The 72089-nt window shown below is 33.8% G+C and overlaps 1 protein-coding gene and 1 long non-coding RNA gene across 2 annotated transcripts; one reads left to right on the forward strand and one right to left on the reverse strand.

The window, feature by feature from the left end:
• Window positions 1-3283: 3283 nt before the first annotated feature.
• Window positions 3284-5309, forward strand: LOC112534004. The gene is made up of 2 exons (XR_007216249.1): window positions 3284-3917; window positions 4321-5309. It is a non-coding gene; the product is annotated as an uncharacterized LOC112534004 (long non-coding RNA).
• A 13782-nt stretch (window positions 5310-19091) lies between these two features.
• LOC8285421 (DExH-box ATP-dependent RNA helicase DExH3) lies at window positions 19092-44955 on the reverse strand. The gene is made up of 19 exons (XM_048375583.1): window positions 44436-44955; window positions 44195-44349; window positions 43775-43862; window positions 43420-43644; window positions 42526-42621; window positions 41038-41226; window positions 40791-40950; window positions 40567-40697; window positions 39642-39812; window positions 38762-39034; window positions 36995-37189; window positions 36238-36441; window positions 35930-35999; window positions 35677-35825; window positions 34553-34861; window positions 34402-34461; window positions 25690-25842; window positions 25497-25607; window positions 19092-19960 (listed from the first exon to the last, which is right to left on the reverse strand). Exons 1-19 carry the CDS (start codon window positions 44610-44612, stop codon window positions 19493-19495), a joined length of 3384 nt encoding a protein of 1127 aa, XP_048231540.1. The 5' UTR covers window positions 44613-44955; the 3' UTR covers window positions 19092-19492.
• Window positions 44956-72089: the final 27134 nt, after the last annotated feature.

A 72089-nucleotide genomic window follows, 5' to 3' on the forward strand; every position in this document is an offset into this window, starting at 1 on the left:
GCCGACTGTCAGGCAGCCTCATGAGGAGGAAGATGGCCGAAGCTTCCTTGCCGTCGTGCGGGCGTTTCCGGCGTCGGTGGTCGCTGATCTTGGTGCCGATTGACTCCTCTAGGCCGCGGCTTTGTTTTGGCGGCGGCGGTGTCGACAGTGGTGGCCGGAAACGGAAGATCCGGTGGAGAGAGAAAAGGGAGGCAGCCGAGGTTTTTGGGTTTTTTTCGGCGAGCTCCGGCGAGCTATGGACGATCGGAGGGCATATCCCGACTCTCCTCTGCTCAAGCTTCGCGATGGCACCGGTTTCGTGGCGATCGGGCTTCGTTTGCGAATCGACGGTCGAGATCGTCCGTAAATCTCTCCGGATAATCGGGTGTCAGATCGGAAAATCGTAAGTGAGGATCGTATTCAGCGCGTCGTTGTGAGTTCGATGGTGTGTTCGGATCGTCGATCGGACTCCGGGGGCCGGAGGCGAGTCGACCGAGCGATCGAGCGTCTCGGTAATTTTCTTTGGCCCGTTAATTTTAGAAATTCTTGGTTTAATTGTGTCTATTGGATGATATTGAGTATTTGATGATATTTGTGAGTCAAAAATAATTGTCTGTCAGTTTGCCTGCCACGTATTTTGTGCTGTGTGGTGGAGTCGGGAAATAGTGAAGTTTGGGGACCCGACTCCCGTTGTTTAAATTGTTGGATATTTGGAGTGTTTTTTTGGCAGGTCCTGGACCCGTTTTTACGGGGGGTAATGTTCGTGTTGTAGGGGAGGTTCTGCCGGATTTTCAGTAGAATTCTCCCGAGTCGAGATTCTTAGATACCACCGCAGGAGTCTAGACCTAGGATTAATGATCGATTGTTTCAGCGTTTTGATAAATTGTCTTCCGTGACTAGATTGTCCGTTTGTTCGGCTCGCTCCTACCGAGGCACCGGAGCAGAGCTAGGAGGTCGCCAAACCTGTGAGTTAAAGTCATTTAATCATTGCACTATTGCTAAGTCTGAATTTAATATGCTATTTTGGAAGTTTATGCTTAATATGGTTATTAGTATCGCAATGTAAATAGTTTCACTTGATTATTAATTATTGAAAATAATATAAATATTATTATTAGTAACGTCATAATAATACATATATTATTATTTTTCGATACGATTTGCACGTTGCCTTATCCTAAATTTTTAATCTTTATTTCGGTATATGTTGAATGATTTCATTAGACAATGATATTTATTAAATGTGATGATTGCGTTTTGGGAAATGTGGCTTTCGTAGAACATGCCACCTGGTGGGTTGCATCGTGATCTGCACCGAATGATCAAAGACAGGTAATAAGGTTATTATGGATTTGTTTGCCCTGATCGAGCATTGCTCTCTGGGCTGAGTTCAGTTGATTGCCAGGGTTAAGGTCCCTGATCTAGCAATGCTCTCTGGGCCCGGCTTATTTGGAATTCAAGTGTTCAGGCTGGAGGTAAGGACCCTGATCGAGCTTGCTCTCTGGGTGCCAGACCTGTTGGATTAAGAGAGCCGAAAGGCTACTAGAATTTGGGGTTAGGGTTCTACTGAGCCACTCGTCCCGTAAAAGTAAATATATATTTTTATTTATTTATTTATTATGGTATTTGATTATAATGTGATTTGTATTTACGTGCATGGTTTGATATAATCGATTTGAATAATCTATATTTTCCGAGAAGAATGCAATAGTCCCCAGGATTATTTGATTTTAACTCACTCTAGACCGGTTTCATTTTTACTGCTTTTCGGATTCGTGATCGTTAGTCCTCTCGCGACTCTTATTCAAGAACTCCTTCATCATTGGGTGATGTATTTGATTTGGTATGTAAATTGGTAAATCTTAGATTCTCCGCGGTAGTAATAGTAAATGTATCAGTTGTAAATTTTCTGAGCTTCGGGTCTCGCCTAGTTTTTTTTTTCTGGTAGACCGAAGTAATTTTGTAAAGTGTAACTATTAAGATAAATTGTGGCTTTAATAATATTAATTTTGAGATGAGATTTGTTTAAGTCAGTGAGTGTCAGGCTTACTACGGGTTTCGGTGGCCTTACGCCTACCCATTCCCTAGTGCCGGTCACGGGCCCACGGATGGGGTCGTGACACTAAGCATGCCAAACTAGTATGAATGATTATGGATTTTCTAAACTAGTTATCTCGAGCCATCAAAGATAACTAGATGGTCAAAACCTAGATATTACCTTCATGATCTTCTAGTCTTGAAGCAGTACCCCCTTCATCTCTATTTGGTGCCATATCTCCAATATATTACAAAAGAAGATTCTACCTAACTAATCTAAAACTATATATAACATTTACATAAGATTTAGAGAAATCTTGAGTTGCATTCAAGGGGAGTTAGATGAGAAAAGAATTTTACAACCTAGAAAAATTTAGAGAAAGGCAAGGAACGCAATCCTTATTTCAAAAATACCAAATCAAAATATTCAACCATTCAACACAATCACATTGGTCTTTATAGTCCATGTAATACCCGAGATTCTTCTTTTAGTAATAATAATAATAATAACTAATAAGGATTGTGATGATGATAATAATAAAACTAAAAGTCTTATAGTTTAATGGATAAGATTAGAATAACGAGTTTTTATTTAATTTAATTTAATTTAATTTTAATTAATTGAATTGGGATGATTTAAAATAGGATTTTAATACTAGATAAAAATAAAGAGATTTATTTAACTATATCTAATTAGTTTGATTTTAAAGTAATTAATTAAATGAGTTCCATAGAGCATAAATTATATATTTTTATATATATATAGGTCACACTCAAATTTTCTCTCAATATGAATATTTAAATTAAATGTTATATTTGAAAGTTATAAAAGAAACAAATAATAATATTTTTATAAAATAATTTATTGGGGAATGACAAATTTTAATTAGCAAATGGTATTGGATTAAATTGAAAAATAGTCAACAAATTGATTATTTAAGTTAATTAAGTGTTAGGATTAATTTGACAATTAATTATGAGATAGGGACTAAAAGTATAGTTGCATTAATATTGGGTTTAAATAAAAAATTTTATGGTTGGTATTTTTATAATTTAATATGTCGGTAGGGGCATTTTAGTAATATTACCATTAAAAGCAAGGGTAAATAAGTAACTTTCTATTTTTCTATAATTTTGATTTAGCCCAAAATTAAAGCATTAGGGATTTGATTGAAAGGATAATATCAAGTTTGAGGGTTTAGCTGGTATTTTCTAGAATAAATGGTTGTTAAGTAAAAATTTGAGGACTAATTTGTGATAAGAAAAAGAAAGGAAAGAAAGGGAAGAACAAAGAAGAAGAAGGAGAAGAGCTTGGGGTCGGTCTTCAATGGCAGATGAAGGTGACCCGTCTGAGGCTTGGTGAAACTAACCGGAGACAGAGGGGGCGCCGGCCAGCGCAGCAGCAGTGGCAGAAGCAGTTGTGAGCGGTGAGGGGCGGCGAAAAATGGAGAAGAAGGTAGCTTCTTCTTTGACGGTGTTCATGGCGTTCCGGCGACCAATGGCAACGGTTTCGGTCTTAAAATGATCGGCGACTTGACGGCTTTCTAATGGGGGCGACAATATCAGCAATGGTGTACGGAGAAGAGAGTTTCGGTGAAGGAAAGGCAGCTAAGTTATTAGACTTTTCCGGCCATCTCCGACGAGTTATGGCTGATCGAAGTTCATGGATGAACTCTTCTCGTCACAAGCTTTCTAATAGCACTAATTTTGCAGCGATCAGACTCAGTTTGAAAATTGACGGTCGAAACTGTCCGTAATTTTCTCGGATGATTGGGAACTGGATCAAAGAATTAGGTGCTAGAATCATCGTTTGTGTGTTGTCTCGAGTCCATAGGCGTGCTCAGATCGTCGATCGGACTCCGACGGCTGAAGACGAGTCGACCGATTTATCAAGCGTCTCGGTAATTCTTTAACCTGTCGATTTTAGAAATCGATAATTAAAATTTATATTGATTAATTATTATGTTATTTTATGGTGGATGTGATGTTGAATTCGTATAAATACCAAAGAATTATGTATGAATTGGTTAGACCATTTGTAAAATAATCGTGGTCTTTATTGTGCTAAGGAGTTGGAAAAAATAATGTACTTTTGGTGTCCAACTCCTGTTAATTAATTGATTAATATTAGAAGTGTTTCTGGCAGATTCTGGACCCATTATACGGGGGGTAACGTTCGTATTTTATGGGAGGTTCTGCCGAATTTTTCCGAGTCAAAATTCTTAGACAGTCAATTCTAGGAGTCTAGGTCTAGGGTTATTTATTAAATATTTTATTTATTGATTGAATTGTTGCCGTGAATAGATAATCCATCATTTCAGTCCGCTTCACCCGAGGCTTAGGAGCAGAGCAAGGGGGTTATCAGAACTGAGTTAAAGTGATATATCTTTTATACATGTGTCATGCTAAAATTTCATATAGTAATTTTGATTAATTGATTTATAGATTTAAATTATTTATTTATTTACTATTCATCTAAATAACTGTATTATAGAATTAATTATCTATTTATTATTCATATATCATTTTTCCACATCATTAATATTATGATTACATATTGACTCGGGATGAGATGTCAGTAGAATATGCCACCTGATGAGTTGCATCAGAACCGTGTGCGCACCAGTATCAATTTGAGACAGGTAGTAAAAGAATATTTTAAGACTTGTCCCGGTCGAGTTCAACTCTCTGGGCTGTGAAGAATTTGATTGCCGGATTAAAGGTCCCTGGTCGAGCGTTGCTCTTTAGGCGCCTGCTTTATTGGAAATTTAGTGACCAGATTGGATTTAAGGACCATGGTCGAGCTCCATTCTCTGGGCGCCAGTTCTGTTGGAGTGAGAGGACCGAAAGGCTGTTAGTATTGATTGGGGTTAGGGTTCTGCTGAGGTATTCATCCCGTAACATGTAAAATAAATTTTATTGAATCATGACATGACACACCTTTTGATATGGCCTAATATTTAATTTTTGATTAAACAAATATTTTATTGAGGTGGTTGTATTTATTTTTAGATTATATGGTTTTAACTCATTCTCGAGACTAACAGTCTTAAATTTAATTATTTTTCAGGTGTTTATTATTTTCTCACAGTTTTTTTCCTCTAGCAGTCCTACTTCCTTCATCTTCGGGCTTAATGTAACTGATTTTATTGGTATGTTTGATTTTTTTAGAATTCTAGATTCTCCGCAGTAGTAATTTCAAAACTTATAATTTTGTTTTGACATGTTAAACCAAGTATTGCCTATTTGTGCCGGCAAACTAAATTAAATATGTAGTTTTTGAGTGGTTGAAAGTTAATTATGAAATAGTGTTATTAATGGATAAAATTTGAATTATACTTTGATTGAGTTAGTGATTAATCAGGCTTGCTGCGGGTTTCGGTGGCCTTACACCCACCCATTCCCTAGCGCCGGTCACGGGCCCATAAATCGGATCGTGATAGTCCATAACCATCCATCGTACCAAATATAATTATATTATATAAAGCATATAAAAGAATCAAGATAGCATAATTCAAGTTATTTGATCATTACATGCAATTAGGACTAAATGGAGTATGAAAAATTAAAATAATTAAATTATATTCAAAAATAAAAATTCTCCATATTTTAATGTGTAATTGTTGGCAAAAATAAGAAAAATAGGACATAAAGTCAGCTTTTGACTAAACAAACTTTACTAATTCTAAGCATACTAGGAACCAAGATTTAATCTTAGTTGAAGAAAATTGTAAAGAATTAAAATTAATTAAATCAGATTTAATTAATAACTAATTTCCTTTAAAATATTCTTAATTTTAATTTTATGTTCTTTTAGGACACAAAGTCAAATATTGAGACATAAAGTCAAACTTATACTTAATTAAGACAAACAACCTAGTCATACTAGGACTCTAAGGCATAAGTCCTAAGTTATAAAAAAATTAATGAGGAACTTTATTTAATTAAATCAAATTTAAAAAATAAAATTTCCTTTTAATTCCTTAAATTTCGGCCATGTCTAAATTTTAGGACAAAAGTCAAACTCTTGCCTTAATGTAGACAACTTCCTAGTTCAACTAGGATTCTAAAATTACAAGTCCTTATCCTAAAGGATTTATAGTACTTATATTAATTATTTTTTTAATTAATCTCCTAATTATATTAGGACAAGTAATTATAATCCTAAGACAACTAGGATATGTCTTAAGATACATGCCAACTAGGATACTACATTTAGAAATCCCTAAAAAACAAGGACACTCCTTATTTAACAAGATTTAAGATCTAACAAGGCGAATTAATCATATTAATTCTATAATTAATTGAATTCATCAAAGATTCATCATCAAGAAAATCAAATTTTCTATCAAACAATTCAAGATAATCAAGATTCACATGGCAATCATCAAGAAACAAAGCAACTATGCAAGAAACATGATTAAGATTCAAATCAACTTTCAAGATTGCTTTAAGAACTCATCTTATGCATTGATCTAGATCTGATGTTCTTCCTCAAAAAGCTTGCCATTAGATCAAAAATCACACATGTGCCGAATTCTAACAAGCAACCTATATTATGTGTATAACTCATCAAATTAACAATTGATTTATATGTTGTGTGCATATATGGTGTTCATAAAGATCAAACCTTAAATTTCCAAAAATCTAAATTATTCATCTACTAATCATATCCACTGCTATCCAAAATCAAATCAAATCAAAACCCATACACACATGCACATGCCAAACCTTTAAGATGTATAATAGGTGCATAGTTTTGCTTTGATCATCAAGAATTCAATTCTAAATTGTTTTAAACGAATTCTGAACATATAATATTCAAGAAAATTTGTTGTAACAATTATCCATGCAATTATTTAAATTAATTTTCCCATCTAAACTTGATTAGAAATTGGGTGTTGTTGATCACATCAAAAGCTGTCTATGCAGATGGCATAAATTTTGAACACCCAAACCCTAATCAAACGAGATCCAAAAATTCTAAAAATCTCCAAATCTTAAGTTTTATCCCTTAGGGTTCAATGCAACAAGAATCACCCAAAAATTCAAAGTATAGTTATGGCAACCCAAAAAAACTCTAAAACAGCCCAAAAATTCTAGATTTGCATACTTTTGATCAATTAACAATTATGCAACCATTATGACTAAATTAATCAATGGAGGCTCTGATACTACTGTTGAAAATTGAAATTAAAACATAAGAAAAGGTGCAAAGGAAGCAATTTAAATTTTTTCTTAATTCTCACCAAGAATCCATTGATTTAGATAGTCATAGCATATAAAACAAGCAAAAGATAGAGAAGGCTTACAAAGGGTGTGTGCCACCTATTCCAAGGAGTGCTTCTTACTTTGTTGATTCTTGATTCTTCAAGGATGATTGATGCACTTTAAAGCTACTCATATGACCAGTCTCTAATGGTAATCCAAACAAGCTTCAAAGTAGGAATCTCCTATAAACAATCCTTCACAAGAGAGAGAGTGGAGATGATGAGGAGTGAATACTAGTTCCATGATAGCTTAAATTTTAATTAATATAATTAATTAAGTGTTGATTTTTTACATATATACACCTCTTAGTCACCCATCATACTCTATATATATATACATGGGATTTAACCTAGTCTTATAACAAGCAAGACTTTACTTACTCTTAAGTTGGGCCTTAATTGGACTTCTATATACTAAGTTAACTTAATTAATACATAAGCATGTATAGGGCCCTTATAGCAAAATATCATAGCCCAATATGTATTAAACTAATTAACTTTTAATTAGGCCAAATATATATAAGCTTTAGCCCAATCTTAGGCCTCATTTTAATCTCAACTTTAAGCCTATTCCTAACATGTTCTTAATGAATTTTGAATTATGAAGTAAACCCTGTAATTCAATGTTAATTCTCTAATTAACTTAATTCATATTTTACAGATCAAGATTGACATCTAGCAATGCATCATGACCACCCAAATATAAAGAAGGATTAAAGTGCTTTAATCAACCTTTAAAGTGAACAATCTCACAATGTAATTCAATCCTTTCATTGTACTTTTATCCCAATTGATTCATAGAGCATGGATTCAAGTGTTAACTCTATAATTGAATCAATCATATTTGTTCTTGATAATTCCATAAAACATCTTGAATAAGATCTATGAAACATCTTTCGTAATCTTCATTCAAACAACCTTCGCCAAGGATTTCCATATTAAAGCATATCAAGAATCATTAGGATAAGGTCCCATGACATATTACCTTGGGTAATGAATTCTTTATTGATAACTTATTATCTTCATATGACTCTTAGTATACCCAATGACTATCCCTTAAGCGCTCCATGGATAGGAGAACATATGATAGTATCAACGTACAGTAATGCTCATATAAGATAATATACTGTTATCTTAAGCCTAAGGATCACGTCTTATATGATTGTCACAAGAGTAATAGTCCACAAACACTTGAGGTAAATTCCATATGGACTACTCAGTAAGGTCGTGTTTAATGAACTTGTTCTTGTAACAAGCAATCATATTCTTATCTCAGAATCCTTATTCCTCAACCTTATAAGACATATTGCTAACTTCACAAGTAAGTGATAACACATTATGGTAGTCTTGAGTATTTGATTAATATTCAATGATCAATATCTAATTCTTGATCAAACATTGATTAAGGAACGTACATAATGAGAACTCGCTTTATAATTTCTCTTATATTTGTGTTTACATTCGATGGTATTCATCTTTAACAGTTTGGACTATTTCTTAATAATACCCGACTACTCGTACTATTAGAGTCGAACAATGCCTTTAGTATAATTGTATGCCATCAATTGTGATGTATAAATTAACATAGATCATTTGACAATTCTTTATCTTTAGGACACACACTAACAATGAGACCTTAATCACCGTTTAATAACAAATCCCTTGTCCAATATTAAGTCAGATGTTAAGAACATGATTAAGTTGCCTTCCATAATTAAAATAGGAATGAGAGCCTTGTTCATAGGTTAATTTGTTGAGTCACTCAAGGTTTCCTATTACTTGGGCATGTTCTCTATTTTAATTGATGTGTCTTACTTAACTATCTTATATAAATTGGATGAGTAACTCATGTTTATATGAAGATAAAGACATGAATTAGGTGAAACATATATGATGTTTGGAACATCATAAAATATGTTTAGACAAACCTCGTTGTCGCCTAATTGATCTAGAAGTTGTATAGAGATACAATTGCAAATAATTGTCTATCTAATTTATTTTAATATGGTTTTTCGAGTCACTTAAGATCATATTAAAATAGATGGGAGTTTAGCCCACTAGGATAGCTAAACTGTTAGCATCCCGTATTGATAGTGAGGACTATTAATTTGTATCAAAAGATAGTGGGAACATAAGTAACTAATTGCAAGAACTTCTCTAGTTACTTGTATAAATCAACTTATATTTATCTTTATATTGGAAGGTTGTAAGAAAAGATAAGTGGCAATCTATATTTATGTAGTATCCTTGACACTAACAAGCTTATTGGGCCGAACTTTCTTGATTGGGATTGCAATGTGAGAATTATTCTCAAATAAGAAAAGAAGCTTTATGTGCTAAACACACCTTCGTTGCATCTCCCTACCACAGATGCACTCGAGATGATGGTCCAAGAGTATAAAAAGCATTAAGAAGATGATGATCGGGTTGTTGTGTTATGTTAGGAAGTATGAATTTCGAACTACAAAGACAACATGAGAATATGGATGCGTAGATTATCATCTTACATTTGAAGGAAATGTTTAATGAGCAATCCATGACTGAAAGGTATTAGTCCTCGAAAGAATTGTTCTAACGCAAATGGCCGAAGGTGCATCTATAAATGCACATGGACTAAAGATGCTTGGATATATTGAACATCTAGGGCGTCTTGGTTTTGTGATGGACTATGAATTAAATATGGACTTAATTTTGCAATCTCTATCTGACAGTTATATTCGCAGTTTCTTATGAACTTTCATATGCATAAGTTGGATACTACGATACCCGAACTTATTAATATGTTAAAGACTGCTGAGGGCACCATAAAGAAGCAAAATGGAGTTTTTCTAATGGCAGAACCTTCTTAGACTGCTAAAGAAGAAAAAGAGAAAATCACCCCAGAAGCCCAAGAAAGCCTTAAAGGCTGTTGGAGTTGTCAACAAGGATAAAGGAAAATGTCACCATTATAGAAAGAAAGGACATTGGAGAAAGAACTACAAGGTTTATCTCGCTACTTTGAAGGATAAGAAGCAAGAATAAACTTTTAATTCTAAAAAGAAAGAATAGACTAGCCTGAAGGCAATTGTTGCCATTTAGTTAAGTTATTAGTTTTATTTTTCTTATTAACAATTTAATAATTATTATTAATTCTTTTTCTAGAACAATTATTGTTATTATTTCATTTAATAATTTTAGGCAATTGTTTCCTTATTTAGTTAAATAATTTATGTTTCTAGAATGTCATACAAAAGGTTATACGAAAGTAAGAAAACAAACCCCTATTGCGAGAAACCTAAAGCAATCCTAAATAGGCATAAGGATTATATTATTAATAGTAAGACAAATAAGAACATAAAAAAGTTATGTAACTTATAAATCTTATGAAATCAATATTATAATCAAGTTGTCTTTGATAAAGACACGTATGCCGAATTCCTAACCGATACAAATGATGTATGCTTGCTTTTAGGAAGAGTTACGATAAAGTATCATCTCAAGATGAGATCATGATATGGAAGACTTGGACATCATTAGAATGTCTATAACTTGCAATTACTCAAATTGATAAAGTTTCATAAGATGATAAAACCTAACTTTGTGAGATATAGTTATATCAATAAAGAGTATTGAAAGCCTTCTCATAGGATATATACTCTTATAAACATTAACTCCAATATGTTCCATTTAAGATATGACCATAATAAAGTCTATGTAGGATATGGACTAGTATATGATGTTTAAGAGAAACATACACAATTAAAAAAAGTTGAAAGGCTTGATCTAATAAATGTAAGTTTGTAAGATATCCAAAAGGGTTTTAGGATATCAACACTATCATACTCTTGAAACAAAAGTCTTTGTTTGGGATATGTTGTCTTTCAAGAAAAGGAAGTTTTCTGAAAGAAGCAATGTGAGTTTGATAGATCTTGATAGAGATCAAGATAAACAAACTAACATTAAAATATAACAAAACTTGAAAGTTCTTAGCATAAGATGCACAACCTTAAGCTAATCATATACACAATCTCTGATCTTTCCCGACTTTACTTTCTTGTTGAACGCCCTAGCTATCCTTTTCTGATACAACTACATGTGGTATAGGGCTTTCATCATTTTCTCATTAATCAAGGCCAATTGCTGGTATCTTTGCTTAACCCACTGATATTCTAGTATTTCAATTGGCATAACCGCTTCAGTCCTATAAACCATAGAGTATAGTGTTTGCCTAGTTGATGTTCGCTTGGTTGTCCGCTACCCCCATAGTGCAAAGGGTAATCGCAATGACCAGTCCTTGTGATTCCATACCATCTTCAAAAGTATCTTTTTTAGATTCTTGTATAGAGAAGACCTGTGATGCTCGATCTTATATTTCGCTAGCAGGTCTATTGTCTCACTCATGAATTGCACCCTGTTATCTGTCACAACATAATGTCGGACCCTGTATCTGCAGATCAGGTTCCTTTCTTTGAATTTGGCCATCTGCCTTGCCCCCATAGTGGTGAACAACTCGGCTTCGATCCATTCTAAGAAATAGTCGATGGCTATGACTATGAACCTGTGGCCATTCGAAGGAGGCTTTATTTCTTCAATATATCAATTCCTCAAGCTGCAAAAGGCCAATGAGACGTTAAGTTATGCAGCTCAGTTGGAGGCATGTGACTCAGGTCACTGTATAGCTGGCACTCTCGGCATTTTCTCACTAATGTTATACAATCCTTCTTCATCGTTAACCAGTAATAACCTTACCGCATGATCTTCCTAGTTAACATAATTTTGCTCATATGAGGCCCACATACTCCTTCGTATATTTCCTCCATCACTACCTGAGCTTCTACTTTAGTTACACATCGGAGCTATACACCCGACATCATTCTTCTATACAGGACTCCCTTGTGGCTTATGTAATTCCTAGCTTAGACTCGTAGCATACCTTTTCTTGGTTGTCGCTCCTTTTGGATACTCCATGTGTTCTATGAACTTCTTCAGTTCATAGAACTATGGCTTCTCTTATGGCCCCATCTGAACTTGCATTATTCAATTCCCTTGATAACAAGGCGCACCTGATTTTACAATCACCAAAGGTTTCATTGAAAGCCGTGAGGTACTAACTTACATAAACGACAGGGTAGCTAGTGCATCCGCCATCTGATTCTTGTCCCAAGGTAACTGTATGAAGGAACACTAGGAGAAGTTCCACACTAAAGTTCTGAGATAGTTGACATATGACTTTAACCTCTCTTCTTTTAATTCCAATTCCTCGAGGACTTGTTGACTTACCAGCATTGAATCCTCGTAAACCATTAGATGCTTAGCTCCTGCTACCATGGCTGCTTCTAATCTAAATAAACATGCTTCATACTCCGCCATGTTATTCATCACTTTAAAATCCAACCTCATAGCCATTGGCAGCATCTCTCCTTCTAGCATGATCAGTACTACTCCTAAGCCTACACCTCTTACGTTCATGGCTACATCGAAGTACATTTTCCATTCTTGGATCTCAATTGCCCCCAGATTCTCATCAGGAAATTCCAAATCCCAAAGGTCATCCCTTTCAATCGCGTTCTAGGATAGAAACTCGGGTACAGCCCTACACTTGACTACCTTCTTACTCAATGTCGAATTCTGTTTGGAGCACCAACCATCTAGCCAAGTTTCCTATAAGAGATGGAGTCTTAAATAAGTACTTTAAATGGTCAATTTTTAAAATTGATTGCACCTTATAAGACTGAAAGTAGTGCCTTAACTTTCTTGTAGCCCATATCATGGCTAGGCAACGTCTTTTCTATGACGTTGTACTTTAACTTGTAATGTAGTAATTTCTTGATAAGGTAATAGACTGCAGGCTCCATAGCGTTAGGTCCATACTAGGCTACCATTGCTCCCACAGCTTCCTCTTCCAAGGCCAAGTATAGGATTAACTGCTTGCCATCCTTCGGTAGCTTGAGTACTGTGGCTTCATCAGGTATTCCTTGATTTTGTCGAAAGCCTTTTAACAGTGTTCATCCCACACAATGGGCTGATGTTTCCCTAAAAGTTTGAAGATGGGATCATAGACCATCGTGAGCTTGGAAATGAACCTGCTAATAAATTGCAGACGTCCTAGAAAACCTTTGACTTCTTTCTCCATCTTCAACATCGGCATCTCTTGGATGGTTTTGACCTAGATCGATTTCAATACTCCGCTAACTTACTATGTGTCCTAACAGCTTCCTTGATGTAACTATAAACATGCTCTTCTTCGGGTTGAGTCTAAAGTTATACCTTACCACTCATCTTAAGAACTTATCAAGAGCCTGGAAGTGCCTTTCCCTTGTTTCAAACTTTACCATCATATCATCAATACACACCTCCACCTTCTTGTGCATCATATCGTGAAACAAGATAATGGCTGCTCTCTGATAAGTTGCCCCGCTTTCTTTAGTCCAAAAGGCATAACCTTGTAGTAGTATTCCCTCACTCGGTGATAAACGACGTCTTCAACCTGTCCACTACTGCCATCATAATCTGATTGTATCCGGAGAACCTGTCCATAAAGAAGTACATTGCGTTTGAAGTAGCGCTATCGACTATCATATCTATGTGAGGAAGAGGAAAGTTGTCCTTCGGCTATGCTTTGTTCAAGTCCCGATGGTCCACACATATCCGAACCTTACTATCCTTTTTTGGACTGGAATAATGTTTGCCAACCATTCAGGGTAGTCAACCACATCGAGAAAATTGGCTTTAAGCTGTTTAGCAACCTCCTCTCATATCTTTTCTTCCCATTCCGGCCTTAGTCTTCTCATCTTCTACTTGACTGGCTTGATGTGTGAATGAGTTGGGATATGGTGCTTTACTACTTTCCTATCTAGACCTGGCATGTCGTCATAGGACCAAGCAAGTACCTCTTTTCTTTTCTCTATTATTTTTTTTTTCAAATTCTCTCCTTTTCTCAGGAGTTATATCGTGAGCTATTAGAATATTCTGTGGATATGCATCCGTGTCTAAATTAAATGCATCAATTTTATAGAATTGATGTCAAATATGCACATGTCATGATTATCAAAATGCATACTACCATCAGGAAAACATCACACAAGTAAGCAAAGTCATTCATATCATTGATCTTAAAAAGAAGAAACATCGTCCTCATAAATGTCGGACGTTATTACATCATCGTTATAAATACATCAATGATATTATTTTCAATTAGAGCAGCTAGCTCCTCTCGGCTTATCTTTTCTAGCTGAGTGGTAGGCTCTTCTAGCTTCAGCTCTTCCATCTTGGTGGTGACCTTCTCACGGACTTCCATGATACTCAGTTCAATCATCCTGTCAGCGATCTGGTTCTTGAAAATATAGAAGCCTGGTACCTCAGTCCCAGCTACACAAATAGGTTTGGGCTCCCTAGAGTAGGGCTTGAACTCTTAGACGAACACATCTTTTAAAGTCTTGACCTCTTGGTTTGCCTTCGTCTTCTTCCTAAGAATACCCTAAACCTTGCCGAGTCTTCTGAACTTTTAAGTCTGGCAGCTCCGCAACACCCTACTTATTCTTTTCCAGCCTTATTCTAGGCATGAAGACCTTTCTATTGTTATTTTGGATCCATAATTAATCCTAAGGATCTATAGAATTGGTGTATTCTTTTATATTCCCTAGTTTTGGATCATGGGTCAAGCCCATAAACTGAAAATCCATAACCCCAATTGCTACGGTTCATTTTCTTGAACATGCTGGCTACTTTAGGATCTATATAGTCCTCGTAGAGAACAACCACTTGGAATCTAGTAGGGGCATCCACCTCTTTGACAGCTTCCTAGATTGCCAAAACGATCTTACCACCTTCGACATGGATAGTGACAGTTTCTCCTTCATGAGGGAATTTTACCTTTTGATGTACTATAGAATGGGCTCCTTCTAGGGCATGGAACTATGGCCTTCCCAATAACAGTGCAAAAGTTACTAGGATACCCAGGACAATGAACTCCATCTAGGATTCAATTCTACCCGTCTTCACCAATGCTGAAAACTTCCCTTCTACATGCCTTTTAGTCTCACCATAGGCCCTTATGACCATGTTTGATAGTTTTAAGTCCTTCGTAGTCATCCCTAGTTTAGGGAGTATGCGAGATGGACATACATTGAGAGTTGATCCGTCACCAACCATCACACATAAGGTTCTTTTCCCTCTTCCCTCTAATGGTAGGTCCTTATCTAAGAAGGTGATCATCCCGGTGGTCTTGTCAGTTACCGTTTTGATTATCTCCTCAGGGGTAACTGTTGTGTTGACACTTATACTATATAAGGCCTGGACCAAAGCCTTTTTTATGGTCCGATGAAGGCGTCAGTAGTTCCTAGACATCAGCTGTCTTTTTCTCCTTCCTCCACCATTCTAGTAACACGGCATCCCCGTCTTCAAGCGCTTCTCTTGCTTAAGCTTTTGTACCCCAGCTTCCTTACCTTTACCCGCTAGCTCAGTCTCAGAACTGCTCAGATGTCCTTGGCCTCGGCGTCTTGAACTTCACTCTCATCCCCATAACTATACCAAATGTTGACAACCATTACCGACTTCTTTTCCCCTTCTTTCTAGAGCTCCAAGAGACAAGGCTCACAAGTGGCTTGATTGTCATCTGATCCCTAACCACTTGGCATAATATCTTTGATCTGAATATCAACTGAGGGTGACCTTGAATATCGGACCCTGAAGTCATATTTGCCTGAGGGCTACCCGAGCAAGTCTTCACACTCATACCGAGGAAGTTGCTCAACCTCCTATTCTTCGGAGTCAATTAAGTCCTAGATCTCGCGCCTGAGATGGTTGCAATAGTCCATCACATGTTCGAAAGCCTGGTGATACTCACAATACTGATTATTATGAGACTTAGGACTATCTTTTGGTGATTGGGGCTTAAGTTTCCCGCTCCATTTAGGTGTCGGAACACCACGAATAGTGGTGCCCCCAGCTCGGTGAAGGTTCTTTAAGGGTTATTTGGCTTGGATGCTCGCTTGGCTTAGGGTAGGTCTATGAAAGAGTTAATGATTTTCTCTTTGCTGAAGTCTGGGTTGATCATGGACACTTGGTTCGGGGGTGGTGCATTGTTGCAGGTTGTTAAGGGGTTCCTTCTAGTGCTAGGTTGGTCTGGGTCAGTGAACTTTCCAGCGTCGATAAGGTCTTGGATTTCATGCTTCAGCCGGATGTAGTTATCGGTGTGGTGGTCAGGTGTCTTGTGGAATTTGCAGTAGGTGTTGGGCTTGTATCTGGGTGCATTTGGGTTTGGTAGGCTCTTTGTACAGCTCCCTAGATTGTACCTTTTTATTTTCCTCCTAGTGTATGGGTCGGTTTCTACCCTCTAGCTATAGTGTATTAGGTATTCTGGTGATAGGGTTATTTACTAACTGCAGGTTTGGAGTTTCTTTCCCTTTAGGAGGTTCTTCATCATTCTATTTTTTGCTAACTCTGATTTCATTGATCTCTGCACATATTTGCCTCATCTCTTTGAGCGAATAGGTATTCCCCATAATGCTTGTCCGATGACATTATTATATGGGGTGTTAAGGTGTGTTAGAGTGTTTGTGGTATTGTCTTCTTATGTCATATGGGGTGAGGTGTTGTGATGTCTATTGTTCGTGTAGTGGAGATGGTGGACTGTGGTGTTTGGGTAAGGTCTAGGCATCAACCTCACCTTGAACCCTTTTACCTGATCTCATCACATCAATTGATATCTTTGGATGAATGCTCAGTCCTGTAAGGCAAAAAAGACGTGAGATAGGAAGCTAGTGGGAGACCAGTGCACCCACTCCGATGGTCAAGTCAGAGTTTGATAGTATGAGTTAGGTTATAATTGGCTTACCTTCTCTCTCATTCTCCTTTTCTATATATAGGGATTGCTTTTCGTGTGTCACCGCTCCTTTTCAAGGTTTTTTTTGCTCTTTCTTGATTGGTCGAGGACTGTCGCATTGTACAGAGCGCCCCATTTTCCTCCTGTCACGTCATGAAATGGCTCCTTAGCTTACATGGGTTTACATAGTTGCCTTTTCCCATTATCCCGTCATTCCTTGGTTTTGATATCCTTCCTTTCTGTCTAATTCGGGCAATAGAGTGACTCAATCTCGACAAAGGACCTAGCTCTAGGTTTTGGGACGTGTCTCGCTTGTTTGTGGGTCGAGGAGTTGTTTGGAAGTGGTCTCTACTGGTCCCTATTTGGAGATCGAGTGGTTTCCTCGTAAGGATGCGATGATCTCCATCTTTGGTCATCAGGGCAGGTCTCCTATTTTAGTCTTCTTTTACCAATACGCTTTATTAGTTAACATAAATATCAATACTTTTAATTAATTTCCACTTAGTTGACTTTGAATTTGCAAATTACTATACAAAATTTCTGAGTTCCAATACAAAATTCTTTTTGTTCGAGTCTCAAATATTATTCATTAGTTAAAAGTCCACCAATATTTGGATTATCATGCATGATATTAAAAATCTATTAAGGATATTTTAGTAAGTGATATTAGTAAATATACTCGATTTTACAAGGCAAAGAAGATGAGATGGGAAGCTGGTGGGAGACCAGCGCACCTATTCCAATTGTGAAGTTAGTAGGGATTAGAGAGAGGAATTGGTATTAAATATTGGGTTGTAATTATCTTACCTTCTCTCTCGTTCTCCTTTCCTCTATATAGGGATTGCCCCTGGTCTCTCGTTTGCTTAGAGCTAGTCCCTGCTCCTTTTCGAGGTCAGCTTGGCAAGCTTTTTCCTAATTGGTCGAGGTTTGTTGCTTTGTGCAGAGTGCCCCTTGTCACATCAGGGAACGACTCCTTAGCTTGTAGTGGTTTACATAGTTGCCTTTTCCCATTTTCTCACCGGTGGCTGCTATCATGACATTCCTTAGTTTTGGCGCTCTTCCTTTCTACCCAAGTCAGGAGATTGCGTAATACGATCTTGATAATAGTCCTAGTTCTAGTCTTAGGTTAGGGAGTTGTTAGGGGATGGTCGTTGCTAGTCTTCAATTGGGATCGAATGGTCTCCTTCCTTGATCTTTGGAGCAAGTCTCCTTTTCGGTCTTCTTATACTAGTAAAATAATGGTTTAAAATAGTGGTCTTAATTTAAATAAGCCGAATTTTTTAATCCTTATATAAATTAAAAATAGCTTATTAAAATTGGATGAACAGAATAATTTTATGAAAAAAGAGATGATCTAATTGGTATAAGATCAATCAAATACTAAAAGCATCTCCAAATGACTTTTTATATAAGTTAAACTCTTTATTATAAAAAAGTCATTTAATAAAATAAGATTCCAACACACTTTACATTTAGAGAGCCAAATTTCACTCTTTATCCCTATTGTAATTAATATACTACAAATTCTTATATATTTTATTAATTGATATTTATTATTTTTGGATTTGTTTCTTTAAAAGTATTAATTTTTTCTCTAAAAAGAATCAAAATATTAATGCCTGTTAGAAAAAATAAAGAAAAGACCAAAGTAAAGAAACTATTGGACTCAAATAAAACTTATATTTAAATATAAATCATATTTTTTATTAAACAAAAGATACTCTCTAAAATAAATAGCATCATTGAAAATGCTACAACATGATAAAAATTAAGATGGGAAGTTGCACTTAGTGATGCTGTTTCTTCAAGTGCCTGCTGGGAAAGGCTGAAGATATTATTTTCTAATAAAGAGGAATCTTTTTTCACTAACAGAAGCTCTAAGAAGAACAAACTGAAACACTGTCGAGTTACTTGCATTCTTCTGTTGCTTCTCCAGGAAAACTAGAATAAAACATGGAAATTGAACTAATGCCAGGAGCCTGCAACCTATAACAAAACAACTCTTAAGAAATCAATTATCAAATAAAGAAATTGAAATAATGTATACATGGCAATTTCACAATTCACTTGTTGATGCACCTACGAGCATAAGAAAAGCTGTCAACTGGCTCTCCAGATCCACAAAATATTTAGACTACCCTAAAAACTTTACAACCTGTTTATACCATATGTATACATATTGTACTCAGCCTGCTGTATTACTAATTGGCTAGCTACCAAACTTGACATTAATTTAATAACTTCTAAATTCTATTCTATAACCTTTTTTTAGCCTATCCTGAACTAAAATCTCTCTTAGATTAGCAGAAATTATAATAATTTATTTCTCTATTTCTCAAGCATTATGTATTTACTGAGTTGCTAGGCAGCCTTTTAAAAAGTTGGTGCAAAGAAGAACCCATGCTCAACCGGCATGACGCTTTGATCTTCGGCGTTTCCCAAGAAGTTTCAACATGTTGTCAGTGACATCAGGCTGGGACTTCTCATTCTCTTCTTGACTGCTATCAGAGGTATGCGTCAACCAGGCCAATGCCTCTATGGCAGCGTCCCTCTCTGCCAATTGTTTATTTTTCTTCGGTTTCCCAACGAATTGCATTCCCTTAAATTCAACCAGTGCCCTAAACTCATTTGTCTTAAGGTGCTTTGTTTTGTATTTTGGAGGGGAGTGCCCAGCTCTCATCAAAAGTGTTTGTAGTAAGCTCTTTGGATTTGTTCCATCTTTCGTAAATCTGCTTTCACTAGACTCCTTAGGCTTCTTGCTTTCACGCCCAAAGACAAATCTCCCTTCACATTGATCTCCTGACACCAGCTCTTGAACAGCAAGCAAGAGGTATTTCCCTTCCTTATGAATGTCAAGAGTAGGATCTTGAAGCTGCAGTATTGCATATATTACTTGAGAACAGAAATTGCTTAAGTAAAAAACTTCCAAGATTCAAGGAGATCGTAAAACAATTTACTATAATACAATGAATCTGTTGTGCAGCAACATAACGTAACAAAAAACCAAAATTTAACAAATCCAGAATCAGTCAAGCATTTAGTTGACAAGATGTTAAGTAAAAAATTAATATTTAATTATGACCCAAACATTATGGTTGCACTATAGGTGCCATCTTGAGCACCATATATTTATAATAATAGAACCCTTAACACGCAAAGACCTGTACCCAGTGAGTGAAGGACGTCCCTAAGTAGATATTAGCAGGTTGAGGTGAAATAGTACAAAGAATTTAATAAATTCTATATTAACACAATTCTAAAAGCTGGAAAAAGAAACACTGCTAATACACCTTAATGATGCATCTTTGATAATTTTAACCACCCTGCTGCAAAAATCGGGTTCATTGATACTACAAAAATACAAATGTTGTTAGAAGTAATGGATGATGACAATGTTTTTTTTTTTTTTTAAGTTATTCCTCTCAGGTTTATCCTAGGGTGTTTCTATTAATAATTGTCCTATGTTTTAGGATATGCATTGTACCTATTCCTATGCAACTACCTCATGATCTTTAGGTTTGTTAGAGACGTGAGGAGTGCTTAGAGTAGTGCTGCATTGTTGCAGCAGCTTCTGTTTCACATTTGTAAGGCTATTTAATAGCCAAACTTTATCAATTCAAAGTGTGGTTGTCATTCTATACTTCTTTATTCAACATTTTTGCTATCCGAGCTACATGAGCTTGATATAAGTGCAATCCAGAAATCTGAGAGGAGAGAAGCAAAAATAGCAGAGAGCAGCAACACAAACACTAAATTTGTGCAACCTGCGATTCCAAAATTCGATGGGTACTATGAGCATTGGGCTAAGCTCATGGAGAACTTCTTGCGAGCCAAGGAGTATTGGAATCTAATTGAGGTGGGAATCGAAGCTGTTCCAGAAGGAGCAGAAGGAGATGGCGAGAAGATGAGAGCAATGGAAGAACAACTCCTAAAGGACAGGAAGATCAAGAACTATTTCTATCAAGCTATCGATGGAGAAATTATGGAAACAATTCTGAATGACGATACGTCAAAACAGATCTGGGATTCCATGAAGTAGAAATTCAAAGGATCAACAAGAGTGAAACGTGCTCAATTGCAGGCCCTGCGCACTGAATATGAGACTATCAAGATGAAAGAAGGCGAATTGATCAATGCTTATTTTGGAAGAATTCTATCCGTTGCAAAACAGATGAAAGCATGTGGAGAGTCCATCCAGGAAAGAGAAATAGCAGGCAAGATAATGAGGTCACTCACCTCAAGGTTCAACTATGTCGTATGCTCAATTGAGGAATCAAACAATATCGACACACTCACAATTGATGAGCTTCAGAGCAGTCTGCTCATTCATGAGCAAAGGATGAAAATTTCTGTGGAGGAAGAACACGCACTCAAGGTCTCACATGATGATAGAAGTGATCGAGGACGAGGGAGAGAAGTGTTTCGAGGAGGAAGGAGTCGAGGCAGAGGGAGATTTTCATATGGCTCAAGCAAGGGAATGCTGGAATGCTACAAATGTCATAAATTAGGACATTTTCAGCATGAATGTCCTAGTTGGGAAAGAAGGGCCAACTATGACGAAATAGAAGAAGAAGATGAGATGCTACTCATGGCTCATGTTGACTCCATAGAAGCTAGCAAAGAAGGAACTTGGTACCTGGACTCGAGGTGCTCAAACCACATGACTGGAAACAAGGGATGGTTTGACAAGCTTGATGAAAAATTCAAGCATTCTGTGAAGCTTGGCAATGACTACAGAATGGCAGTGCTTGGGAAAGGTAACATTAAAATTGAGGTAGAAGGAATGGCTCGCACCATTAAAGATGTATATTATGTTCCAGATTTGAAGAACAATCTCTTAAGCATGGGGCAGCTACAAGAAAGGGGAATGGTCATTATCATTAAGCATGGTGTCTGCAAAGTCTATCACCCACACCATGGATGTATCATTGTGAGCAGAATGACTACCAACAAAATGTTTGTGGTGGTAGCCAACATAGTCATCAATGCAACAGCATGTTACAACATTGAAGCTGAAAATCTGGGAGACTTGTGGCACAAGAGACTGGGGCATTTGGGTTCTCAGGGCATGAAACAAATGATGCAGAAAGATATGGTCAGAGGCATTCCAAAGTTCGTCACATCAAGTGACATATGTGATAGCTGCATGAAGGGAAAACAACACAGAAAGATCATACCAAAAAGGAGCAAATGGAGAGCAAGCAAGCCTCTTCAACTCATCCACTCTAATATTTATGGACCAGTCTCTCCCAAATCTCACAGCAACAAAAGGTATATCTTGACTTTCATTGATGATTTCAGTAGAAAGTTATGGATTTATATATTGAATGTGAAAAGTGAAGCCTTCACCACATTCAAATGTTTCAAATCACAAGTTGAGAAGGAGAAAGGAATGAGCATTGGTGGATTAAGAACAAATAGGGGAGGTGAATTCACTTCAACTGAATTCATGGAGTACTGCAGAACCCATGGAATCAAAAGGCAGCTCACCACAGCATACACTCCACATCAAAACGGGGTAGCTGAACGAAAGAATCATTCAATACTTAACATGGTGAGATGCATTCTAGAGGAGAAAAAGATGCCAAAGGCTTTCTGGCCAGATGCAGCTAAATGGACCTGCCATGTGCTGAATAGATATCCAACATCAGCACTGAAAAACAAGACACCTGAAGAATGCTGGGGTGGATCAAAGCCAAATGTAGAATACTTTAAAGTATTTGGATGCATAGGATATGTTCATGTACCAGAAGCTCAGAGACTAAAGCTGGATGCAAGGAGTAAAAAATGTGTGCTCATTGGATACAGTGATGAATCCAAGGGGTACAAAATGAATGATCCAGCAGAAAGAAAAGTGCTAGTCAATAAGGATGTGGTATTTGAGGAGAAGAGCTGCTGGAATTGGGGAGAAAGTGAATCAGACAGTAGAGAGGAGGCACTAGGTTGGGGAGAAGCAGAAGATGATACTTATGGTTCGAGTGAAGATGAAGAGGAAATAAAAGTGAACACAAGTTCCAACAGTTCACATCATTTGAAGAAGAACAAGCTACAGAAGTACCAGAAACGCTTCCACTTGCCACCAGAAGAATCACAAGAGCACCAAGCTATCTACAAGACTATGTCAGTGGTGAAGGACTTTCAGAGGAAGAAGAGGTACAGAATTTTGTTTTCTTTACAACTCATGATGATCCAATTTATTTTGAAGATGCTGTAAAGAACAAAAATTGGAGAGATGCCATGGATGCAGAAATAGGAGCCATTGTCAAGAACAACACTTGGGAGCTAGTTAAAGCACCAAAAGAAGCTAAAATCATTGGAGTAAAGTGGATCTTTCGTACCAAGCTTAATGAAAATGGAAATGTTGACAAGTGCAAAGCAAGACTAGTTGCAAAAGGTTATGCACAGGAGAAGGGGATTGACTACAATGAAGTTTTTGCTCCACTAGCTCGTTGGGATACAATTAGAACAGTAATTGCTCTAGCTGCCAAAAATGGATGGATGTTGTACCAACTGGGCGTGAAAAGTGCATTTCTGCATGGAGAACTCACTGAAGATGTCTACATTGCACAACCACAAGGATATGTTGCTAAAGGAAAAGAAGATAAAGTGTACAAACTGAAAAAGGCATTGTATGGTCTCAAACAAGCACCAAGGGCATGGTTCAGCAAAATAGAAGGTTACTTCATCAAGCATGGGTTCAATCAAAGCTGTCATGAACATACACTGTTTGTGAAGAAAGAAACACCTAACAAAATTCTCATTGTAAGTCTCTATGTTGATGATCTTGTGTTTACTAGTAATGATGATAATATGTTAAGATGTTTTAAAGATTCCATGAAGGAGTTTGAAATGACTGATTTGGGGGAGATGAAATATTTTCTGGGGGTAGAAGTAAATCAAGGTGCAAAAGGAATACATATTTGTCAAAGACAATATGCTGAAGATATTCTGGCTAGATTTGGTATGGTTGAGTGCAATGGTGTAAAGAATCCTATGGTTCCAGGCAACAAACTGTCAAAACAGGAAGAAGGGAGAAGCAGACTCTACTTTGTTCAAGCAAATGGTAGGCAGTCTTATGTACATCACAGCTACAAGGCCTGACTTGATGTATAGTGTGTGTTTGATTAGTAGGTTTATGTCTAAACCTATGGAGATCCATATGCTTGCAGCAAAGAGGATATTGAGGTATATAAGGCACACGACCAAGCTGGGAATTTTCTACAAGAAGGGAAGCAAGAATGAGCTCACTGCCTACACTGACAGTGATTATGCAGGGGACAACACAGATTTTAAAAGTACTTCTAGCTACACTTGTATGATGAGTGGTGGAGCAGTAGCTTGGATGTCCAAGAAACAACCCATTGTTACACTTTCAAGCACTGAGGCAGAATATGTTGCAGCTGCAACTTGTGCATGTCAATGTGTGTGGATGTGAGCTATCTTAAAGCAAATTGGAGAAGATGACAGCAAGCCAATCACAGTTCTATGTGATAATTCTTCAACCATTAAGCTTGACAAAAATCCAGTGTTTCATGAAAGGACTAAACACATTGGTGTTAGGTATCATTTCCTAAGAGATCTTGTTAAGGATGGAGTGGTGTTAATGATTCATCGTGGAACTGATGAGCAAATTGCAAACATCATGACCAAGCCATTGCGACTGGAAGTGTTTGAAAGACTCAGGACAGCACTTGGAGTTTGTCCTTTAAACTAAAATTTGGCTACTGCCCAAATTTTGGTTTAGGGGAGGGATTGTTAGAAGTAATGGATGATGACAATGTTTTTTTTTTTTATTTCAAGTTATTCCTCTCAGGTTTATCCTAGGGTGTTATCTATTTCTGTTAATAATTGTCCTATGTTTTAGGATATGCATTGGACCTATTCCTATGCAACTACCTCATGATCTTTAAGCCTGTTAGAGACATGAGGAGTGCTTAGGGTAGTGCTGCATTGTTGCAGCAGCTTCTGTTTCACATTTGTAAGGCTATTTAATAGTCAAACTTTATCAATTCAAAGTGTGGTTGTCATTCTATACTTCTTTATTCAACAAATGTTTCATGTGTTGATAATTTTAACTACCTTGCAATACTTTTCCTCTAACGAATTCATATACATTACATAATTGCCCTGATCTTTTAAGCTATTTGATTGGTATAATAGCAAAATCTGATGCCATACGGATAATCAGATGTGTACAAGGTCATGTGTACAATGATATGCATTCATAGATAGCTTTGGAACAAGAATTCGTGAACAAATGCAACTGAAATGACATGAGATATAATAAGCAAACGCAAACGCATTCCTCTTTTAGAACATGCTAATTGTTTTTAATAGAACATGTTCCTTTTCAACACCAAGAGAACAAATATGGATAGTTGCTGGAAGCCAATTAATTGCTAACTCACCTTCTTTTGAATGATCTTATCGACTTCTTCCTTAAGGTTCAAATAGCACTCTGCCAAATTAGGATCCATGAAGAAATCGATATACCCTTCCAGCATTTTCAGATGACCAGCCTGCATACAGAAACTATAATGCTTACAGAATCCCAAAGTCAAAAAGAATTAATAGCAGCTTAAATTTATATCAAATAATCACCTGCACGCCACAACTAAGAGCACCACCAAAAAGAATCAGAATTGAATCCGATACACCAGTAGAATCACGGATAAAAACTGTATTGACCTTGACTTTTTCACCAAAAACCAGCCATGGGTAAGGAATTGTCTGATAGCGTGCATTCACAGAATTCTGAAGCAGAATCAGTCATTATCGAACTAAATTATTATACAGGACATGAAAGTTAATCAACAGAGCAAAAGAAACTGGATAACCACACAGAAAAGACATACATGTACATTTATCGATGGATGGATGATTATGTGAGAACATATCACTATATAGCATTGGCCAGAGTATCTCATTTATCTCTAATTATGCTTTTCACTATTCAGGAACTGCTCAGTGAACAACCAAATATAAATCATTTACTGACCAAGAACATTGCTCAAAAAGAAATTCTTAATTATGCTCTTGATGAGTAAGCAAAATTGAGTAAAATGCATCACGTAGAAAGCCCATTTTATTTATTTTTATTTTTTTCACAATGCTAAGATAAAATCTTAGAAATGCTCAGGTTCAGTCTTTTACATGTTTGGCCCTCTTCCCCCATAATATTGTTTACAAGATATTAAAGAGATCTAAAACAGCTGAATCGAACAAAATCTTCCAATATCAAAAGTCAAGAACTTTAACCAAATTATCTAACATAACAGAGATATAACATCTATCTCAAACCTCTCCTTCCAAATGGTCTACATTAATGCAAATAGATATCCATATAATTTTTTTTTTTTAAATCTAGAGACAAGATGTAATTATCCACCCCATTTCTATTTGTATAAGCATTAGCATACATCAGTCTCCTGCATTCTCTCTTACATGTGCTTAAGTAAAACTGTAAAGGAAACTTTTGAACTATGGTTTCATGTATTTATGAAAAGATAATAGTATATGAATTGAACCATACAAAATGATGGAAAAGCTGCGAGGAAAGGAAAAGACAGAGATAATGTGATTCACTGACTGCTCAGTACATGCTCCCCCAGACCCTTGTTTGCAATTAAGAAAAAAAAAATACTCCAACTGTCAAATGCTATAACAGACTCTTGATAGCCCTTAGCTTCCATCCTTCAAGTATAATAATCTATCTGGAATATCAATAGATGAAAGTAAGTACCAAAATCTCCCTACTCGCCTTTCTTTTAAGACTAACGAGGCAATACAAACAACTTGATACATTCTAAAGCAAGCAGATAGAAAACATGAAGACTATTGATGATGAATTCTGTTATATTGATGTATTGCAGAGTTCATGGTCTCTTCTTGATAAATTCCCAAGTATGGATATAAAATGTTCTGGTTTGCCAAAAGAAGTAAAACTAAGGGATTTGCATAAAAACAAAACAAGGGATATTCCCAGATGCTATTGATGATCTTACCGACAGTGCCTGGGAATTCAGCAAACAAGATCTCAAGATTATTGATAGTGATCAAGATAATATTAAACGGAAACCTGCTGCCGCAGAAAAAAAATTTCGTACCTCCTCAGCCTGGAAAGAACTGAAAGGCCTGAGATCAAAGTGAACTTGTATAAGCTTGTTTGGGTTAGCTGCCATATCCCTAGACATAGTTTTATAATCTGGTGGGCCATTAAAAAAGAGGCTTCTGATTAAGGACAAGTTGCCAAATGGGGAGTAACCACAATACTGACTGTATTTTATGTGACAATCACATTGGGGCAGTTGCTCACTTATTTTCTGGATATGCTTCTTTAAAAGAAGTGTGGCTGAAGGTTATGAAACATGCAAGATGAACAGAGCTGTGATGTTGTGGCCAAGGGAGGTTTGCTGGATGAGCAAAAGAACAAGTGGAAAAAATCTGCATAGTGCAATTAGGAAAGTTGCATTCTGTTTAACTACATATAGTATCTAGAGAGTAGAAACAAAAAGTAAAATCTTTTGCACAGAAAGAGTGTAGTCAGCTTAAAAATTTGTTTTCTTGAGTTTTGTAAATCATAATAATGTAGGATCGCTTAACTCCTGGTTTTAAAGGGCAGTAGGTTGTATCAGTTTCAAATATCAATTAAAAAGAAGTCCTTTTTTATTTTCTTACCAAGAAGGAAACGAAAGGAAGGAGAGAAAAGGAAAAGCTAAAGAAAGAAACAGAACTACAGAGAACAAAGATAAATGGAGAGAAGAACAAAAGGAAATAAATAATATCTACCAAAGCCCTTAATTATCCACTCCAGTGTTCCAATCAGCCCCAAATGCCAGCCGTCTACTTATAAACATGATGCTCACGTACTAATGTCACAATATTCTCTAAATCAAAGGAAATAAAAGTTAATGGAATTATCCTACTTGTAGGTCATTAAGAGGTTGAACAACTAACTTTTACCTCCAGCAGAGAAACTTGACTTACAAAATTAATTCTCTGCACCCACACCATGGTCTTGATTCTAACTTGTATTCTTCGTTGGGTCGGTAATAATAAGAAGAGAATATTAAGTCTTTAACTCTACCGTCAAATTTATGTGGAAAGAGACCAATTGCTAATCTTTTCTCATGCTTCCCAGATCTATTACTAAGTTCTTTTTGGACATTCGATTGAATTAGAATGGAAAGGCTAATATTTAAACCATGACATTGTCAATGGAAAGCCATAAATGGGGTCAACAGCTAAATTACTTTTGTAATTATGCCATTAATTTAGGCTGTAAATATTCTTATAAATGAGGGAGGAGATTTAGCTTACCATACTCCCTAGGATCACTCTATGTAATTAACATGTATAGCTCTAGTTTCCTTGTATATATGGCAGTCTTGCCTATATAATGAAAGACCTCAAGAAGAGAGGACAATTCGAACTATTTTGTTATGGTATCAAAGCCTACACCTAAGAAATCTTAGCTTTCTCAGTCGTAGCCTAAGTGATTATGGAGAAATCATATCATGTCTATGTCAAGTTCACAGGGAAAAATTATGCTACGTGGGAGTTGTAATTGGAGACATTTCTCAAAGGTAAGGAGTTATGGGGCCATATAGATGGCAGCACCAAAGAAGGATCTACTGTAGCAGACAAGGCAGCTTGAGCTGCCAAAGGTAATCAAATCATGACCTGGATTATTGTTTCTATGGAGCCATATCTGATTCTTTCTTTGCATCCGCATAGGTCTACAAAGGCCATCTGAGATTATCTCAAGCAAGTCTACAACCAAGATAACAATGCTAGACATTTCCAGCTTGAGTTAGCCATCGCTAACTATTCTCAAGGGCATCTATTAATTCAAGAATACTATGGTTTTCTGACTTTGTGGAATGATTATTCAGATCTTGTTACAACTAAAGTCTCTACAGAAGGATTGGCAGCAACAAGGACACAAAACCAGTCAAAAGATCAGTTTTTAATGAAGTTGCGGCCTAATTTTGAATATGTCCGTGCCTCTAGTGAATAGAGATCTTGTTCCATCTTTGGAGATTTGTTTTGGAGAACCCTTGCGTGAGGAACAACGTATCAATACTCAGAATATTATGGAGCAAGCTCCTGTAGCTTCTAATACTTCTCAATTGCCTATGCTGCCCATGGTAAGGGAAAGGGTCGTGACATGAGTACCACCCAATGCTATAGGTGTAAAAAATATGGCCATATTGCTCCTAACTGTCCTGAGAAATTTTGTAACTACTGCAAATGGTCAGGGCACATCATTAAAGAGTGCCCTACTTGTCCTCCACACTCCAACAAGGCTTATCATGCTACCGTTACTTCTGGTGCTTTGCAGCCTACTGTTTCTTCTGTTGCTACAGCAACTCCTGCCATTGCATTACAACCTTCGGCATTTTTAGTTCGTGAAGATAATACAAGAAATGATTGGGCATGCATTTTCAATACTTGGACTTCAAGGTACTGGTTCTTTATCTTCTTATTGAATCGTAGACTCAAGTGCCTCTAATCATATGACTAATTCTTCTCATGAGTTAAGTAATATCAGAAAATATTATGGCTCCTCACATATTCAAACAGCTAATGGTAGTAATCCACCCATTGTGGCAGTTGGCAATGTATCCTTCCTTTAAAGATGTTTTTGTATCACCTAATCTCTCCGTAAATTGAGTATCTGTTACTTAGCTTGTGGACCAAGATTATGATGTCCATTTTACTCATGACGATTGTGTCGTGCAAGATCAAATGTTAGCACAGTTGATAGTGAAGGAGCCTAAGCATTGATGTCTGTTTTCTTTGAAACTACCTATTTTGCGCAACTTTTCTTCTTCCCCTATACTAGCTTTACTTTATAATAGCTCTAAAGTGTCAAATGAAGTCTGGCATAAGCGTTTTGGCCATCCTAACTCTAGGACTCTATCTTATTTGTTGAAATATGGTCTGTTGAATAATCAAGTGCATTCTTCTTCCAATATGTTTCTTGATTGTGCAACTTGTAAACTTGGCAAAAATAAGATTTTTACCCTTTCCATCTGAAGAAAATAGAGGAACACAAAGCTTTGAGATAATTCATAGTGATGTTTGGGGTATTAGTCCTACCATCTCTCATGCCCAATACAAATATTTTGTGCCTTTATCGACGACTACAGCAAATATACATAGGTTTATTTCCTGCGGCATAAATCAAAAGTGTATTCCATGTTCAAACTGTTTTTAGCTCTAGTACAAAATCAATTTTCAGATACTATAAAAATTCTTCGGTCTGACTCGAGTGAGGGATATATGTCTCATGAGTTCCAATTTTTCTGCAAAGTAAAGGAATTATTTTTCAATGTTCTTGCCCTTATACTAATGAACAACAGGGTGGTCTAGCTAGCCAAATGGGTCCATTGACCAAGTTTGAAGGACCTTTGACTCGAGCTAAGGCTAAAAGTGTTAAAGAAGCTTTGTCAAGCTTCATCCAAAATATTAGCTCAAAGATAGTTCATGGAAAAGAACTCAAAGCTCATGATAGTCCAACCTTGGTTAACTTGGTTCAAGCCATCACATGTCAAGAGAGGAACTTGATTTAAGGGGAGTATTCAGCCATTTTATCTAACACATTTAGATTTAATTTTATTAGAACTTTATTTATATCTTTATTTAGAGTTTTTCTTAATTATGGGCCTTATATTATGCGTTGGATTTTCTTAATTTAGTTTATTATTAATGTTATTGGGCTTAAGTTAAAATTATAATAACTAGTCTATGAGTATGATAAAGTTGGGCTTGTAGTAAGATGCAATTAAGTATACTTAATGGGCTAAAAGTTCAAGTATTTAATTAAGTACTAATAATGCTTATTATTTGTGCAGTTTTTAGGTTTAAATTGAAGAATATAAGAGAAGAAAAGGAGCATGATTTTATGCATCCTTTTGAAGGCTTACGATGAAGAAGAATATTATATTCATTATAAGTAGAAGGTTACATACATGATAATATTGCATTCAATCAAGGTGTTATGACTTTTCAAACTATTAACAAGACAGGTTATGCTTATGAAAGTAACATTAAACATTGGTGGTTACAAATTATTTTTTATTTCTATATTTTCCTTTTCTTTTTATTTTATTTTATTTTTACTAAACTACCCTTGGCCTCTTCCCATAAATAGGCAAGGTATTTGCATTTGTAAAGACATCATTGAGTTGAATATAAAAGTCTTCTTTTCTCTTAAGTGAGAATTATTCTTTAGAGTTTTTGTTTGGTACTTAGGAACTTATCAAACTTTTAGTTTGTGGCGTTCAATCCAAACACCTTACACTATAGCTCTCTAGCTCTCTATAGCTGAAAAGATTATAGTTCATATACTTAAATTCTTTAGCTCTCCTATAGCTAAAATGTTTTAAGTCTTTATTTCTTTAAAATTCAAAATCCTGATTGATAAATCCTACAATTCAAAGAATTGCCATGGGTTTTAGGATTCTTCATCTTCATTCCTTTTGGTTGAATATAACCATTAGGTTTGTAGTGGCATATGCAAAGGTTTCAATCCAATTTATACCATATACTCGGCAACAAAACGAAGTAGGTAAATGAAAGAATTGTCATCTTTTAAATGTTGTTAGAACTTTGCTAATTGAATCATCCGTTCCATCTAAGTTTTGGGTAGAATCACTCACCACCACAACCTTTCTTATAAATAAACTCCCTTCCTAAGTTTTGGGTTTTGAGTCCCCATATTTCAGACTTCATCATCACCATCCTACTTATACAAATCTTTATACTTTTGGGTGACTGTTTTATGCATCTTCCTCTAATGAAAATAAATAAGCTATCTGCCCAATCTGTCCATTGTGCCTTCTTAGGGTATAGTGTCACACAAAAAGGTTATTTATTTTATGATCCGAACTCCAATCATGTTCATGTCTCAAGAAATGTGTTACTTTTTGAAACTCAATGGTTCTTTCCTATGTCTCCATCACCAAAGCCTTTCTTTAATTGCCTTTTTTTTATGACCCTTCTAGTGCTCCTAGTACTCAAGTTGAAAGTGCTCCTAGTACTCAAGTTGAAATGTTCAAGCCAAGTATGATATAACAGCGCAGACCTCCAGTGTTGCCCCCTTCTGCACCTGTCATGCCATTTGCTCCCTTACGTCGCTCATCTAGAGTCACTGATCCACTTGACCGATATGGATTTCCATCATCTAAGACGGGTACCTCTACTTCTACCCTCTCTGCCACTATCTTCTATTTACTATTCCTACTGGTTACTCACAGGCAGTCAAAGAGAAATGCTAGCAGCAGGCCATGCAGGAAGAAGCATGTGCTCTTGAAGCTAATAAGACTTGGAAAGTGGTTGATTGTCCTACTGGTGTGACTCCACGTGGATGTAAATGGGTCTATTCGACTAAGGTCAAATCTTATTGGAGTTTGGACAGGTACAAGGCCCGATTAGTAGCTCTTGGCAATAATCAAGAATATAGTGTTAATTACAAGGAGACTTTTGCTCCGGTAGCAAAAATGACTACTATTCACACAATTTTAACTATTGTTGCATCACAAACTTGGAATTTACACCAAATGGATGTGGAAAACGCCTTTCTTCATGGAGATCTCAAGGAAGATGTTTATATATGTCCTCTGGCATATTTAATTTCTAACTCTACTTCTGCAGCTGAAGTTTGATTTTGCCAAAAGCAAGTATGATGCATCTTTGTTTCTTTGTGAACCGAGCTTGGCATTATCATTCTCTTACTTTATATTGACGACATAATCATCACGGTTACTGATTCAATTCTAATCTCTCAACTAAAGCAACATTTACAGGACTATTTCTTCATGGACTTGGGTTCTCTCACATATTTTCTTAGTATAGAAACTATTGATGGTTGCATGGTATTTTTTTTGTGCATGCTCAGGACTTGGTGATGGCTGCTAGTCTCCAAGACTCTACTCCTCTTGATACTCCTATGAAAGTTAATCTCAAGCTGCGCAAAGATGAGCGTGACTTGTTATCAGACCTGCAGCCTATCGTACTCTAGTTGGCAGCTTGGTCTTACCATCACTAGATCTGATATCTCTTATGTGGTACAACAGGTTAGTCAGTTCATGGCTTCTTCTAGGCACCTACATATGGCTGCAGTTCGAAGAATAATTCGCGATGTCCATGGCACAAATTCCCAAGGCCTTTTCTATCCTGCTGCTATGTCACTTGATCTTATGGCATATAACAATGCTGATTATGCCGGGTGTAGTGACACTAGGCGTTCTACTATGGGTGGTGTATGTTTCTTGGCCCAGCCCTTATTTCCTGGAAAAGCAAGAACCAAGAATGTGTTTCTAAGTCTTCTACTGAGTCCGAATATAGAGCTATGTCCCAAATTTGTGCTGACATACAGTGGCTTCGCGTTCTATTGGCTGAGCTTGGTTTTACTCAACATAGTCCTACTCCTCTTCATGCAGATACTACTAGTGCAATTCACATTTCTGCCAATCCCATCTTCCATAAGTGCACTAAACATATCGAGGTTGATTGCCACTTCATCCGTGAGGCCTTTAAGGCTCAGACTATTTCTCTTCCCCATGTGTCTAGCAATCTTCAAGTCACAGATATTTTCACTAAGACTCTCACACGGCATAGACATAACTTTCTTGCCAACAAATTGATGTGTGTAGACAACCCGCATCAATTTGAGAGGGGGGATGTCAATGGAAAGCCATAAATGGGGTCAACGGCTAAATTACTTTTGTAATTAAGCCATTAATTTAGGCTGTAAATATTCTTATAAATAAAGGAGGATATTTAGATTACTATACATAGCTCCCTAGGATCACTCTATGTAATTAACATGTACAGCTCTAGTTTCCTTGTATAGATGGCAGTCTTGCCTGTATAATCAAAGACCTTCTATATTTGAGAAAAGTGAGAACAAAAGTAAATCTTCATGCTCAGATGTTTACAGGATTAAAAGAGTCAAGTGGAAAAGTAAGAAGATGAAAATATACTGACTGACCAATATCCTCTTCCATAAAAACCAGATGATAGAAATATGCTTTTATTGCCACACACACATACATACATAAGATCTTATTCTTAACCAGATTAAATTCAATTTTGTTTTAATATAAATTTAGATGTGCAACAATAACATATTAATGTCTGTGTTATTTGAATCCAGCATCATATCCAAGTTGGAGCAAATACATAAAATGCAAGCATGTCTAAAGCCTCTGTCAAAATTCAAGCTTTCTAAATCCACATGCAGAGTCCAAATAGAAGGCCAAAGCAAGTAAACGTTCGGTTTGGTTCTTGGTTTATTATACTTACTGCATATAGTAGTACTTGACCATCATCCATAGTCTTGAAAGACATGGATGTTTCTCTGTGCTGCACATGAAGAGAATAAAAGCAAATGTCATCTAACAAATTTCAGGATGGGGGAAAAAAAGGAGGCAACTTTTCTAGTAACTATACTTACCACAACTGATGCAATGCCAGGATAGAGACCTGAGCATATGATTGCACGAACCAATGACTGGTTGTGACTTAATCTGTTATTTGCTCCTGCATCTGCATCTACTAACCCAGCTTCTTTCAAGATAAAGCTAAATTGTTTCCTTAGAGAATGGATGGCCTGTAGAGTTTGGGCAGAAAGGAAATTTCTCCAGCAATATTCATATGCTGACCCTTCTCTTTCTGCATCTTTCCAACCTTCATATGCACGAACAAGAGCCATGTGATCACTGTAGTCTTTTGCAGAAAACCTAGACTTTGCTGTCCCAGCCAACTAAATCAGGAAGAAAAGTCATTACTGAATGAGGTGACAAAAGAGGAAACCTGATAATGCCTTCTACTCTAACAACAGGACATACACATCAATGTAAAGCGTGATACTTCCTTTGAAGGGTTTATTACTATATTGTATTATAACTGAGATTAGCTTATATCAAGTGCCTAGTGAAAACAAGTAGTTTATGACGCACCATATCATAATGTCCATCTGACTGGTTTAATGCTATAGCAAAGTAGAACTACACTTATTGTTACTTCCTTAGGAATGTTAATCTGATATGGTCAAGTGGGTTCATGTCATTTCACTGCCAGCTTTTCAAGCTGTTTTAATCATCTAATGAGTCGACTTTTTCATTTCAGATCATTTAATTTTTCCAGAACAATTTTTACTTATATCTGGTTTTAGCAATTTTTAAATTTTTTTTTTTTTTTTACTTTTAATTGAAATTTTTAGGGTTCTTTGCACATGCTTTTTCTTTTTTCAGAAATTTTTAACTTAAGAATAAACAGATTTATATCTCTGTGTCAATGCATGCAAGTACCATACAAAAAATATAATATTATAGCAGCACTTTAGCAGGCTACTTGATCTTAGGAAATTGAAGGTATTGAGTTTTTAGTTTGTTATGAATTGGTATATCTTGTCATAGCTGCAGGAGCTGAAATTACAGCATGGACTAACAAATTTCAAACTACCAATATTACTCAAGAACTTGGATAAATGATGCTTGGATTCTTCTTACACTCAGAGTGGCCTAATTAATACCACAACTTTCTGAAGACATATAAAACAGTGTAAACTATACTCACATCCTTTTTCTCTTGGGGAAGAAGGAAAGGATCCCTGACACTCAGACCAGATACTATTGTTAATACAGGGTCAAAGCAACGAAAGATAGCACCCATGATTAGCATTTTCCCTAGCTTGGGATCTACCGGAAGAATTGACAAGAACTTCCCTGATTAAACATAGGAGAGAGAAAATTTAGTAACGACACAAAGATATAGCAAGAGAAAGTTATACAGTAAATTTCTTCTTTTCAGCAAAAATTAGCAAACTGACCAAGATTAGTCAGATTTTCCTTCTCATCTAATGCACCGATCATCTTCAAAAAACCAATGGCATTTTGAACCTGTAACCCATTAACATTTTATTTTTGTGCCATTGACTGAGAAATGAGGTAGCACATTATATTAGAACTTACAAAATTACGTAATCAAAAAGAATGCTGGTGAATATGCAATAATGATCATTAGCAATGTTCATTAGTTTATTTATGCATATTTACTCATGAATCAGCTAATATAATAAGATGTTCCATTTTCAACATCTTAGATCAAACTTCCAGCTATAAGAATCTGTTGACTTACAGCCAAAGGTTCCGGTGGTTGGAGAGCAGCTGACAAAAATTCTGCTATACTTTCAACCTGTAAACTTTTTATTTGCAAGCAAAGAGAGTTTAAGGGAGTTCTCAGTAGTTCAGGAAGTTGATATTCAGCAAAAGCTTCATAAACACATTTGGGGTAGAGGTGATAACATTCACCTGGCTGCACACGACCAGCCCGACCTCTTCTCTGCAAGCCAAGTATAATCCAAGAAGTACATTAAATGTAAATAAATACCAGAAAGAAAAAAACATGAAGATGAAATACAAAAATGCTGCTAAAAGATGACATGTAATTCCTAATTATTTCATATAGCGTAGGCTACACTGATACTAAAACTGATCATAACTTGAGCAGAACTTTAGAAGTGACATTATGCCATCTGAATCATAACTTTAAAACTGATCCACTAAACCTATAAAGAAACACCTAAACATGTATAAACTATCTCAGTTCACAGGAACCCCAGCATATACCCATTGCAGCAAACAGGCATGTTCATATGAATAGGAATTATTAAATCCAGAAAAAGTTCATGCATCGTTACATGCTGAAGCTGTAACTGGTTGGGTTAAAAAAAATAGATCCCAAACGCTTAACAAAAGAGTAAAAAATTTACAAGGAAAAGAAAAGGAAAACAATAAGATAAAAAAGAAAAAGAAAAGCTTCCATCATGATTTAACTTCAAATCATTCAATTGAGAATCGCTCACTTAGTTAATATATGTCACAAAGAAGCTTACTTGACATGCAGATGCTTGTGATATCCATGATGGCAGCAAACAAGGTGTATTGTTCAAAGCATCATAAGTGGTCTCTTTAGCTTTTCCGCAATCAACCACAAAAACCATGTCATTGATTGTGATACTTGCCTCTGCCATATTAGTGGCAAGAACTATTTTACGTACATTAGAAGGAGGCCTCTCAAATATGAGTTTCTGCAGAAAGCAATGACAATAATAGTGAATAATATAGCAAGAAACAATAATCCCAAATGACATATAGCATGCTGCATACAGAATCAGTATACGGGTGAGACTGGAAAATGAGGGTGCCTATGTCTACTGACAGATAAATTAATAGAAGACTATTTACTTTTATTCAGTTTCAGAAATCAGATTTTTCCATTTAAGTTATTGCCCAGCAAGGTAATGGCTCCAAAGCCTTTACGGTGAGTTCTGCGAGCGTTTTCCAAACTGGCATTCCTTTTTTTTAGCTTTTTCTACTTTTCTTGCTTTTGGCTGTTCTTTGAGTTGGAGGGTCGCTTATCCTCCATCACATACTCTCTGTTCTCACTCAAATTTGTTGCTTTACCAAAAAGAAGAAAATAACAAAGTAATGATCAAAGGGACTATTTGGAAATGATAACCTGAAAAGTTTTCTAGAACCAAAGAAAAACTGTCAAATTAGGTGTGGAAAAAATAAATGTAGGGTATAAGAATGTAATGGACCCTGCAACTTATAAGGGCAGAAAAGTAACGACCTAGAATGTATGACATAAGACCACTAGTTAACCATTTTTAGCAAAATTAATTTAGGAAGAATGTCATTAGCTTAACATTTATTTGATTAACAATAAAGTCAAACTTCTGGTAATTGATTTCTTCCATGTTCTTTCTTTTATCTATGATTGGCTGTGCATGAAGTGGTATCAGATCAACTTCAATGACAATTTGTTATTATCTTCCTTGACTGTTTAACTATTAAATGTTCAAGCTTCCTACTAATTTTCTCCTTGAGATTGCTGCAAAACTTTCAACTGAAACCGGGTCTGCAATATTATTCTAAAACAATGTCATTTAGGCTGCTCAAGTCGACCATAAAATTTTCAGGTCAATTCAGGTTAATTGTGGGTTAAAGTGGGTTCTGAGTTTAAACTCCATCGCTGAGGCGATTCATGTCAATTTTCCAAGTCAAGGAAAAACCATCATCTCTTCACTGCACATGAATGGAGGTAATCGAAGGGAAGGAATTGGAATAGAAAGAGAACTAATTATAATAGTGTTTGACTACTAAAAGTTTTTAGGAGGGGAAGAGGATAGAAGGGAATGAATTATTTTACAACCAAGTACAGAAACTGGCTACATATCCCCTGAAATCAAAACTAGAAGAAATTTTAAACTAACAGCATCGCATTGAATTATTCTTTTACCCCTTTTACCTTGTTCATTTGTGGCTTCCAATTGTTTCAGCAAGATCATACTTAAACACTTAAATCATACGTTAATGTTGCAACTGAAAACACTAACAGCAACATACCATTCCAGATAACAAAGACAATATGAAATATGCTTCTGTATTTTTAGCATAACAAAATACACTAATCTCTAAACAGTCGGCAGGGTACTTTCAAATGAAATAGTAGCTAAAAACAGCCCTTTAGTTCTACATCCTTACTGATTTTTCTTTTGGGCCACAAAACCTCGATGCAGAAATGAAATCCTAAATGGTTAAGTTCATCACAAATTTGACAAAAAACAAATCCTCAAGTAAAATAGAAACAATCTTACCTGTTCAGAGGTCGCCATAGAGCCATGGCATGTTAAAAGCAGCACCCTGTTTGGATCTCCCAAAAGAGGATGAGCTTTAAGTTGATCCCTCAAACAGCTAATATCCTCCCAGCCAGTCATGAATACCAAGACACCACCAGGTCGTTCCTTCCTACATATATGGCAGAGTACTGCCTCAATAAGGTTAAATCCTATGCAATCAGGCATCCAGCATGCTAGCGAATCACGTGCCCTGGAGCTATAACTCTCAAAACTTGATTTGTTAAGAGCATCCTGTACAAAAACGTAAAAATGAAAAAGAAAAAATAGATGGAAAGGAAACATTTCATATACAGCAACTCCGATATGCATGTTCTAAAAAGAGATGCTGTTCAGCAAAAATTGCAAGGCAATAATCAATAAAAAGAATAATCAAACGAAAGTTTTACAGGGAAAGTAACATAATCACAATTTTGAGGAACAAAATTTCTTGTGAAACAAAGATTTTTAGATGCTACACACAAGAACTATACATAGCGTGATGTTCAATAACAGGTCTCTGACTTCAACCTCACAAAATATTTTATATATATATCATCATTTTGAAAAGCAAAGCGAGGGGAAGGGATCTCTTTTCTGCAATGGAAAAAAACGGAGCAGATTTGACTCCGCAAGGTCGCCGAAAATGGGTCAGTCTTTTCCTTTGTCCTATATTAAAAAAAAAAGCGTGGGAGGACGTTGCAGATATATAGTAATTATAATAATAATAAAATTAAAAATTAGAAAGGAACACAAAAGAGGAAGGAAGAAGTCAAATCAAAACATTCAATTGAGATCTTATCCACGACCCAACCAAAGATGGAAATTCTGGAAGTCAAACTTTAGTTGTCAAATGTGGTACCTCAACAAGAGTAGCAATCTGGTTTTTCCTTTTCCGTGGTGCAAGCTGCCTCTGTGTTTTCCACATTTTGTCTTGTCCATAATCATCAATTTGATTAAAAGAAGTCAACTTATATCCAGTCATTTCCAGTACATCTTCTAAAAAGTGTGCTCTCACTGGATATGTAAAGCCCTGAATAACATAGAGATGTGCATAACTACCACATTTATGATGCAATGCTAAAGGCTCTTGAGTAACTAGATCCACAAATTAGATGACTATAATGTTTAATTTTAAAAACAAAGACAGACAAAAGCAATGAGAGCCTCACTAAGCTATTTCTGCTTTCTTAGTGTGATCTAGTCTAGATTGAACCTCCAAACAGTTTGTAGAGAAAATGACACATGCAAAAATAATAAATTTCTCCTGCATTTACCAGAATACATAATTCAATTGGGTTTCATATACTTCTCAGCACATGGGCACACCAATAGTCGTATCCAGCGTTTTAACATGCCCATGCATGCTTTCTCATGTTTTTCCATCAGTTATATGTCAGCAAGCCAAGACCAACCAAAGATTCACTTGAAGATTGTTAGAAGTTGTATTTATCCCACATCACCTAGTTACTTTTAGTTTTTCACCATGTTTAACCTGATCTGAACTTAGTTTTGAGTTCTTTGCATTTTGAAATTGTTTGTCTCAATTCACATATAGATAACATAGTATCCCACTAACTAGGCAATGTGGGATAAATACAACTTCTAACAAAGATTAAATGCACAACTCAAAGTTGTAGAATCAATCAGTGAGATAGATACCAAATGAAAAATTAACTATTGAATAGCAGATAAACATGCTCACTGCTTTGATGGACAATGGACGCCAGGACAATTTAAGCACTAAATGTCAGCAAAAAATGATAACAAACCAACATTTAGCTTACCGGAATATGAATTTTTGGTGCTCCACCAAAATAGTTGGAAAAGAGTTCTGCGTTCAAAGTGGCACTCATTAAAATCAATCTCAAGTCCTGACGGCGTGGAAGCAGATCCTTGAGTACAATCAATAGGAAGTCTGTTACACAGATGAACCAAAAGTAATTTAGGACTACATTAGGCAGCTCTAAGCAAAAGACCAGATGGTAAGTTAAAACTGTGAGGAATATACCTTCATTCATGCCTCGCTCATGAATTTCATCGACAAAAACATGGGTTATACCAGTCAAGTTTCTGTCACTTAGCAGTCGTCTAAGTAAAATTCCACTAGTACAGAAAAGCAGATGAGTATCTTTTCCTTTCATCCCCTCCAGTCGAACTTTATAACCAACCTATGAAAAATTAGTATAACCAACAATTTAGCAGATGAATGTATACTTTTTCTGTGCATGTATTTTTGATTTGGAATGAAAACTCACTGTTTCACCAAGTGGCTCTCCTCTCTCTGCAGACACCCTATCTGCAACAGCCATAGCAGATATTCTTCGAGGTTGCGTGCAAATTATACTGCAGAATGCTCCACGCCCAGATTCTATTTCTGACTCCAATATATAATGGGGAAGTTGAGTTGTTTTACCACATCCAGTCTCCCCAGATACAACTATGACCTACAAATACAATAACTTGTTAAGAATGTTTGCATCAAAGAAACTGTATACTACTTGTGACAATCAAAAAGTACTAACTTCATAGTCTATTAAGCTTTTGAGAGTGTGTTATTGACTTATTGCGTGTTCTGGTCTGCACTTAAGGTTGAACGTCTTTAAAGTTTTTCTATTGTTCTTTGTCACTCGTTTCCTTAGCATAATGCTATTCTTCTGTATTCTTTTTTTTTTATTCTCTTTTTGAATTCACTGCACTGAATTCCAGCATTGCAGCATCCCATGTGAAAATTTGGTTTGTCTCTTAGTTACTTTTTCTTTACATCCATAAAGACAAATTTCCCCATAATCCTAATTATAGCTGTACCCCATCACTGATTCAGCCACCAACAAATTACTCCAATCACCCTGAGGTACTTTTAAGTTTATCATATCTTATTTATAGTGCTTGCAACACTTGATCGAAACCAACCATGCAAATGGTTCAACCATGAGCTGGCTGATCTAGTCCAGGTTGTTGCAAATCAGACAGGTGTCCTTCACTATCAACAAAAGAAAAAAAAACCCTAATATCATTATTGGGAACCTGACGCATTGACCACATGCTTAAAAGAATCCATTATACCACCCGGTTATAATTTACTTAGATATTCACATCAAGAGCACTTTTCCTATATGTATTCATATCAATATCAGCTACAGTTGAGATTTTTATTCATACTTGCAGATTGTATAAAACTAACATGTTTTCAAATTAAAATATGTCGCAATATAAAACCCAAACAAAATATGTATGCATCAAACTAATCTCTCTACCAAATCATTTTTTATAGAACACAGTAGTACCAAGAACTTCTCCAGTAATTTTCTGAATAATTGTTCCTACAAAATACTCAATCAGAAGTACTTTTGAAGGAAAAGCAAATATTTTACATCAAACTTAACTCTGAATCAAAGATTGGACATCAGCTTTGAGTTTTCATACCTTAGAGCAATATCAAGTTTTTCACACTTGATATTTCTCCACAATCTCATATTCTTCAAGAAGCACTATAGAAATATTGCATGGTAATGGTACTGCCAGTTCAACCATCAAGTTGCTCCCAAATCCCAATTGACTAAGATATCTAAGACTAATACCAAACGAATTTTATAGATATGTAAAATCTATTCAGAATATCATGAGGGCTCTTTGGTCAAAAGAAGAGCAAGCAAATAGTTTCCGAAATTGAAGTAGAACAGAGGTACTTTTGCAAACCACTGAAATCTTAGTTTAGAGTAAGCCTATGAGTTCCATTATCAAACCTGATTCCTTGCTATTGCTTGGAGCAATTTTTCCTTTTCCTTGAATGCGGGTAGGGATTTGCGGAAGTCCATTATCTTCCTGCCTTCAGGTGATTCCTGTAAAATATAGGCAATATATTTAGAAACAAGACAGAATGATTAAACATTATTTCTTTTCCACATAAATGTATTGCTTCTATTTATAGGCAATAACATCCTAGAATATTGAAAACTACAGTATTGGGTTTCATAATAATTTCAAAATAGCTTAAGAGAAAATAAAGTAAACTGAAGGAAGAAACAGAAATCATTGTAAACGAAATGAAATGCATATTCACAATTTATCCTGTTAGTTTCATTTCCATTATTGAACATATCATAATGAAATGTTTGCTTAAATTGATTTTGTCATGCACTAAGAAGATCTGTTGACAGTAGTTATCAGAAAAAGAAAATTATATATATATATATATATATTGTAAGAAAAAGACAACAAAAAACTGCTATGCATATGAAATCATATAACAAGGAATTTCATAAGGAAAATCAGAATACACAGAAATTATATGATGAAGGAATCTGGAATATTTTTGTACTTCTAGTTTAGCCTCACCAAAACTTCAAAACAAAGGAGGGAAAAAAGTGGCTCAGCTCAGCAAAAAATTTAACAACTTATTAAAACCCCAAGGGTTGGCTCATTAGTTACTTAAAGTCAGGACTATAGCACTCATAGTAAAATTTATAGGTTGACTTTCCCCATTAGTGCTCAACATACATTAGGGACTACACTAGTGATTCATCTCAAACATTGCCTGGTACTGCATAAGATATCAAGAGTGCTTATTGTCAAGACCAGATTCCTCAATAATGGAAAATAAGTAAATGTATGAAAAACTTATCAAGAGCAGATGATACCTGCCATGCCCTTTGCATATTACGCATCCTTAAACTCCTTCTCTGAAGAATTTTTTCCATAACAGAGCCATCTAGAAAAGACTCTGGATTTTCATCTTCAACCTGATTAAGAGATGTAGTATCAGCTGCACAATCACTAACTTCTTGAGAACTTAGTTGAGTTCTATCAAGATGTTCCTGAAGTAAACTCTCTACCCTCCTTTGTAAGCTTAATGGGATTACCACCTTCACAAAAAAAAAAAATGATATTAAAATAATCATGAATGCATATTAAATAAAATACATTTCTTCGAGAAAAAAAATCTACAAATAACATAGGTATGAATGTAAGATCAGATGTTTCAGAAATAATTACCTCTCTTTGAGGACGCTTGTCATCCAAATCCGGCCTGTAGTTGGGAAGAGGAACTTTGCTAGCGACAACCACTCGTCCATACATTTCACTATTAGAGAGAGAGAGAGAGAGAGAGAGAGATATAGAGAGAGAAAACAATTACAATGTCAAAGGTTATGTCATTGCCAGAGGTTATGTATGATACAGCATTGCAAAATAATGCAACAGAAGGTAATCAATCGTTTGGAATAAATCATGAGCTAGAATTCCATTTTAGCAAAATCATATCAAGTTCGCATGATTTCATTTCTCTCGAAAAAACTTTATTGTTTTTAAGTTGAAAGATTTGAATTAGAACAATTATATGGACTTTCTAAATATGAGAACTCACTAAATAGGATTCAATTGAATTAATCCAAAAGAACATTTATGCAGAATTACCTGTAAAGCCCCATCCTTTTAGCAAGATTGGAAATTTGCTCATAGTCCCTTCTATCCTTTCTATCTCTGGACACAATTTCTTGGTCAGTTTCGCTACGCAATAACAAGCTGAGCTTCCACTTCCACTCGTCAATATTTGATACAGAAGAAGATGCCTGACATTAACAACACAACCCCACCAATTATTTTCTCCTGCGAAAATAATATTTCAAAAGAAAACTGAACAGAAAGAAGTAAAAACCTTATGGGTCCCGAAATCGCACTCGTAATCATCATCAGAGAACTGCTCAGCAGCATAACTTGAGAAAGGGCGGCGAATGAAAAACAGAGCAGAAGCAGGCCGTCGTGTTGTTGAATTAAGTATGCGATTGTTATTGGCCAAACCAACAAGGAAAGCTCCTAACTTGGAATTTCGCATTCTAAAAGACTGTAAGACTGACGCATTGCTCTTTATTTTCAAGTTGCTCTTCTAATTACAATCATTCTACCTGCAGATAACAGCAAGTCTGCAACTGTTGTAAACTGCGATACACAAAATGTTTCAGGGACGCCTGAACTGCTTCAGTGTTATGTGATAGTTTCAGTCATTCCTGTGTTTTTTTTCCAAAGTAACTTTTTCTTTTAAAGAACCACGGTTACTTAATATCTATCGGCAGTGTTTGGTTGGGGCTCATCAATGTAATTGGACTTGTTAATGCAGCAACTAGCTAATGTCTGATGGTTGATCTCGCAAATAAATTATAAGATAGATTTCGATGCATATGATAGCTGGCGGTGTGTAATTGTAGATTGCAAATTATAAAATGAATCTGGTCAATATAATTTTATGGATTCGAAGATCCATTCGATACTGTTTTATTTATAAAAAAATTGATGTTAGTGTCTAATACATATGTCAGAGACCGACACGCATCAGAAAATAATATAATCTTTTTTTTTTTAAATAATTTATATTCATTAATTTTATATTAAATATTCATTAACTCATATTCATTAAGCATGTATTGAATATTTATCGTTTAAATATAAAATATTTATCGTTTAAATATAAAATATTTATTATTTGTTAACTTAATTTTATTTAAAAGATATGTGCATTATAATATATATATGTGTAGTATAATATTAACTTAATTTTTTTATTTATCAACTCTGTAAGGACAATTTATATTATTTATATATTATATATGTTCATTTGAATGAATTGGTAGTATGATTTTAATTAATGATAAATATCTATTGACAAACTAATGAATATTATTCTATAAATGATGAATGTTTATATCAATCATTAAAAAAATTTCAACGTGCATCACAAAAATAATAAAAGCTTTCATAAATAATTAATATTTTTATTTGAAAATATTGATGAACATTATATATACAGACAATGAATATTATAATATCATATAATAAACATTAATATTAACATTGATGAATAATATATCAAAGAAAATAAACATAAGCATTAACCATAATCAATATTAAGTTCACATATAATAAATATTTCAATACAAAAAAAAATTATTATAAAATATTATGTTTAATGGACATTATACATATAGAAAATAAATATTTTAGTACATGTGTTACTATATTAATATATATATAGTCTAATAAAAACTTTTTGACATGTGTTACTATATTCTGACATATATAATTTTTAAGTTTGACACGTGTACTTATTATTTTGACACGTGAAATTCAAGTTTATGTATAATTTTTAATATAATATTAATTTTTATAAATTTATTTTATTATAATTTAAAAAAATTAAAAATAATGAAGAAATAGATACAAAACTCGCTGCATTATACACTCCTGCATGGACCGATGAGCATATAAAGATTGTCCAAAGCATTAAAAAGCAAGTTTCTGAAATACCATGTTTATACTAGCTGATCCATCTGCATTCAAAATTGTTGAAACTGATGCATCAAATCTAGAATATGGTGGGATTCTTAAGCAAGTCCAAAACAACAAAGAATGCATTATCCAGTTTACTTCTGCACACTGGATCAACACACAAAAATTATTCAACTATCAAAAAAGAAATTCTTTCGATAGTTTTGTGTATTTCAAAATTCCAAAACGACCTTTTAAACCAAAAATTTCTTTTAAGGATTGATTGTAAATCTACTAAAGAGGTCTTACAAAAAGATGTTTAAAACATAGCTTTAAAACAGATTTTTGCCAAATGGTAAGCCATTTTTTCTGTTTTTGATTTTGAAATCGAATACATAAGAGGAGATTCGAATTCAATTCTAGACTTTCTAACGAGAGAGTTCCTTCAAAAACAGGAGTGAAAATGCCATGAAAATCAAAAGCAAAAGAAGAAAAGTCGACAGTAAGTTCAAAGCCTGTTCAAAGTCCAAAGAAGGAGATTTTACCCTCCTCTTAAAAGCCTACCCGAATCTGGACCGAAATCATCCAGGAAGAGATTAACAAAAGCAAGGTAGATCCGGCCCAACAACAACAATTACAAATTCAGGAGTGGCTTGCACAGCAAGATCCTGAATTTCTAAAAAGGGTAGAAGAATATTCAAAGCAAATGATACAACTTCACCCCGAAGTCTCTCCAAAGACATCCTCTTCTTCCAACAAGGGTAAATGTATACTTTCTATCCCTTTTCCAAAACCTGAGATAGAAATTTTCCCTCAAAACCTATCTCAGAGTTCTCAAAGTGTTTCAAAGCCCAACTCTCAAGAAATAGTTTTGTCACAAACGAAACTTTTCAAATCCAATGAGTATATAGAAAAATAAAATTTTCAAAGCATTTTAATTATTGAGGAAGGATTCTGTACAGAAAGCCCCTCAAAATTGATTTCAAAAATTTTCCCTCCAGGATGGTACTTCTGCACACTGGAATGATACACACAAAAATTATTCAACTATCAAAAAAGAAATTCTTTCGATAGTTTTGTGCATTTCAAAATTCCAAAACGACCTTTTAAACCAAAAATTTCTTTTAAGGATTGATTGTAAATCTGCTAAAGAGGTCCTACAAAAAGATGTTCAAAACATAGCTTCAAAACAGATTTTTGCCAGATGGCAAGCCATTCTTTCTGTTTTTAATTTTGAAATCGAATACATAAGAGGAGATTCGAATTCAATTCTAGACTCTCTAACGAGAGAGTTCCTTAAAAAACAGGAGTGAAAATGCCAAGAAAATCAAAAGCAAAAGAAGAAAAGTCGACAGCAAATTCAAAGCCTGTTCAAAGTCCAAAGAATGAGATTTTACCCTCCTCTTCAAAGCCTATCCGAACCTGGACCGAAATTATCCAGGAAGAAATTGACAAAAGCAAGGTAGATCCGGCCCAACAACAACAATTACAAATTCAGGAGTGGCTTGCACAGCAAGATCCTGAATTTCTAAAAAGGGTCGAAGAATATTCGAAGCAAATGATACAACTTCACCCCGAGGTCTCTCCAAAGACATCCTCTCCAAACATATCCTCCTCTTCCAACAAGGGTAAAGGTATACTTTCTATCCCTTTTCCAAAACCTGAGATAGAAATTTTCCCTCAAAACCTATCTCAGAGCTCTCAAAGTGTTTCAAAGCCCAACTCTCAAGAAATAGTTTTGTCACAAACGAAACTTTTCAAATCCAATGAGTATATAGAAAAACAAAATTTTCAAAGCATTTTAATTATTGAGGAAGGATTTTGTACAGAAAGCCCCTCAAAACTGATTTTAAAAATTTTCCCTCCAGGATGGTATTTCAAGCCCTGGAATATTTCAAAACCTCAATCCTACTACCAGTCTATCCTTGAGGTAACTGGTTCTACAAAGTTCAAACACTTCAAAAAGCACAAAGACCATAAAGACCCTGCATATTCCACATGCACCATACGAAGATTGTCCAAAGCATTAAAAAGCAAGTTTCTGAAATACCATGTTTACACCTAGCTGATCCATCTGCATTTAAAATTGTTGAAACTGATGCATCAAATCTAGGATATGGTGGGATTCTTAAGCAAGTCCAAAATAATAAAGAATGTATTGTCCAGTTTACTTCTACACACTGGAATGATACACAAAAAAATTATTCAACTATCAAAAAAGAAATTCTTTCGATAGTTTTGTGCATTTCAAAATTCCAAAGCGACCTTTTAAACCAAAAATTTCTTTTAAGGATTGATTGTAAATCTGCTAAAGAGGTCCTACAAAAAGATGTTCAAAACATAGCTTCAAAATAGATTTTTGCCAGATGGCAAGCCATTCTTTCTGTTTTTAATTTTGAAATCGAATACATAAGAGGAGATTCGAATTCAATTCTAGACTCTCTAACGAGAGAGTTCCTTAAAAAACAGGAGTGAAAATGCCAAGAAAATCAAAAGCAAAAGAAGAAAAGTCGACAGCAAATTCAAAGCCTGTTCAAAGTCCAAAGAATGAGATTTTACCCAGCTCTTCAAAGCCTATCCGAACCTGGACCGAAATTATCCAGGAAGAAATTGACAAAAGCAAGGTAGATCCGGCCCAACAACAACAATTACAAATTTAGGAATGGCTTGCACAGCAAGATCCTGAATTTCTAAAAAGGGTCGAAGAATATTTAAAGCAAATGATACAACTTCACCCCGAGGTCTCTCCAAAGACATCCTCTCCAAAGATATCCTCCTCTTTCAACAAGGGTAAAGGTATACTTTCTATCCCTTTTTCAAAACCTGAGATAGAAATTTTCCCTCAAAACCTATCTCAGAGCTCTCAAAGTGTTTCAAAGCCCAACTCTCAAGAAATAGTTTTGTCACAAACGAAACTTTTCAAATCCAATGAGTATATAGAAAAATAAAATTTTCAAAGCATTTTAATTATTGAGGAAGGATTCTGTACAGAAAGCCCTTTAAAACTGATTTCAAAAATTTTCCCTCCAGGATGGTATTTCAAGCCCTGGAATATTTCAAAACCTTATTCCTACTATCAGTCTATCCTTGAGGTAACTGGTTCTGCAAAGTTCAAACACTTCAAAAAGCACAAAGACCATAAAGACCCTGCATATTCCACATGCACCATACGAAGATTGTCCAAAGCATTAAAAAGCAAGTTTCTGAAATACCATGTTTACACCTAGCTGATCCATCTGCATTTAAAATTGTTGAAACTGATGCATCAAATCTAGGATATGGTGGGATTCTTAAGCAAGTCCAAAATAACAAAGAATGTATTGTCCAGTTTACTTCTGCACACTGGAATGATACACAAAAAAATTATTCAACTATCAAAAAAGAAATTCTTTCGATAGTTTTGTGCATTTCAAAATTCCAAAGCGACCTTTTAAACCAAAAATTTCTTTTAAGGATTGATTGTAAATCTGCTAAAGAGGTCCTACAAAAGATGTTCAAAACATAGCTTCAAAATGATTTTTGCCGGATGGCAAGCCATTTTTCTGTTTTTAATTTTGAAATCGAATACATAAGAGGAGATTCGAATTCAATTCTAGACTCTCTAACGAGAGAGTTCCTTAAAAAACAGGAGTGAAAATGCCAAGAAAATCAAAAGCAAAAGAAGAAAAGTCGACAGCAAATTCAAAGCCTGTTCAAAGTCCAAAGAATGAGATTTTACCCTCCTCTTCAAAGCCTATCCGAACCCTGGACCGAAATTATCCAGGAAGAAATTGACAAAAGCAAGGTAGATCCGTACCAATAATAATTACAAATTCAGGAGTGGCTTGCACAGCAAGATCCTGAATTTCTAAAAAGGGTCGAAGAATATTCGAAGCAAATGATACAACTTCACCCCTAGGTCTCTCCAAAGACATCCTCTCCAAACATATCCTCCTCTTCCAACAAGGGTAAAGGTATACTTTCTATCCCTTTTCCAAAACCTGAGATAGAAATTTTCCCTCAAAACCTATCTCAGAGCTCTCAAAGTGTTTCAAAGCCCAACTCTCAAGAAATAGTTTTGTCACAAACGAAACTTTTCAAATCCAATGAGTATATAGAAAAACAAAATTTTCAAAGCATTTTAATTATTGAGGAAGGATTCTGTACAGAAAGCCCCTCAAAACTGATTTTAAAATTTTTCCCTCTAGGATGGTATTTCAAGCCCTGGAATATTTCAAAACCTCAATCCTACTACCAGTCTATCCTTGAGGTAACTCGTTCTGCAAAGTTCAAACACTTCAAAAAGCACAAAGAGCATAAAGACCCTGCATATTCTACATGCACCATACAAAGAATCCTTCACCCTTCAGATTGGGGGTTGGATTTACACTCATCAAGATCTTTTCCAACTTCCCTCCAAAGAACCTACCCATCAAGCTTAAACACTTCTTTCAACTATTGGGATTACCAACAAGCTTGGTTTAATACCTTTCTTCTTCAAAACGAAGGACAAAGCCATTCCTGGCTTTTCTACTTCGATACAAGCTCAATCCAAACTTCAAAGATCCCATATTAGTTTAAACAATGGTGGAATTTTTATGGTAATATTCCTGAGACCATAATTCCAGAAGTTCTACCTCTGTTTAACCTATTCAAAGCCCACTATAAACCAAATAAAATAGAAAGACGTTTTTCCCCTTTACTTCTATTTTATTCAAACTTTTTTCTCTCCTAGATATGTGTATGGTATTTCCATTTCAATCAAGCAGTAGATGGAGAAATCATCCTTGCCCGAAGATTCAAAGTCAAATGGTGGGATAAATTTAACCACCAAGAAAAATTATCTCTAAAGTTGGTACAAAGTTTCCTTTCAAAGAATAGCTTTTTGCCACCTCCGAAAGAACAGACCACTTTCCTAGCACAGAAGTCCTTCATTATTCCAAAGCTAGCGGCGGTTGAAACAGAAGAAGATTTCTTACAATTGATCAAACAGTTGTCGGAAACCGCCTCTTCCAAAGGAAAATCGAAAGCTTCATCTTCCTCTTCTAGCACCAGCTCAGCAGCAATAGACCTAGATGGTGACTCGAACGAAGATGATTGTTTTGGGATATTCAAGCCCATCAAATGACACCTCTGTAAACCTTTGGGTTGAAAACTAGAAATGGCAGCCCAAAATATTTATGTAATGGGCCAAATGCCCAATAATAATAATAAAAAAAAGAGTCATTTAAAAAGAAAAAAGACAAAAGACTCTTTAAAAGATTCTTCTCCAAAGCGTGGCAGACAACTTCTGCAAAAGTCATGGAGCATCTTACTCCATTATCAAAAGAATATAAAAGACGTGGACCCCTCATTCCACTATGAAGAGCATCCAAAGCTTCAAGGCTGAAGACCTCTATAAATAGAGGAGTTTTCCAAAGAAGAAGGCAGACTGAAAAATAATAAGAGACTCTTGTATTCTTCAGGTCATACCATTAGAAATATAGTGAGAAAGGAGAGAGTATGAGAGTGATAGTGAGAAAACCACCTTCCTCTTGTATTCAATTCCTTTTGTAAGTTATATTTCTTTTGTTTAAAGCTTTTCTTCCAAAGTTTGTATATTTGTTCATTTATTAATAAATTTATCATCTTATCTTCCATTCTTGTTTAAGATTTAACAATATATATATATATATATATATATATTTGAATGGATTAGTATATATGATTTTCATGAATGACGAATATTAATTAACAAATTAATTAATATTATGGCTATAAATGATGGATGTCTATATCAGTTATAAAAAAAATTTCAAAATATGTATCACAAATACAATAAAAACTTTCATAAATAATTAATATTTTTATTTGAGAATATTGATGAACATTATATATACACAGACAATGAACACTACAGTATTAGATAATGAACATCTAATACAAAGACAATTAATTATTATAGAATATTACATCTAATGGATATTATATATATAAAAATTGAACATATTATTACATGTAAATAAATAAAAAAATTAATATGTAAATTTTTTTTGACATGTGTTATTATATTCTAACACATATAATTTTTCATTTTGACACTTGTACTTATTATTAACACGTAGAATTCAAGTTTATGTATAATTTTGTTGTTTTTCTATTATTTTATTTATAATTTTTATATTTTTTTATTAATACAATCTTAAAATATAAAAAAATTAACGAAATTTATTATTATTTTTAAATATTTTAATTATTATAAAATATTAAAAAATCTATTTAATTTTATATATATATATTTAATTTATATTATCATTTATAATCAAAATAATTACAATGGTCGTACAACAGGCGAGTAAAGGATTAGCTTTCATAAATATATAAAAATATTCAAAAATATTATTTTTAATATAATATTAATTTTAAACTCAATTTATTATAATTTTAAAAAATAAAAATCTCATTATAAAAAATAAACACACATGTCAAAATAAAAATCTTTAAAATACTGACGGTAAAATAATTACAATAGTCGTATTACATGCAAATAAACAACTCACTTTTTAAATATATAAAGAACTTATTTAATATATAATTTTTATTATAATATAAATTTGTATAAATTTATTTTATTATAATTTAAAAAATTAAAAGGACATACACATGCCTACAACTTCACATTAAAACACATACCAAAATAAAAATAAATTGTTTGGATATCCTACTGTCTAATGCCTAGTCAGAGATCTATTCCTGCATTTTACAATTTAAAAGAAAGTGAAGTATGGTTCCCTCCCCACACGTGTGTAAAGAGTCTGATTCATGAATCGAAATTCATATTATAAGCATTCATGGTTGATAGCTAATAAATTAAACTATTATATAAAATTTTATTTAACTGTTAGTATATTAACAGATTATAAAAATATAATTTATTGTTAAATATAATTTATTTTATTTTATTATATTTAACAATATAAATTAATAAAAATAATTTATTATAATTAAAAATATTATAGTTAATTATATTTATTTATAAAAAATTATTAAAATTATTTTAAAAATATAAATATAAATATAAATTCTATTAATAAAAGTTTCTAATTTTAAATATTATAATTATTTAATTATTAAAAGAATTTTAAGATAATAATAATCTATTATAAAATATAAAAATTTAAGTATATGAAATTAATTTGAAGTTATTATTAATTAATTTTAATAAAAATAATAATATTACATAAATTAAATCAGCTATCAGCTGATAAAAAAATCTAAAATAAAACCGATATAATCAGTAAATACTAAATCAGTTAAGCTGTTTTTTCTTAAGTTTTTATCAAATATTTTAATATAGTTATTCAATAATGAAAAATATCAGCTTAAATTTATGAATCAAAAACTTTTAATATGTGTTAATATTTGATAATGTCTATAAATAGAACACACTTAAATTAGTGAAGATGACAATTATATCCATTTTGCAGACTAAGTAAAAAATTAAAAACAAATAAAAAGGTTAAAATGCAAACGTTATAAGTAATTTTGTTCATTTGCACAATCTCTTTCATGTAGGGAGAGAAAGTACAGGGACAAATTTTTTGTACAATTAACATGCTTTGAATTTTCTAATTAAATTACTACTATTCTCACCGTTATCTTGAGCATTTTAGCATATCTATTGATATGCGTAAAGAATTCTGGATCACTTTATTTTTTTCATTCTAAATTTATTTTCCATTCCATTTTGCTATGGCTCCAGTGATTTTTTTTATCGAAAAAGATTTTATTCTTTAGAGGATCTATCGAGTCCGTATAGCCCTAAATAAAAATAAAAAAATTTAAAAGAGGTGAAATTCTTTTTCCTTTATGCAAAAGTGTATAAACTATAAAAACGAGTCAAAATGGATTATTGTTAATTTAATATTATAATATAACTATATTAGATATTATAATAATTATATTATATATTATAATATAATTATATTATAGATTATATAAATTTATATTATAGATTAATAGACGTGATTTTACAAAAAATATTTTTTTTTAAAAAGAGAAATATTATTTTTCTCAATGCTAAAAAATAGCATTTACTTATTTATATAACAGATCGTATGGTGGGTTAATAAGTCTATGAAATTGGCTCTGTATCAATGGAATCTCATCATCCATACATAACGAATTGGTGTATAATTTTTCACTAAATATCTTTTCTCTTTTTCTTATTTTTAGTTTCATCTCAAACTATATAATTTGTATTTTAAAAAATATTATTTCACATAATTGTTTAAGGCTTAAAGTCTTATCAAAATTAAATTCCACCAATAGACTTATATTCTTCTCAAGAAAGTCCAAAAAAATTTCCCACATGACAAGTTTGTTACGCTCCTTCAATGATTAAATGTAATATCTGGAATTTCTCTTTTAATAATAATAATAATAATATTATTATTAGTAATAATTAATAATGAGTTTTATTTAAATTAATATTACTTTATTTTCAATTGATTTAATTGGGATGATTTAAAATAGAATTTCAATGCTAGATAAAAATGAGAGAATTATTTTTTTCTATCTAATTAGTTTGATTTTTAAGAAATTAATTAAGTAAATTCCTTGAAAAATAAATTATATTTTTGGTCACTTAATTTTCTCCCCATATGAATATATGAATTAAATTCTATATTTGAAAGTTATGAAAGAATTGGTAAATAATATTTTTTATAAAAAAATTTATTGGGGAATAGCAAATTTTAGTTAGTTAATGGTGTTGATTTTAATTAGGAAGTAGTTAGTAAATTGATTAATTAAGTTAATTAAGTGTTAGGATTAAATTGACAATTAATTTTAGAATAAATATTAAAAATATAATTGCTTTAATTTAGGGTTTTAAATGAAAATTTACATGGTTGGTATTTTTGTAATTAAATGTGTCGGTAAGGATATTTTTGTAATTTCACATTTAAAAACAAAGGTAAGTAATTCTCTATTTTTAATAATTGTAATTTGACCCAAATTAAATAGTTAGGGGGTTAATTGAAAAGTTAAAAAAAAGTTGGTGGATTAAACAGAAATTTTACAGGGCAAAATTGTTAGTAATTAAAAAAGATGAGGGACTGAATGGTGAAGAAGAGAAATTCAGGGACCAAATATCGATATAGAGAAAGAAAGAAAAAGAAATGATAAGAGGTGATCAGGGAGAGAGAAGAGAAGAGAGGGAGTCGACTGACGTCCATGGCGGGGAAAGAATGAGGCCCCGCCGGAGCGAGGTGGTAGTGGCTGGAGGTGCAGCGGAGGCCAGCGAGTGCAGTGGTAGTGGCGGCAGCAGTTGCAGGCGGCGAGGAGTGGCGGAAAACACAAGGAAGCGGCAACGGCTTTCCAACGCCGTTCCGGGTGTTTCCGGCATCTAATGGCGGCGATTTTGGTCTCAAAATGACTGGTGAGTTGAGTGCTTCCTTTTGGGAGTAGCAGCATCGGCGTTGGTGGCCGGAGGAAGGAGTTCCGATAAAGTGATAGCAACTGAGTTTTTGGACTTTTCCGGCCGTCTCCGGTGAGCTTTGGCCGATCGGTGGGCATATCCGGACTCCCTTAAGCTCAAGCTTTTCAATGGCACCGGTTTCTCGGTGATCGGACTCCGTTTGAAAATCGACGGTCGATATCGTCTGTAAATTTCTCCGGATGATTGGGGATCGAATCGGAAGATCAGGGGTTGGGATCATTATCGCTACTGTCAAGGATCGTCGATCGGACTCCAAAGTAAATTTGGAGGCGAGTCGACTAAATGATCAAGCGTCTTAGTAATTCTCTAATCTGTTGATTTTATAGTTTGTTGAGAAAATTTATGTGATTAATTATTGTGTTGAGCATTAGAAAAATTACGTGCGGTTTGTTGTCGAAATAATAAATTGTCAGATCGTCTGCCAATAATCGTGATTTATGATGTGTAGCGAAGTCGGGAAAAATAATGAAGTCTTGATGACCCGACTCCTGTTAAATAAATTATTGAAATTTGAAGTGTTTTCTGGTAGGTTCTGGACTTGTTTTACGAGGGGTAGACGTCTGTGTTTAGGAGAGGTTCTGCCAAATTTTCGATAGAATTTACCCGAGTCGAAATTCTTAGACAGTTAATTCTATGAATCTAGGCCTAGGGTTATTTATCAAATGTTTTACTTTTTCTGATTGAATTATTCCTGTGATTAGATAAATCCGTCAGTTCGGCTCGCTCCACCCGAAGCATCGGAGCGGAGCTAGGAGGTCGTCAGAATTGTGAGTTAAAGTCATATATCTGTTTACATGTGTCATGCTAAGATTTTATGTAATAGTTCTGATTAAATGATTTAATAATTTTAATTATTTATTTAATTACTATTCATATATGTATCGTTTTATGCATCAATGCTATTGTGAATGCAAGTTGACTCGGGATGAGACGACAATAGAACATGCCACTTGATGGATTGCATCAAGGCCGCGTGCACACCGGTATGAATCTGAGGCAGATAGTAAAAGGTAAATTTAGGACTTGCCCAGGTCGAGTTTAACTCTCTGGGCTTAGTAGAGTGAGTTCGCCGGAATAAAGGTCCCTGGTCAAGCATTGCTCTCTAGGCGCCGGCTTTGTTGGAAATTTTAGTGACCATACTGGATTTAAGGACCTTGGTCGAACTTCGCTCTCTGGGCGCAAGTTTTGTTGGAACGAGAGAGCTAAAAGGCTAAGAGTGATAGTGATGGGGATTAGGGTTCTACTGAGGTACTATGTCCCGTAGTATATAAAATTCATTTTATAAGAAGCATGGCATGACACGTGTTTTTACATGACTTAATATTTTATTTTAAATTAAACAAATGTGTTATTGAAGTGTTTGCATTTTATTTTTGGATATATGATTTTAACTCACTCTCGAGACTGACAGTCTCAGTTTCACTGTTTTTCAGGTGTTGCTAGCTTTTCTACAGTTCTTTTCATCTAGCAGCCCGATTTCTTCATCTTCGGATTTAAAGTAACTAACCTTTTTTGGTATGTTTGACTTTTAAAATTCCAGAACCTCCACAGTAGAAATTTCAAATTTATCATTTTGTAAATTTATGTAAATTCAGGTCTTGCTTAATTATGCTGGCAGATTGAATTTAATATATAGTACCTGATGATTTAAGGTTAATTCTGGAAAGGTGCCAATGGACAGAGTCCGAATTACATTTTGTTTGAGTTAGTGAATAGTCAAGTTTACTACGGGATTTGGTGGACTTATGCCTACCTATTTCTTAATGCTGGTCACGGGTCCACAGATCGGGTCATGACAATTAACTTAGATTTAATATTCACGCTTTGTACGTCTACAATCACTAATTGAAGTTATTTTTCAATTTTGATAATTTTTTAAAAAAATAATATTGTATGTTTCTTGTATATTTAATTAAAACACACATTGAATTAAACATGCATAAGTACGATTATTTTCAATATAATATTTATATTCTTAAAAATATTTATGGATCTCATTTGTCATTTATCGATAGTGTTAAAGTTACATATCGATATGAATTGTATGTGCTATTTGACAATAATAATAAAAAAAAGAAAGTATATTTCAGATTGTGCATATTACTATTGATATGCTCGTAATGGATACATAACAATACTTTATCCATTAATATATACACTAAAATAATAATAATACACAAAATATTAAAAAAAAAAAAGCTTATTTAACTTTGATCAATGTCTTAATTAATTAATCAAAATAAATTTTAAAATGCAATAATGACATTGTACTCTAACAATTTTCTCAAACTAAAATAAATCTAACACTTACTTGATAAAATAAGATGAATCTCAATTTCTGTGATACCATTAGAACTTAGGCTCTTTTCTTGACATTTTAATTTGTTTATGGTTTTCTTTTTCTTCATCTGTTGTTTCTTCTTCTAAGTTATTTTTCTTTCAACTTTGTAGTAGCTTCATTTGGTTCTGAAATTCCTGGTCATTATCAAAATGAAAAGAAAGAAATAGAAAAGTGAGAGAATTAAATTCTATAATATATATATATATAACTTGAGTTTTCCTTATTCTGTTGACTGTTCACTTTGTTATTTTGCTCTTTTCCTATAATATTTTCTTGATATTAAAATATGATTAAATATATGTTGTAATTAGTAATTTACGAAGTACTTGCTTGTGAAACTGGAGTATGAACAAATAGTGATTCTTTAAAATGAAAATCAAGTATGAACAAGTAGTGATTCCTTGAAATGAAAATCATCTGATTTTTCTTTTTCTATGTTTGTTTCCTATTATTAAGAAAAATTGGTTGTTTGAGTACATATGTTAAAGAAAAAAATATAAATAAATAAATTTTCAAGTATAGTTTATTATAATTTTTTTATGTACCCGTTGCATAATTTCCATCCTCGATTGTTTTTCCACTTTGTCATTTGGTTGGAAAATTTTGTTCACGGTGTACTTTTGTGAACCTTCTATATTGTAATCATTCAACTCTATTTTGAATACAAATGTCCTTCCTCAAAGTTCTTGGATGGCGGATGGTGCTTCATTACTCAATTTTGAATTTATTTGCAAAAAGTTTGATGCACTCCATTCAATGATCTTTTAAGCTTCTTTATTAAAGATTATAAATATAGCACTACATGTTCCATCTGTGACCTTAACATCTAATTTGTAGCTACAAATACATATAATAATGTTATTATGTTTTCTCTTATTGATTGTAAGTTTTGGAATATAATTATTAACCTTATCTACAGATATTCACATTCCATCATAAAAATATGCTCGATCAATGGTCTTAAGCTTGTTGTTGCATGAATTGCATGAAGTATAGTACCAATCATAAGTTGTATCAACATGTGAGGTTTTTGCACGGACTGTATGTATCTTTTCATCATCTTGCAACTTGTATTTTTCATTCATTGCTTGTAATATTGTCCTATTTTTGATTATTTTGAAGTAAACTTTTGTTGCAGCTATTGAAGCTAATGAGTAACCTTAAAAATTTTGGATATTTATTAATGTGACAGTAACTACAAAATATCCTTCTTCATGGATCTTTAAGTAATTGCTTACTTGTTTGGCTAACTTCCCCATAATCTAATCTTGATTTATTCTTGCCTTCATGATTTAAAACGTTAATTTATTTGAGCAAAAAGAAAGTAGATAATTGATATTTTTAAGAGTTGGTTTTCCGTGAACATCAATATAGCCAAGAGGGCCAATTGCACTTAAAGTGCCAATAACATCTGAAAAAGAAAAGAATGTAAAGAATTTGTATAGCAGTTTTATAATTGATATTTTTTAAAATAATAAAACAATACTTTTGCTTGTACTTGTAAGAAATATTATTTAATTCACTCTTTTGCAAAGAAGATCAACATTTGCAAACTAAATTTATATTTTGGAATGATATATAATTGATGGCTCCTATAGTTCTTTTACCATAGTTATAAATAGGAATATAATTTTGTATTTATATTGAATTGGCTTGTAATTTCCAGTTGCCGTTCAAATTTTAATGTTCTTCAAAAGATAAATTGATCCTTTTGTAAGCAATGTTCTAAATTTCTCAACATAGGTTTAAAAAATCATTGCATGTATCATCATTTCTTATAAATTATTAAAAATATAATATTAGTTATTAAAAATAAATTTATTTTTAAAAAAAATTCAAACTACAAGCAATAAGATTAAATGGAAGGGATTATTTTTTAAAAAAGATTACATTATCTGAAAGTATTGATTTTACATTATATTTATAAAAGTAGAGGATATAGTTATCACAGATAATATATGGAATAAAGTACAATTTGGCCACTGACATTATTGTTCGGGTTCAATTTAGCTTTTTTTTTTTAAATTTGTAAATATTTTAGCTTAAACTTTTACATATTTAGCTCAAATTAACCATATTTGTTTATAAAAATTGAGAGTGTGCCACTTTTAGAAAGATAGTGGATATAATAAAAATATTAAAATTTATATTAAATTAAATTATTTAAATTAAAATATACATATATTGATATTTAAATAAAACACAATAAAAATAAATATTGCTACTTTCAATATTTTAATTTTTTTTAATAATGATAGCGAAGGAAACAATTACGGTGGTGGTGGTGCTAAGAGCGCTGGAGGTGAAAATAGTTTCAGCCAGAATAATGGTGGTAATAGTTACTTACTATTTAATTATATTAATTATACTAAAATTATAAAATAGTTTTTAAGTATTATTATAAATTTATTTAATTATTTTTTATTTTCAAGAGAGAATGACTTTCACTCTCTCCATTTTTTTCTAAAATAGGGTTAGTTTGAGTCAAATATACAAAGGTTTGGGCTAAAAAGTCCAAAAATTTGAAAAAAGACTAAATTAAACCTGTGTGACAAAGTAAGTGGCCAAATTGAACTTTATTCCATAGTATATTCTATTTGATAAAGAATTTTATAACTTTGTATATTATATTTATAATATTATTAAATTAGTATGTGTTCATCAATCAAAATCATATCATGACTAATAATATATTTTTTACTAAAATTTAAAGAATTCTAAATTCTTAATACCCGCATTTTAATTGCTTTATTTAATTTCTTTTTTAGCCGCAGCTCTTTATGCATTATGGATTCGATCTTTAAATATTTTAATGATTTCGATGTTTAAATATCTTAATCAAACATGTAGAAAAAATATAAAAGTATCATGAAATATTTTTTAAAGAAATTTACTCTAAACATATTTATTAATGTAAGAATTGCCGCATTACTGGGTTATAAGAGCAATAAAGTAATTATTTTTAGTGGATTGGTAATATTTGGATTATTAAATCTAAAGAAAACCACAAGTATAGTGTTTGCATACAAGATGTACCTGATGATGAAAGTGATCGAGTGTTTTTCTTTTGAGTTTTGTATTACTTTTGTAGAAGTAAAAGTCATATATTTATATTAAGATGTTCAAATTGATAGTAATATCCTAATAGAATAAGTAAAGGGTATTTATTTATATATAGCAAATTGATAATAACATTATATACTTTGGAATTTATGATAAACTAATTCATGATATTTTATTATTATCTCAATTAAAATAAATATTTTTGTGATTATCTTTTTTTTAAAGGATGATTATCTTTATCTTTTAAAATTAATTTAAAACTCAAACTCAATCTCTTTATCACCTTAATAAACTCAATCTCTTTGTTTCTTTTTTAACTTTCTCTTTTGCTTTGTTAGATCAAAAAGCAAAGAATTATTTGTAGCAAATATAACTATTAAAGGTGATTATATGAACGTGGGATTGCATGCATCACTCTTCGCCTTTTTTTTTTTTGCTTTAACAAAATTAAAATTGAGATTCAAAATTAAAAAATACTTTACCTTTTAGTTATCTTCTTGGTGGTGTCCCATGAACTAATCCTCTTCTTTTTATTCTTTTTCTATATAATTTGCTTCAATGTATAAATTTTATTTTCTTAAATATATTTAGACTCTTTCAATATTCATATATTTAAAGTCTTATCCTTACTTATATATGATGCCATGAATTTGATTATTATTTTCTATAATTTTATCTTCTAGGTAGAATAAATTCACACACTAATTATGGTACTTTTACTCCCTTTTTTTTTCTTATTTTCAATTGTTTTACAATGTTCAGATATGTTGTAGCAGTAGTTCAACTTTAATACTATAAGAAATGTTTAAAAATTGATCTTACACTAAAAATAAATATAACAACTAATATCAATCAAATTATTGATCATCATCATATTTTTGGATGGTTGTTATATCTGTAAAAACCAATAGAAAACAACAGATAGATGAATATTGAGAAAATCGTTCAACAAATCAAATCCTAAATCTAAATTCAAGTTATGCATCTATTGCATGAGAAATTTCTTGATAACCAATATTTTTAATGACTTCTGGACTTTCAGCATCTTCATCCAAACTTAGAATTTTTAATCCTTTATTTGAGGTGACTTTTGAAAGTGCAAAACTGATGCAATCAAGGATGCATCTAAGTCAATTAGTTTGGACCCACTAGCCGATGAAGGACCAATGACACGAGCAAGGAGTAAGAAGTTTAAGCAAGCCTTAAATTCTTACTTGGAGCATGCTTTGAAGATGGCAAATGATGGTGTTTTTGATGATGATGACAAAGCCTTGAAAATAGTAACATTAATTGCTACTAATGAAGCTTAGCTTCTAGTCATGGAACAAGGTCAAGGTTAAAAGTCAAAGATCAAAGTCAACAAGTCTTCCTAGGGTTTCTAGAAGCATGAGATGTCTCACCTAACCCTAGGAGGCAGCCGCCACTTATGCTTCTAGAAGGAGGCAGCCACATATCTCTTTACAAGATAGAGATTAGATAGAATTATTTGTTTCCTTATTGTTTATCTTAATTGGGGAGTTTTATTCTAGATTGATCTATCTCCTAAAATTCTAAAGGAGGTAGCAGCACATTAGGAGTTTTTCAGGGTTTGATTCTTTATTGCTTATCTCTTAGTCCTTTTTAGAGTTAGAATCATTTCAAGACTCTATAAATAGAGCTATGTGTTTCGACCAAAGGGATTAGATCAATATATCATTTTGAATGAAGTTTATTTTCCTTGAGTTGTTAACCATTGAATTTCTTGAGATTAAATTAACTTGTTTAGTTTAGTTTCATATCTACATATTTGATCAATCAATTAACTTTTTATTAGTTTCTTGGGTTGTTTGAACATTCTTCATCTATTTATAACTAAAGAGCTTAGTAGTTCTATTGCTAAGTTTGTTAGTTCCATAATCAATTGCAAAGGGCAACAATTCGAACTTATTGGTAAGGGTGCTTCCTCTTAAATAGGAAAAGCATTTATCAGTTTGAGTTTCTCACCATTGCTCATCTTGGTGTTTGAACGTATCCATTCGAGTTCGTTTCATTTGGTATCAGAGCCAAACTTGTAAGTTTGGTTTACTTTCTTTTCAATTAAGGGTTTGTCTTCTATTTCATCTCAATTTCTGTTTGCATCATTATATATATATATAAAAAAAAGAGTATACTATTTTCATTGCTGCCCGCATACCAAGGCAGATTTCAAAAAAAAAAGGAAAGGAACAGAAAACTAACCCTAACCGTTTGTGTTGGGTGGTTCTTGAAGAATTGATTCTTGATTGATTCATTCCATAATTCTTTTTTTAAATCGATTGGAGTTGTTCTTCATTCTTGAAATTCCGATTTGGGTAATTTTTTTATTTTCTCTTAAAAAAGCTTTTCTTTTGGGTTAATTGAGTCTTGTTCGACTAGTTGTAAGCTTGTTTTGTTCACACGCTTATAATTCATTTTATTGATTCACGAGTGTTCTATTGAACTTCAGAATTAATAAACGTTAAGAGGTTGTGAAAAACTTGTTTTTGTGATTACTAGAACAATTTGATTTAATTTCTATAAGGAATTCAATTATTTGTGAGTGAAACAAGTGAGGGAGTGATCTTTTCTTGTTTTGCCTTTGACTATAAGAAGCCTCCAGAGTATAACACTTGATCACGTCTTTTTCTGTTTTCTTTTCTAGTCTTTTGGGTTAACCATGTCATCTAAACAACCATTGACTTTGGAAAATTTAGCTTCTACATTTAGAGATGTAGTAGAACATATGCAAAGACAATTTCAAAAACAAGATGACAAATTAACTAGGTTATTGAATGATATGCCTAAAACGTCTAAAAGGGACAATTTTAATAATGACCTAGAAAGTGAGTCTAAAGGGTTTAGACATAGTCTCCAACCCAAAATGGACACCAATTTGGGTAGTATTAAGATGAAAATACCATCTTTTCATGGTAAGAGTGACCCTGAAGTTTATTTGGAGTGGGAAAAGAAGGTCGAAATAGTTTTTGAATGTCATAACTATAGTGAGTCTAAGAAGGTTAAACCTGCGGTAGTTGAATTTTGTGATTATGCTGCCATTTGGTGGGATCAATTGGTGAGTAGTCGTAGGCATTATGGGGAACCCGAAGTTGGTTCATAGGATGAGGTTAAACGCATTATGCGTAAAAGGTTTGTGTCATCGCACTACCAAAGGGATTTGTACAACAAGTTACAAATTTAGTACAAGGTAGTAAGAGTGTTGAGGAGTATTGGCAATCTATGGAGATAGCTATGATTAGAGCCACTATAGACGAGGATAGGGAAGCCACAATGACAAGATTTCTGCATGGTTTGTATCGTGATATTGCTAACATAATTGAATTACAGCATTATGTAGAGATGGAGGACATGTTGCACATGGCCGTAAAAGGTGGAAAAGCAATTGAAAACCAAGAGCAGAACTGCTGCCCCTAGCTCAAAATGGAGTAACACATGGAAATGGAGCAACCAACCCCCTAACAAGGGTCGTGAGGCATCAAAAGACATCAAGGCAGCCCCTAAACTTGATGTTAACACTAAGCCAATGACGCAAGATGACCTCAAAATGAAGAAAGTGCAATGCTTCAAGTGTTTGGGGTATGGGCATATATCTTCCCAATGTCCAAACAAGCGAACCATGGAAATTCGAAGTGGTGAAGTGGTCTTTGAGAGTGATGAAGAATTCGAACCTAGTGAGGAGGATTACCTAGACATGTCTGAGTTGGAGGATTGTGATGATGTGCAATTGGGTGAGGTTAGTAATGTACTTGTAACCTTTAGAACTCTTAATTTACAACCTGTTGATGATGATGCTCAAAGGGAAAACATACTCCATACTACATGTAAAGTACAAAACCATGATGCTAATTGTAGTTTAATCATTGATGGGAGTAGTTGTACTAATGTAGCAAGTGCTATAATGGTTGATAAACTTAAACCGCCAACTATTAAGCACCCTAAGCCATACACCTTGCAATGGCTTAATAATCAAAGTGGAGTTAGAGTTACTAAGCAAGTACAAATTGCATTTAGTGTAAAGAAGTATCATGATGAGGTACTATGTGATGTTGTTCCCATGCAAGCATGTCATATGTTGCTAGGTAGACCATGGTTATATGATAGATCTGTAATTCATAATGGTCGAACCAATTCTTATTCTCTTGTAATGGATGGAAAACCATATGTTTTGGCACCATTGAGTCCTAAAGAAGTTTATAAATTACAAAGAGTTGTAAAGGACTGAATGGAAGCATATGAGAAAGAAAAATGAAAGTGTGAGAGTGCACATAAAAAAGAAAAGGTGCACAAGTAAAAGGGGAGTTGTGTGGAAAATAATGAGGGGCGACAGCAAAGAGAAGGAGAGTTTAGCGAGGGTTTGCGCAAGAATGTGAGCAAAAGAATGAGTAAGGCATAAGAAAAAGGGGAGGCAAGTGAGAAAAAAGTGAGTTTCTTAGTTAGAGAGCGAGATATGAAAAAGGCTTTGAGTGAAAATAGGCAAGTGCTTGTACTTATGTACAAGGAAACTTTATTTAACACCAATAATCTTAACTCTTCTCTTCCTAGTGTGTTTGTTAGTGTTTTACAGGAGTTTGACGATGTGTTTTCCGAGGAGTTACCTAGTGGGTTGTCACCACTAAGGGGGACAAAACACCAAATTGACTTTGTGCCGGGGTCATCCATTCCAAATAGACCAGCCTATAGAGTCAATCCCGAGGAGACCAAAGAGTTGTAATGCCAAGTTGAGGAATTACTAAGTAAAGGTTATGTTAGGGAAAGTCTTAGCCCATGTGCTGTTCCTGTTTTGTTAGTCCCTAAGAAAGATGGGTCTTGGCGTATGTGTGTTAATTGTCGTGCAATTAACAAGATCACCATTAAATATCGTCATCCTATTCCTAGGTTAGATGATATGTTAGATGAATTGCATGGTAGTGTTATCTTTACTAAAATTGATTTGAGAAGTGGCTATCACCAAATTAGAATGAATATAGATGATGAGTGGAAAACAACATTCAAAACTAAATTTAGTTTGTATGAGTGGTTGGTCATGCCTTTTGGCTTAACTAATGCATGAAGTACTTTTATGAGACTAATGAACCATGTTTTGCGTGCGTATATTGGAAAATTTGTGGTAGTATACTTTGATGATATTCTGATTTATAGTAAGAGCTTGAATGAGCATGTTGAACATGTTCGAATGGTGTTGATGGTTTTGCATGAGAATTCTTTATATGCTAACCTTGCTAAGTGTGATTTTTGCACAAACAAACTTGTGTTTCTTGGTTTTGTTGTTAGTGCAAATGGAATTCAGGTTGATGAAGACAAGGTGAAAGTAATTAAGGAGTGGCCAACACCAAAGAATGTTAGTGACGTGAGAAGCTTTCATGGGCTTGTAAGCTTCTATAGGAGTTTTGTCAAGGACTTCAGTACCCTTGTCGCACCACTCAACGAGCTTGTAAAGAAGAACGTGAAGTTTCATTAGGAAGAACAACAAGAAAAAGCATTTAATATGCTAAAGGATAAACTTACTTCATCTCCTATTCTTTCACTTCCTGATTTTTCCAAAACTTTTGAAATTGATTGTGATGCTTCTGGTGTAGGTATTGGAGCTGTTTTAATGCAAGATGGGAAGCCAATAGAATGGAGCTAACTTGAAGTATCCAACTTATGACAAGGAATTGTATGCTCTTGTGCGAGCACTTAATGTTTGGCAGCATTATTTGCTACCTAAGGAGTTTGTGATTCACACGGATCATGAAGCATTGAAGCACTTGAAGGGACAGAACAAGTTAAATAAATGCCATGCTAAGTGGAGTGAATTCATTGAATCGTATCCCTATGTCATTAAGTATAAGCGAGGTAAAGAAAATGTAGTTGCCGATGCACTATCTAGAAGGTATGCTTTACTTGCTTCTTTAGAAATAAAATTGCTTGGTTTTGAGTATATCAAAGACTTGTATGTTGATGACCACGATTTTGGTTCTATTTTTCATGCTTCTGAACATGGTGTTATTGATAAATTTTATAGACATGATGGATTTCTGTTCAAGGAAAAATGTCTATGCATTCCTATGTGTTCTATGCGTGAATTGCTTGTGAGAGAGTCGCATAAAGGTGGCTTGATGAGACACTTTAGTATTCAAAAGACCTTAGCTGTCTTGCATGATCATTTCTATTGGCCTAAGATGAAATCTAATGTGAATAGATTATGTGCTAACTGTATTGTATGCAAGCAAGCTAAGTCTAAATCACAACCTAATGGGTTGTACATGCCTTTGCCCATACCTAATTCTCCTTGGATTGACATATCTATGGATTTTATGCTTGGATTACCTAGGTCTAAGCATGGGCATGATAGTATTTTTGTTGTAGTGGATAGGTTTTCAAAGATGTCACACTTTATTGCATGTAGGAAAATCGATGATGCACAACATGTTGCTGAATTGTTCTTCAGAGAAATTGTACGTTTACATGGTATTGCCTAGAACTATTGTTAGTGATAGGGACACCAAGGTTTTGAGCTATTTTTAAAAGACCTTATGGGATAAATTGGAAACTAAATTGCTTTTTTCTATTACATGTCATCCCCAAACCGATGGTCAAATCGAGGTAGTGAATAAAACTTTGTCACAATTACTTAGGACCATGGTTAAATGAAACTTGAGAACATGGGAAGATTGTTTGCGCATGTTGAATTTGTATATAATCGTAGTATGCATTCTTCTACTCAATTTTGCCCATTTAAGATTGTTTATGGCTTTATTCCTTTGAGTCCTTTAGATTTGATTGCTTTACCTTTGAGTAAACAAATGAATTTAGATGGCGCAAAGAAGGCTGAATTTGTGTTGAAGTTGCATGAACAAGTGTGTGCAAACTTGGAAAGGCACAATGAACAAATCACCAAACAACGCAATAAGGGCCACAAAAGGATGGTATTTGAAGTTGGTGATTAAGTTTGGGTGCATTTCAGGAAGGAAAGGTTTCCCAATCAAAGGAAATCAAAGTTGATGCCACGTGGTGATGGTCCATTTTAAGTGATAGAGCGCATCAACGATAATGCATACAAAGTTGACTTACCTGGTGAGTATAATGTTAGTGTTACTTTTAATGTTACTGATTTGTCTCCTTTTGATTTTGATGAAGGTGTTGATTCGAGGTCAATCCTTTCAAAGAAGGGGGGGGGGATGATGCAACCAAGGATGCATCTAAGCCAACTAGTTTAGACCCACTAGCCTGTGAAGGACCAATGACACGAGCAAGGAGTAAGAAGTTCAAGCAAGCCTTAAATTCTTACTCGGAGCATGCTTTGAAGATGGCTAATGATGGTGTTTTTGATGATAATGATAAAGCCTTAAAGATAGGAACATTAATTGCTACTAATGAAGCTTAGTTTCTAGTCATGAAACAAGGTCAAGGTCAAAGGTCAAAGATCAAAGCCAACAAGTCTTCCTAGGGTTTCTAGAAGCATATGGGATGTCTCACCTAACCCTAGGAGGCAGCCGCCACTTATGCTTCAAGAAGGAGGCAGCCACATATCTCTTTACAAGATAGAGATTAGATATAATTATTTGTTTCCTTATTGTTTATCTTAATTAGGGAGTTTTGTTCTAGATTGGTTTATCTCCTAAAATTCTAAAGGAGGCAGCCGCACATTAGGAGTCTTTTAGGGTTTGATTCTTTTTTGCTTATCTCTTAGTCCTTTTTAGAGTTAGAATCATTTCAAGACTCTATAAATAGAGCTATGTATTTCAGCCAAAGGGATTAGATCAAATATATCATTTTGAATGAAGTTTATTTTCCTTGAGTTGTTAACTCTTGAATTTCTTGAGATTAAATTAACTTGTTTAGTTTAGTTTCACATCTACATGTTTGATCAATCAATTAACTTCTTATTAGTTTCTTGGGTTGTTTGAACATTCTTCATCTATTTATAACCAAAGGGCTTAGTAGTTCTATTGCTAAGTTTGTTAGTTCCATAATCAATTGCAAACTTTCAAGTCAGATCTTGGGGCGACAATTTGAACTTATTGGTAAGGGTGCTTCCTCTTAAATAGGGAAAGCGTTTATCAGTTTGAGTTTCTCACCATTGCTCATCTTGGTATTTGAACGTATCCAGTTCGAGTTCGTATCAAAAACAATTGTCCATGAGTAAATAAATTATTATGCAATACAATCCAACTTGTTCTAAAGATTTTCCTTGAATTTTGTTGATTGTTAAAACAAAAAAAACAGTTAATGGCAATTGTCTTCTTTTTAACTTAAAGGGTAACTTTGGTTCATTTGAAGACAAAACAATTCAAGGAATTAAAACATTATGTTCCATACTTATTCCAGATATAACTTTTGCTTCAATAAACCGTTTTTCAAGTTGTGTTATAAACATTATAGTTCCATTGCATAATCCAGCTGACTGATTCAAATTTCGAAGTAGCATCACAAGGACTCCTTCCTTTCATTTTAAAGAATGATTTGGTAGCTAGAGAACTTTAATGTGTTCAAGTACTGAGTTCGATAAAGAATATCTTCGTCATTGATGATATGAGATGATGCTCGACAAATGGAGTCTGTACTGAAGTACCTTTTATCAGTGATAGATATCATATCTAAAATAAAGTCATTTATCTGATGTACCGTTTCATTTTTAGGTGTTAAAATTGCTCGCTCTTTCAAATAACTTTAAAAAAATTTTGCACCAGATTCGGATAAGTCGCATTAACAATGGTTTTTATTAGTTGATCATTGACAGAGAGAAGTATGTTTGATGGAACTTCAATATTGTCTTTCCAATGTTTGAATCAACATATCCATTTCAAATATCTAGAAGCCATTTATCAAACTCTGTTATCAGTTATTAAATTTCTGATTCCATTAAAGTACTTTTAAGATGCATATTTTTATAAAGAGAGATAACTTCAAAATTCTTCCATAGATAAGATGAGGTAATTGTGGCTTGAACAATATCAGTTCTTGTTCCTTTTGGAACAACCGATAAAATCTGCCTAAAATCACCATTAAGAGAAATTATAATACTTCAAAGTGGCTTGTTTTGATGCATTATATCCCTCAGTGTTCTATCTAAAGCTTCAAAACATAGTTTATTAGCCATAGGAGCCTCGTCCCAAATGATTAACAAAGTTCTCTATAAGAGTTGCGCAAGTAATGTGTCTTGTTTCACATCATAAGTCGAATTAATATTTACATCAAGTGGATATGGAATCTTGAGTTAGTTGTTCTTCTACCAGGTAAGAGAAGTGTTGCTAAACCTGAAGTAGCTACTAGCAATACCATTTTGGATTCTGATTGTAATCTTGAGATTATTGTTTTCTATAAGAATGTCTATCATGTGCCACCATGACCATATATAAAGAATTGTTTACCACTTTGTTTCATAGCAGACTCAGCAACTGCATCATAAATTTTCTTTTGGTCCTCATTTAGTCCAATATACACTTGATCATGTCTTTCTTTGCATTATTCTATATTATAGATTATTTCTTTATTTAATACATGTTACACGAATAACATAACTGTGATCAAAATATAGTTATTTCTTTGGTTCCACAAAATAAATCGAAAAAGCTGATTATTTTATGTATATCATATGAAAACTATTAGATTGATAATTCCTTCATTAGCAATAATTAAATCTCAAAGGAAAATTTATTTATCACTAACCTATTATTCATTTCATTATAAATAAAAAATGGAAAAAAATACCTGTTATTCATTTCATGTAGTAGTTAGGAGTTTAGAAGAGGAATGCTATCAAAATCTTGTAATGTTTTTCGAGAGATTTTCAAGATTCTTTCAGTTTCTGCTAAAGCATAATTTTGAATTTGTTCATCTGAGAGGCATAGAGTAGGAAAAATTAATCTTTTTCTTTCTTTTTGCAAAATATCTTCTAACAGAATTTGCCAACATGATTTCCAGAATTATTATGTATCAATTACTTCACAATAGATTAAAACTGTGGCAAATAAATGTCAGAGTTGGTCCCCTGTTGCCCATATTGATGCTTCATTAACTTTTTCAAAGTACTGAATTCAAACACTTTTACTTCTTATATTCTGCGAAATTGAAATTCAAATAAAATAATAATGAAAAAAATAAAAATAATATATTATTTTAAAAAAGTCTTAGATTATATTCCCAATAAGAAGGGGAGAATACATAATATATGAATTAAGCTTTTAAGTTGGATTTGTGCCAAAGTAAAATTCAAGTTTACTTTAGGCTTATTATTTGACTAACTTGAATATATAAATTGGAATCAAAGAACTCATTTGGAATGAGAATGCCTTTGTCCGTACTCAAAGTACCAAGTAAAATGAAACAAAGTTCAATTTGGCCACTAATCTTATTGTTCGGGTTTAATTTAACCATTTTCTAATTTTTTGGACATTTTAGCCCAAATCTTTGCATATTTAGCTCAAATTAGTCCTATTTTTTACAAAAATGGGAGAGTGAATTGTATACACTCCCTAGAAAGAGAATGGTTATTATGAAAAATAAAAAAAATTAATTTCTTATATTAAATTATTTAAATAAAAAATATATATTGATATTTAAACAAAATATAATAAAAAATAAATATTACTTCTATGTTCTTACTATCTTTTTTTTAAAATAATGATAGTGAAAGAGACAGTTACAATAGTAGTAGTGTCAAGGGCGGTTGAGGTGAGAGCAGTTTCAGCGAGAATAATGATGGTAATATTTCATTATTGCTTAATTAAATTAATTGCACTAAAATTATAAAATAGTTTTTAAATAGTATTATAATTTCTTTATTTTTTTTTATTTTTTTTAAAATATGATTAATTTGAACCAAATATAAAAAGTTTGGGCTAAAAAATCCATAAATTTAGAAAATAACTAAATTGAACTCGTGTGACAAAGTTAGTGGCCAAATTGCATTTTATTCCAAATAAAAATAATAAATAATTTCATTTTTTTATTTGATAATTTCTGTAAACGATAATCAAATTTTATATGTTAAAAAACACATGTAAATTAAATTACGATATTTTTTCAATTAAGAAGAATGAGTTATACAACAATAATTATAATTATTTATTTTCTTATATTTCTTACAATCTTAAAGTATGATAATGATTGCAAGTAAAGAATAAAAGAAATGGCAATGATTATGAAATAATTCTAATATCCTACCCTTAATATTTTCACGATTCAGA

The sequence above is a fragment of the Ricinus communis genome, chromosome 6, assembly GCF_019578655.1.
Source record: "Ricinus communis isolate WT05 ecotype wild-type chromosome 6, ASM1957865v1, whole genome shotgun sequence".
NCBI classification, from domain to species: Eukaryota; Viridiplantae; Streptophyta; class Magnoliopsida; order Malpighiales; family Euphorbiaceae; genus Ricinus; species Ricinus communis.

What these genes read in the sequence shown, in the direction of transcription:
- LOC8285421 (XM_048375583.1), bottom strand. Translation starts at nt 44,612, where the DNA reads ATGCGAAATTCCAAGTTAGGAGCTTTCCTTGTTGGTTTGGCCAATAAC. An exon ending in AAAAGGATGGGGCTTTACAG is followed by an intron (nt 43,863 to 44,194) that starts GTAATTCTGCAT and finishes TCTCTCTAATAG; the next exon opens with TGAAATGTATGGACGAGTGG. An exon ending in GGAAAATCTGACTAATCTTG is followed by an intron (nt 35,826 to 35,929) that starts GTCAGTTTGCTA and finishes ATGTTTAATCAG; the next exon opens with GGAAGTTCTTGTCAATTCTT.